Source organism: Xenopus laevis, chromosome 5S, assembly GCF_017654675.1.
Source record: "Xenopus laevis strain J_2021 chromosome 5S, Xenopus_laevis_v10.1, whole genome shotgun sequence".
NCBI lineage: Eukaryota > Metazoa > Chordata > Amphibia > Anura > Pipidae > Xenopus > Xenopus laevis.
This window is the reverse complement of record NC_054380.1, coordinates 86,797,076-86,869,164: the sequence shown is the minus strand read 5'-3', so window position 1 is coordinate 86,869,164 and position 72,089 is coordinate 86,797,076. Positions and strand designations below refer to the sequence as shown.

The 72,089-nt window shown below is 40.1% G+C and overlaps 1 protein-coding gene across 3 annotated transcripts; it reads left to right on the top strand.

Moving 5' to 3' along the window:
• The first annotated feature begins 13,147 nt into the window (after window positions 1–13,147).
• LOC108718034 (segment polarity protein dishevelled homolog DVL-3-like) lies at window positions 13,148–59,493 on the top strand. 3 transcript variants are annotated; one of them, XM_018265586.2, is made up of 16 exons: window positions 13,148–13,952; window positions 28,906–28,975; window positions 31,385–31,506; window positions 33,435–33,541; window positions 38,660–38,795; window positions 40,178–40,271; window positions 40,513–40,582; window positions 41,395–41,534; window positions 42,136–42,212; window positions 42,878–42,945; window positions 44,778–44,927; window positions 52,535–52,666; window positions 53,484–53,651; window positions 54,138–54,350; window positions 57,787–58,182; window positions 58,576–59,493. In XM_018265586.2, exons 1-16 carry the CDS (start codon window positions 13,792–13,794, stop codon window positions 58,608–58,610), a joined length of 2,139 nt encoding a protein of 712 aa, XP_018121075.1. In that variant the 5' UTR covers window positions 13,148–13,791; the 3' UTR covers window positions 58,611–59,493. The 3 variants fall into 3 exon arrangements, with proteins under 3 accessions (XP_018121075.1, XP_018121077.1, XP_041420679.1); XM_018265588.2 differs by having other exon boundaries at window positions 58,579–59,492; XM_041564745.1 differs by lacking the exon at window positions 58,576–59,493 and having other exon boundaries at window positions 13,149–13,952; window positions 57,787–58,541.
• Window positions 59,494–72,089: the final 12,596 nt, after the last annotated feature.

Sequence of the window (72,089 nt, the reverse complement as noted above, 5' to 3'; positions counted from 1 at the left end):
CTTTTCTTAATTTGGATCTTCATATCTTAGGTCTAGTAGAAAATCATGTAAACATTAAATAAACCCAATAGACTGGTTTTGCTTCCAATAAGGATTAATTGTATCTTAGTTGGGATCAAGTACAAGTTACTGTTTTATTATTACAGAAAAAAAAGAAACTCCCTTTTTAAAATGTGGATTATTTGTATAAAATGGAGTCTATGGTAGATGATCGCTCCGTAATTCGGAGCTTTCTGGATAATGGGTTTCCGGATAATGGATCCCATACCTGTACTGTTTTATTATTACAGAGAAAAAGGAAATAGTTTTTGGGTGATTTGGATAAAATGGAGTCTGTGGGAGACTGCCTTTCTGGACTTCAAAGCTTTCTGGATAACGGATCCCATACCTGTACATCCTGATTTAAAGTGACTATAATTTGCTGTTGCACAAGGTGACCTAGAACCCCATGAAAACTTCGGTAGAAATGTCCGATGTTCCCATAAGCTTATGCTTTAATACGAATGAAGCAAAGGCATCCCCGTACAGTGAAATGGAATGTATTGCTACATATGTCTGGTGTTGTACAGTAACGTGGTCTCTAGTTTGTGTAGGTTTAGGCCCGGTCTTTTGGGTTATACTTGCGTAATGGTGAGTTTTTCAAATTGCATTTGGGGGGGCTTCTGCAGATATAATATCAAGTTACAGATAAAAGTAAGATGTACATGCTCCATTGAATTGTAAGTTACTATAATTATGGTAGAGTTATGGGATATGTTATCCGGAAACCCATTCTCCAGAAAGCTTCGAATTACGGAAAGGCTGTTTCCCATGGACTCCATTTTATACAAATAATCCAGATTTTTTATTGGATTCCTTTTTCTCTGTAATAATAAAACAGCACTTGATCCAAACTAAGATATAATTAATCCTTATTGGAAGCAAACCCAGCCTATTGGATTTTCTAGTAGGTATTAAGATTCAAATTATGGCAATGTCCATTATCTGGAAATCCCCAAGTCCCGAGCACTCTGGATAAAAGGAGCTATACCTGTAAAGGTATGGCACCTGTTATCCAGTACAGGTATGGGACCTGTTATCTAGAATGCTCCGGACCTATGGGACCTCCTAACCAGTACAGGAACTGTTATGCAGAATTCTCAGGACCTGGGGTTTTTCGGCTAATAGATCTTTCCGTAATTTGGATCTGCATATTTTAAGTGTACTAGAAAATCATGTAAATATTAAATAAACCCAATAGGCTGGTTTTTAGAATTACAGAAAGATCAATTATCAGGAAAACCCTAGGTCCCGGGCATTCAGGATAATAGGTCCCATACCTGTACCACTAGGCAATTATTGACCAGGAACCCTGGCTTTCTTGTTCCCATAATGTACCCTCCTACTACCCCAGGTATGGATTTTCCCCTTGGTTGTTATAAGTATGTATGACTCTCTCTTCACTGGCTGGTGTTTGATGCTGTCCTCTTTCTTGGGTTCCGTCTTGTTATTGGAACAAGAGACTGGTTTTGTCTCATCATTGGAACAAGAGACTGGAATATGCATAGAAGTGACCTGAATAGAAAGATGAGTAATAAAAAGTAGCAATAACTATAAATGTGTAGTCTGCAGAGCATGTGTTTTTACATGGGGTCAGTGACCCCATTGTCAGAAGAAGAAGGCAAATAATTCAAAAACTATAAATAATATAAGGCCAGTTGAAAAGTTGCTTAGAATAAGCCATTCTATAATATACTAAAACTTAACTTAAAGGTGAACAACCCCTTTAAGGCAAACAACCCCAAGTGGGACTCACAATCACTAGACTTAAACTGGCCATAGACGCAAAGATCTGATCGTACGAATCGAGGATTCGTACGATTTTCAAACCGTGTGTGGAGAGTCCCGACATTTTTCGTCCGGCGGAGATCGGTCGTTTGGTCGATCGGACAGGTTAGAAAATTTCTGTCGGCTGCCGATAATATCTCTGCGTGTATTGCCGATCGTACTATTTTCAGTGAGAGACTGTCACTAGCTTTGGTTGGACATAGATATCGTACGATTGCTGTCAGGGGCAGAACATTGCTGATCTGTTCTTTAACTAATCTGACTGGTAAGACTTTGATCTGAATGGTTAGTGGCGGGTCGGGAGATGGGAAAGTCCGATCATACGATGATTCGTACGATCGGATCTATGGCCAGCTTTACAAGACTTTGAAATACAACCCTCTCGGGACCTCACTTCCTCCCATGATTGCTCAGAAGAACTAGAAAACTGCCGAGGGGAAGTTCTCCCGTTCTTATTCCTTCACTGTTTATTGCAATAAAATAGCTAAAATTTAATGGCATATTGATTTCTCGATAAAAACCCCAACCAAAAGGTTTTCAGCACTTATTATATATATTCTTGAATATATGATATGAGGGCATACTTTGTTGCACAAAACATTTCTCCATATCTGTGGCAGTTGTAGTTGGGTTTTATGGTGGGAACATTACAAGAAGAGTATGGCACACACAAGGAGCATAGGGCAGGGCAAATACAGGGAGCATAGGGCAGGGCAAATACAGGGAGCATAGGGCAGGCAGTGTGTGACACACACAGGGAGCATAGGGAAGGCAGAGAATTGTAGTCACCGGAGGCATAGGGCAGGCAGAGTATGGCACATACCTGGGCCTAGGGCGGCAGAATTTTAGGGGGCGTCGTGCCGACCAACCACACCCGCATTGGTTCGGAAGCACTGGGACTTTGCAGGAGATACAATAGTTTTTAAAATGCCATGTGCACCAATCACCAGCTGAAAATTTCGGCATGTACACAAAGGAAGGGGATGGGGGTGATGAGCAGCAGTGGGCCCAGGGGCACCTGCATTATAAATCCGCCCCTGGCAGTTCATACTGTGCTACATACAGTGACACAATGCTGGTGCCCCTTCAGCAGTCTGTATTAGGTGTGAACAGTGTGGACACTTTCAGTGCAACAGTAATGTGCTTTAGTGGTATGAACAATAGAGGGGTTACAGGTGTGAACAGTGCAGGGGGGATTAGAGGTGTGAACTATGCAGGATTTTACAATTTGAATTTGAAGTGTAATCTGTGCAGTGGCCAGTTAATCTCAGTACTGATACCTTTTAAAGTTTGCACCTGGTAAGCAGGTTTTAAATGATGTATTATGGGAATAGAAATAATGTTTCTCATGCTATGGGTGATGTTACCAGTTCAGATAAACAGCAGCCCTAATGCAGTAAAGGCCCATGTTTCCTTGTCAAGCTCCATATGTCTTATATTAACCAGGCCTTTCCTTTGTGCCACCTGAGCTCCACATTCTCCACTTGTACTGGGCCGCTGGTGCTTTCTGGGAAACGTGTCAATCATGTGCATGAAGGCTTATGTCTTGAGTGGGGAGAGGGACTACTTTCTAGTCTTAAAATATATGTATTGAATATGTTTACTGAAACTCTGTTTCTGCATTCCAGGTATTTCAGAGCTTGGAGGACCGTTGCCTGGAGGTAGTATCCTTCTTTCGTGAGAATAGTTTTCATGGACTAATTGTTCATGACTCCGAGTACACCCTCTGTAACATCCCTTCATACTACAGCTCCCATGCACTCAAACTCAGCTGGAATAGGAAGAATTTGACCACCAATCAGTTTCAATGCAGGAAGTTGCTAAGCACTTGGTGATGAGCCACTTTCCAATTTTTGTAGCTCTCTTAGGTAAGTAGATGAAGTAGCAGCAGTGTGGAGAACACGTCTGGTAGTGCCCTAGACCACAAGCTTCCAATTTAAGTCAATGGGAAATTGCAACAAATTCTTCAGCCTTTTGATTAGCCTAAAGAATGAAAAATGTCCTATAAACATACTAGCCTCTTTTAATGGAACACTCATTGATGTGTACCCTCTTTATGGACCCAGCATTTTGCGGCTTGAGTGTTTTCAGTGCTGTGGACATACAACAAACCACTCCAAATTGCCACCCCCACCCAATTCATTTCTGTAGAAATTGCTTGTGCCTGTGAATACATTATTGCATTAGCCAGCACTTGCAAGCTGTTCCCATAAGAATGAATTGACAAACATTTTGCTCAACAAAACCTTTGGTGTTCCACTACACTAGGAGGGAAACAATATCATGTTATCTCACATTCTCCACAAAGTGCACACATACATTCACTTTATCCTTTCCCTTCAGTTTTCTTAGTCTATAATTTGCCTTCATCTCCCTTGTGCAGCTAAATTTTAACCATATCCTGTCCTGTGTATTAACCCTTTTCACAACTACTTCTCCCCACTTATTGAAATACATTTTGCATATAAATGTAGCTGCATCCTACAAGTGTTTACCAGCCCTGTCAAGTCTCTATAGTAAAGACACTGGGATGACAGAATTTATCTTTAAAGGAAGAGTAACACCAATATTTTTAACGCTTAATTCTTCCTCAAATAGCTATAGTACTAGGTCAGGTTTACTCTAATTTTTTTTTTAAATCTTGAGCTTGAACCTGACTTCCAAAGTGCTCCATAGCAGAAAGGTGATGACAGCTTGAATTCCTCTGTATGCTGAGCTTAAAGGAATTGTTCAGAATAAAAATAAAAACTGGGTAAATAGGCTGTGCAAAAAACACGTTTCTAATATAGTTAGTTAGCCAAAAATGTAACGTATAAAGACTGGAGTGACTGCATGTTTAACAGAACAGAAAACTACTTCCTGCTTTGCAGCTCACTTGGGGGCAAATTCACTAAGCCGCGAAGCGCCGAACGCTAGCAATAATTCGCTAGCGTTTGGCATTTTCGCTACTGCGCAAATTCACTAACGAACGCTGGCGTAGTTTCGCTAGTGCTACTTCGCAACCTTACGCCAGGCGAATCTTCGCTAGCGACGAAACTACGCAAATTCACTAACTTGTGCAGTGTAGCGAACGCTACCTTTTACGCTAGACTTCCTTCGCCACCTCAGACCTGGCGAAGCGAAACGCTGGCGTGTTTTCTACATGATGGCTGATAGGCAGAAAAAGATAGAAATTTTTTTGGGGCTCTCCTTCCTCCCCCCTACTTTTCCTGACTCATGGCAACTTACCTAGACAGTGGGCACATGTGTAGGGCAAAATAAAATTTTTATTTGCAGATTTGAAGGTTTTCTAGGCATTTGTAGTGCAGATACGTGTTCCTCCATTGAAATTTGAATTTCGCGCCGTATGCAAATTAGCCTTCGCTAGCGCAACTTCGCTTTATATAGCGAAACAACGCTAGCGCAACTCCGCAACCTTTCGCTACCCCTGTGCGCAACTTCGCATTTTAGTGAATTTGCTCAGCGCTGGCGAAAATTCGCCTGGCAAAGTGCGGCGAAGTTGCGCCTGGCGCAACTTCGATTCTTAGTGAATTTGCCCCTTGGTTTCCACTGATTGGGTTTCTTATAAAACAAGAACATGAGTAGATTTCACTTTCATTCTTCTTGAACTTTTTAGTGTTTCTTCTCTGCGTATTTGTTCGATTCTCATCCCTCCCACCCCATCTATATGTTACCCCTCACAAATGTGACCAATACCCACAATAAAGACACACACACAAACCAGCTTGATGTTAAATCTGTGTAAGTCACAGTTTTATTGATAATAATTAGATAAACTGCGCTATTTGATCCAAAGGAAGGCAAAAAACTTCTGGCAAGCTTGGGACAATCTGCTTACTAGAAGGAAAAATTCCTTCCTGACCCCGTAACGGCGATCGGATTTGCTCCCAGGATCAATGCGCCAAATTAAACTACAGGAAGCAGGGGGAGGGAAACAGAAGGGAATATAGCAGCATACACATGAGTGCCTTTAAGCTACAAGGTGAACACTACATTCCCATTGGACCATAGGCAGCCTGTAGACCCGGCTTCTACAGTCTGAGGAATGGAGTGGACAGGAATGCAGGGTATACCAAGTGGATTAAAGGTGCTCCTGTCTATGGAACCATATTTAGGTGGAAAGAAGGGACACTGTGGTTGGAATTGCGATGGAGGGAATGGAAATAGAAGGTAATATGGCAGCATACACACGAGCTCCTTTAAGCTACAAGGTGAACACTGCATTTCTCTCCATTCCATTGGACCCCAAGCAGCCTGCAGAACCCGGCTTCAGCAGTCTTGAGGGGTGGAATGAAAAGGAATGCAGGGTCTACTAAGTGACTTAAGGGTGCTCTTGTCTATGAAACCATATTTTAGGTGTAAGGGGTGCAGCGCTGGTGGAATTATTGTGGAGGGAATTGAAACAGAGGGGAATATGGCTACATACACATGGGAGCGCCTTTAAGCTGCTAGGTGAACACTGCATTCCTCTGCATTCCATTGGACCACAGGCAGCCTGCAGACCCAGCTTCTGCAGTCTGAGGGATGGAGTGAAAAGGAATGCAGGGTCTACCGAATGGCTTGAGGGTACTCCTGTCTATGGAACCATATTTTAGGTGTAAGCGTGGCACCGCTGATGAAATTACGGTCAAAATAATTGGGGAAATAAGGGACACTGTGGTTGGAATTGCGGTGGAGGGAACTAAAATAGAAGGGAATATGGCTGCGTATACATGAGCACCATTAAGCTACAAGGTTAACCCTGCATTCCAGGCAGCCTGCAGACCCGGCTTCTGCAGTCTGAGGGATGGATTGAAAAGGAATTCAGGGTCTACGAAGTGGCCTAAGGGTGCTCCTGTCTATGGAACCATATTTTAGGTGTAAGGGGGAGCACCACTGGTGGAATTGTGGTGTATTGGAGTGGAGGCACCGCTGGTGGAATTGAGAATGGCTCACTCACCTCTGTGTCAGGAAGATCACCTACACAGAGGTGCATCAACATGTGGTACGGTGTAAACTGCGATGGTGCTGGTGGCCGGTGGGCTCTCTGCAAAACCAAACAAAATAACGTTAAACTTGCACCAAATGGTTTTACCTTAGCAAGTGATATCGCTGTAGAAATTCTATAACATTTTGAAACATTTTAATCAGAAATATGGCAGTTACACAAATTAACATTACTAAATGCGAATGTACCATTTCACTCTGTGATTATGGGACAAGTTGCAAATCGCAGGTTTCTCTGCATTTTCAAGCCATTTGATCAAACCCAATGATGAAGATACACTTCCCATTGGCTTCTATGGCATCTCAATAAGTTTTGGCTGCGCAGGATTTATATGTTCTTTTTGTGGTTGTTTTTCACAAAATCGTAGCATTGCAAAGGCTTTTAATAATAATAATGGATTTTAATCAGCCCTATTACAAAATAGTAATAATTGAACAAATATATTCATTAGATACTGCACCTGGATATGTGTCCATGTACTTCCTGAAAATTGCCCAGTTTATCTCCTCTAGTTGTTTGTAGAGGGAATTCAGTTGGGCTTTGGCCTTCCTCTTGTCATGCAGGACCTCAGCCATAAATCTGATTTTCCACCACCTCGTTAATTCCAGGCTGTCTCTGGCCATACAATAATCATAGCTTGTCCATTTGATTTCGCCTATGATGTCTTTCCTTATGCTCTCCAAATCTATGATCTTACAGATCCTCTCCTCCTTCCTGTAGATCCACTGTGAGCCCTAGTGAAATGTAAGAAAAAAGAAGACATTAACGTTTCCAGCAGTTTGTGTTTAATCCCCAGTAATAATGAAAGTGACAATTTCTTCCCATAGGCACAAAACAAAAACTGTGGTACCGTATTAGTCAGTAGGCAAAAATAACAAACAAAAAAAACAAATACAAAAAGTATTGTAGAAGTGATAACTATATTGGCTAACAATAAAAATACATTGCAAGCTTTCGGAGCACCAAGGCCCCTTCGTCACGCAAAATACAAATGAAAGCTAGAAAGGCACAGCATATATACTGTTAGATCAGTGTAAGCCGGTATTCACAGGCAATAAATTAGGAAGCTACAGATAGACAGAGATCAATTGTAGAGATTGAGACCCACCCTAATTCATTGTATTAGCTCTACAATTGATCTCTAACCATCTGTAACTTCCTCATTTATTTTACTTTATTTGTTATTTCCATAGGCACAATAAGCAAAACAATATGTATTTATTACCACTAGGGTATTTGCTGTCTATAGACAGCAAATAACATGGCAACTCTCACTAGTAAGTTCTAACACTAAATATGGGAAATGTAATGCTCAGGGCAAACACTTAGCTAACCCCTGTTATATTTCTATTTAATGACATTTACATGGAAGATACACAAAGTTAATAATTGGGTTAGTATTCCCTTTAACCCCTTGGGTATCTTTGTCGGCAGCCACTTTAGAGAGCAGCCTTACCTGGCGATAGCCTTTTATGTAAAGGCGGTCCTTGCTTGAACACAAGCCCATCTCTGACGCCCCTGTAATATAAAATAGAGATTTGGGAAGGTTAGAGTTAATGTGGAGAAGTGCCGTATGTATGGGGACAGCACATAGGAACAAGCACATTTACTAATATGATTTATTTGCCATGATATTATGCCCTATTTTATTGTGCTTCTACTGAACCTATTGAACTGGAACAATTCATCATTTTCCCCACCCTGGAAATTCCCATGTTTGGGGTGCCCTGGAATAGAAAAGCATACAGTCCAGTTTTTACTAGTGGGATAAAGTACATTGCTGAGGTGGGGACTGTACATTGAATTTCAGGGACAATGGTGGGTTGGGACCAACCTGGGGTTGGGACTGCAAGGACAGACTAAAGATAAATCCTCTAACTCACAAATCTACATGTGAGAATCAAGAAGAACAGCTATAGCTACATCTATAATGAGCAGCATGGCAACTCCTACAGCCAAGAAATAAGCTAAACTTACTGTTCCAAGCACATACTATAGAGGGGGAAATAAAGGACCAGTACCTTTGTCCAGATCCCAAATGGGAAGATGTTATTAATCTCTGGCTGGGGGTCAAGTCTTCTTTCTTCTTTGTCTTCTCTCTTCTTCTCTCTCCTTTCAATGTCTCTCACAATCACTGTCGCTCTCTAAAATCGCTGTCTCTCTCTCTCAAATCACTCGGATTTTAAAAATATTTCACTTTTTGGGGAGAAATAAAAAGAGATTGTGAGCAGGGGCATAATGGGGGCTGTGAACCCTGACACTTCTAGAGCCCCAGATGCCCTTAATGGCAATGTCAGCTCTTTATCCTTCTACACTGTGATTAAAAATAGTATGCCAATGCATAAGCTACAGATCCCATAATGCATCCACTATAAGGTTGTAATTGGAAGTGAGGGAGCCTGACTGCTGTTGGGTGTGCTATTTAGCTGACAAAAATGTTGAGCAATCAGCATGTAGGCTTTTATCACTGGCATTTGGAAAGGGCCTTTATCTCCCATGATGCACTATAAGGGTTGACCATAAGAGGTAGGTAGCATTTGTATTGCTTATAATGTCATGATCAGGGCTGGCTTGTAACAGGACTATAGATCCCACCATGCTCTATAATTTTTTGGTTATATTAATACAGGGGTCATCTCCATATTCCTGTTGGTTTCCCTTTCCCCCTGCATGTACCCAGTGTGCCTGCTTCCCATAACCAACTGTAATCTGATCAGTGCCCCTGCACCCATAATGCCAGGAATCCTAAGGGCAGACATTATTCTTCTGATTTGTGCTACTTGTCTTTTTACTTAAAGGAGAAGGAAACCCAGTCGGCGCAAAAACCCTCCCCCCCTCCACTGTGTTGCTTCCCCTCCCTCCTCCCCCTGGCCTACCTGTCCCGCTGGGCAAATGCCCCTAACTTATTACTTACCCTTCTGCGCAGGTCCAGTCCACGGAGTTCACAGACGCCATCTTCTTTGACGCGATCTTCTTCCTGCTTTGACTGGCGCATGCGCAGTAGGAGCATTTCGCCGGTACGGATCTACTGCGCATGCGCCAAAAGTCACGAAGAACTTCGAGACTTTTGGCGCATGCGCAGTAGATCCGTACCGGCGAAATGCTCCTACTGCGCATGCACCAAAACGCTGGTCAAAGCAGGAAGAAGATCGTGTGGAAGAAGATGGTGCCTGTGAACTCCGTGGACTGGACCTGCACAGAAGGGTAAGTAACAAGTTAGGGGCATTTGCCCAGCAGGACAGGAGGGGGAGGAGGGAGGGGAAGCAACACAGGGGAGGGGAGGAGGATTTTTGCGCCGACTGGGTTTTCTTCTCCTTTAAGTCCCTCTAAACTGTTACCCACTCTAGTTCTGAGGCCATTGTTAGAATGAGTGCGACCGTTGGAAAATGACCGTTTGCATTTACAGCAGAAGCAGGGAAAATTGTCTAATGGTTCAAATGCAAACACATATTGCCTATGAACTATACATTTTTATGGTCTCACTCCCATTAGAGATGGCATATGGGTTGATTTTAGGCACTTTGACACCCACATGTGTAGATTGGGAGTCAGGGCTGCCATCAGAAACCCATTTTCAGGTGATACCCTGTATAAGTGTAATATCTAGGTATCTGTATCCAATTAATACGGAGTTGTCTTTTTATTTGAATATATGTTCAATGCCTCTCAACAGGCTGCAGTCACCACGTACAATTACAGAAATTGCACATGTTTAGAAAGAAATACCCAGATATGTATGTACAATGTATACCATACTAGTGTATTTATTGCAGGAAAGTCATGCCAAGTTGCCTTAAATTACTCCCCCCCTTTCCTGCTTGTCACACAGATGCCATTTGGAACAGTTTCATGACAAGCATCTCCCCAAGCAATTAGAGTGGTAGGCAGTGGGGCAATTTTCGGAGCGATGGCCCCACTACCCAAGCTACTATAAGTGATAGGTGACAAAACCCGAAAATTGCCCTTTGTATCATCTAAATATGCCCTCCTGTTCCCCGTGTATGGATTTGCTGCACTTACCTCTGAATCCAGAAATGAAATAACGGTCATCTGTACTTGAGTTGTTAAATCAACTTCCTTGCAGCTTTCAGCCAATCAGAGCTGAGCTGGAAGTGATGTCACCAAGATAAAGCATGATATCCTAGTAACTGACAGCCAATCACATACTCAGGTACATATCAAACGTGCACATTCTGAAACAACACTAATAAACTATAAACATAGGCAGCTTTAGAACCAGGGCCCCCCCATCAGATCTCCTGGGACCCCTGACTGGACTCCCCCTGTCCCCATTTAATGACGGCCCTGCTTAGATCTCTGTCTGTAACTGAACTATAGCTCAGCTACTAGTTATCACAGAGACTGCTGGGTAGTTTAGCAATGGCTAGAGACATAGAGAGATCTCTGAGGCAGTAATGGGGGACACCACTGAGGGGGTACAGGGGGTTCTGCATTTAGCATAGGAAGTGTAACTTTAGTACCAAATGTCACATATAGAACAAAAAGTTTGTGGCACTTCCACATATTCCTGTATCTTGCACTAGCAGGGAGCTGGTAGTTGTATGCCCCAGTATCTGAAATAACATTTTTTCTATCATATTTCTGCATACCAGCTTAGTTACTACCACATTCGACTTTCCGTGTCTAGCGGTAAGCTGTGCCCTTACATATGTTGTCAGGGTCGGGCTGGGGGTCCAGGGCCCACCGGGATTACTGTCTCAGGGCCCCCGCCCCTGCCGTACCCCACCTTCAGTGTTAGCAGCTGTCAGTGAGCATTTGAGAGACACATAGGTACAGAGGTTTTTCTGCTCACAGTGAAAGCTGCAGGGGTCTGAAGCACTTAGTTACTCTTGTCCATTGGATATCCCATGTGGCCCCCCATCAAGTCGCTGACTAAAGGTGGCCGTACACAATTAGAGGTCGCCAAACAAGCCGATCTTAACCCAATATGCCCACTAACAGCTGGGCGATATCGGGTCAATCCGAACATTCGGACCTGGGGCCGAAAGATCGGATTACAATGCTGTGAATGGGCGCCGACGGGTCACAGGACCACATCAATTAGCCAACACGGTCCTGGATCAAAGAAAAAAATCAAACTTGCCCGATCTATATCTGCCCGATTTTTGGCCTGAAATCGATTGGGGGGGACACGTTGGGAGCCCCCACACACGGGCAGATAAGATGCTGAATAGGTCTAAAGGACCCAAATCAGAAGCTTTAATCTTGCCGTGTTTGGCCACCTTAACTCAGAGTTGGAGAGCTGAAAAGCAGGAAGTAGTGTTCTGTTATATTCGACATCCAATCACTCCAGCCTTTATACATTACATTTTTGGCTAACTAACTATATTGAAAACATTTTTATTTTGCACAGCCTATTTACCCAGTGTTTTAATTTTACACTGAACTGTTCCTTTAATATATATGCTCACAATATTACCCCCAAAGCTGTCTGAAGGAAAAGAAACAGACATTTGAACTGCAGATGCGTAAAAAAAAAAAGGGGGCTCTAGGTCATCGGTGTAAAGCTGACTTCTGGTTCAGCACACAGAGGAATTCAAGTGGTCGTCACCTTTTCACATTCTGTTATGGAGCACTTTGGAAATCAGATTGAATCTCAATCTTAACTTATATAGCAGTTTGGGCGGAATTAAGTATTAAGCTAATTTGGTGTTACTGGTCCTTTCAAAAGATTTTCTCCTTAAATAGAAGTCCCTCTCATGATCGTTATCCCATGTTCTATTACTTGACTGGGCTCTTACATTTTCCATCAGCTCACCAAACGCCAAGGCAACAGTTTCAATAGAACTTATTGTTCCCAAATTGTCCATTAAATTATTCTCCATTATGGGGCACTTTCAGTGCATGGCAGAAAAGCAAACCTGTTTATGGTTAATGAATATCATATTATTATAGCTGTATCAGTATGTCTTTTCGTTCATTTCTATCTTGCCATTAATGCATTGTAATTGTGCAAGAGTAATGGTAAAAAAAAGTGATCACAGTGATCCCCCCTTGCCCCACTGACATTCATAGGCCCAGTGATTCCTTCAATCCCTACAAACATCCAGCGACACAATGAACTACCCCAAAACTTAAGGTAGAGGTTACAACCTGTACCAAACCTACAATACAAGTTGGCAACCCGGGGGATCAAGTTGCAGGTCCTGTCAATAGTCCGCCACTACAACCCATTACCACTTTCTCATGTTTGAATTTGCCGCTCACTAATCCGCAGTGGAGCGGTCACATGGTAGGATCACATCACCGTGACGTCAGGTCCTTTCCGAGGATAGGAACTAGCCGCTACCTTTGGAAATAATCACATGACAAGGGGCTGGATTATTGTTGAGGATGTATTTGCGTCGCGCATGCGCTGGGCGCAGCTAGCCTCGTCTTCTATACGCATGCGTGCTGTTGAGGAGACGGACAACCGAGTGACAGAGACGAACCGAGGAAGCAGCGGCTGAGAACGTCCCACACAGATTCGCTGAACCATCTAGGCACCGAGAGAAAGATGCAAGCTTAGTGGAGACAGATTGGCCCGCCGCGGGAATAATAAGGGATACCGGACACATGAAAACACTGACAGGCCACACACGAAACTGTTTACTCATCTCTCAGTGAGGCACTGCCTGTCTTCTTTAACCCTATTATACACACTTTCCTTCTTTTTGCAGACTCTATTATCTTTGCTCCTGACGGGCTTTTGTCTCCCCCTCCCCCATAACACTCTCACCTCTTAAAGTGTCTCCCTCCCCCACCAAGTCACTGAAGCTCCTTCTGTCCCCAAGTAGCATACTTTCACTTTTTTGGCAACACATAGCCTGACTCTCCATCTTTCAGGATCATTAGTCTGGTGCCATCACGGTTCTCTCTATGGCCTCTTTTATATGACAGATTTTGGGGCTAAGCCCCGCCCCACATCTGTGTATTGTCCCTCTCTATCATAATACCCCATTCTCAGTTGGATAATCATGGGGGAGACCAAGGTCATCTACCACCTGGATGAACAGGAGACCCCATATTTAGTGAAGTTGCCAGTCCCTGCAGAGAACGTGACCCTGGGAGATTTTAAGAGCGTCCTCAACAAACCTAACTGCAAGTTCTTCTTCAAGTCTATGGATGATGACTTTGGGTGAGTGACTGGGGATCGAGGTGGTAGAAAACATAAAAGCCAGCAATAACATTTAAAGCCACGTTTTGGAAAAATGTTATCCCCACTTGGGGTAACAGTCGTTTTTCTTAAAACTGTTCTAGGTGCCAGCGACCATGTCAGTCAGAGCGCATGCGCATAACACACTTCTGATGTCACTCACTTAATGAGCATGTTGCGGCATTCGTTTATTAAGTGTATGTGTGTGCCTAGCACTGGCAGGGGGCATTAAAAAAAAAAAAACTACTGTTAAAAAAACTTCTGTTACCTCCAACTGGATGGAGTGTGGGCTCTATTAGTCCACACCTTTGGTTGGGGATAATATGTCTAGCCAACAGGTGCCCTATAACATATATCTTTCAATGTTTTAAGTGATGTCACTTATGTGCCGTGATTGTTTGCGTTATAATAAGTAATGCATCCACCTGGTGTAAAATTTAAACACATTAGAAGTCACCAAGAAGTTCAAAAAAACTGTTTAAAATCTCCAGGCCTATTGTCTCCTGCCTTTTACAATGCTTATGTGACTTCCAATCACAGTGTATTATTCTCTATATCATTTTAATAGGTTGTTGCACATGCGTTATGTAGATATTGGAATGTTGTTCATACTGGTTATCTATTTCCCATCATTTGAGACTAATGGCACACATGGTGTTTTGACCATTGCTGTTTTGAGGCAGAAAGAGTGTGTAATTACTTGCTGGGGCATGGCGATTACTGGCAGTGTTAGGCTGTGGCCAAGTTAGTAGGCAATTTCACCCATGTATGGTCAGCTAGTCTGCTACCCAGTGAATATTTCAGCTGATGGTCTGAATAGTTTTTATTATATAGCCAACAGTGCAAGATAGGCAACTACTAATCTGTGTCTGCGTTCTAACTAAATTCCTACAGAAAACTGAAAATTTCTTTTTTTTTTTTTGATGGTGTAGAGATTTTTGGTAATTTTTAAAATTTTAAATACACCGAACTTTAATGTGAAATATCTTGTTTAGCCCATATTTATATTCGATGTTTGAATGGTTTTCATGTTTAACTCTAGGGGGGCAGATTTACTGAATGTAGTATGTTTATACATGATATATACTAGCTATAGGCCAGGGGTGTCCAAACTACGGCTCGCAATCCATTTTTAATTGGCCCGCAGCAGGTAATGATGAGCTGCTCTCGAGGCCCCCCCCCTGCCTTTCAGATCTAGGGTGTCTGGCTGAGCTGCTCCGCAGAACGTGTCTCCTTCATTATGGACCAGTGGAAAGTGCAGGAGCTGCAGGACTTCGTGCGGTTGTGTCAGAGCAACCCAGACATTTTGCACTGCCCAGAGTTCAAGTTCTTTACGGACAGGCTCATTAGGTAATGGCAACCGGGGTGCCATGCCACTTCCTACTGGACGGTTCATTTACACAGGGCTGCAGCATGGAGTCTGTACAACTAGATTCCTTGGTCCCATTCCTAATGTATACAGCTGCCTTTCATTTCTCAGGCAGGGGCTGTCATATTTGGTGCCCTCCAGCTTCAGAAAGACCTTTAGCGGCCAGTAGTACGGTGTTAGTTCTTGTACTTCCGCGTAATTTAGAGGGCTGGACTTTTGGCACTCCTGCCCCACCGTACCCCTCAGTTGTCAAGCCACTGAATTTTTTTTAGCATATATAATTAGGGCCACAGGCAGTTCATAGCAATTACATAGCTACACCAAAAGGGTAACATCTTTCTATTGATATACAACAACATAGTTGGATAAGACGTGCAGCATGTGGTGGTGGTGGCGGCCTTTTAACTCTTTCTTATAAGGCAGACTGGGGTTTATTTAGGGCCTAAATCGATAGTTAGCAACCTCGGAAGGTATATCGGTGTCAGGCTGAATGTCAAGCTGAATGGTCAGCCCCCGCACATTTTCACCTCACCAAATCTCGCCCTCGTTGCAAAAAGTTTGGACACCCCTGATATAGGCAATGGCAAATATAGACATGCAGAAGTTCCCAGCTTCACACCAACATCACATCTCTGCGGTAAACTGGCAGTTAAGCAGGTTAAAAAAAGTTAAAAGGTTGAACTTGATGGACAGGTGTCTTTTTTTTTTTTTCCCCCAACCTTATTTACTATGTTACTATGTCTGGTATCCCCTGGCAAACAATACTTCTCATGTGTCATGGACCTCATGGTTTCGACTGAACATTTTTGCATAGGTTTCCAGTTTATGTGTTCGAGCTCCTTTTTAAAATATGATTAAATATGTTTCTTTTGGCAGTTTGAGGTAAAGCAACCCCTCACCTCTTTAGAATCTGAAAAGGAAGCAGCAACTTTTGTAAAAGACAAGGCAATACAGAGTTCTGACAAGTATTCAGACCCAACTATTTCCTTTGTTATTGCATAACAAATCCTACACTGAAATTATTGAAATTGTGTTATATATTTTTATATATTTTTTTTTAATTTGTTTTTTAAACACTGAAATTAATTTTTTTTTTAATAGTGTGACATTTGTTTGTATTACATAGGCTGCATAAGTATTCAGGTTTGGGTATATGATCTGCTCTGTGCAAGGCTCAGGACCTGAAACCGCAGGTTTGAGTCCTTAAACTTGTTTTCTAACATAAATTAATTTTGCAATAACTTTTTCATTTTTGTGCTTTGAAATCAAATAATTGCAGAGGACGGTTTTCAAGTCTAGGATTTGTTACACCGCAAAATAAGAGAACTTGTCAAGTATCTCAATAGTTGTAACAGGGCACTGTATTTTGTCAGTATATAGATCTCCATTTGTCTGTTGAAACCAGATTTAGAAGTTAAGGTTCAATACATGTGCTGGTGGTTATTTAACATTTCTCTACCCTCTGAACATAGACCCATGATTATCCATTGAAATGGCATGCATTCCATTGACTCTTTTGCTAGTCATTAACAGCTAGAGCTTTGCAGCAGACCTCATCAGTATAGCAACAAATGCTAGTTCCAATGTCAATTTCAAAGAAATTCTAATCATTATTTAACAGAGCTGACCCAATTCCATCATCAAAATCAATGGCCCATCCTTATATTCATAAATGGTACAGGTGTCAGATTTTGATTTTCTCCCTCCAGAATTTTTTAGGCCCCATATCAGTCAAAAAAAATATTGTTCATTCTATGGGAAATGTCATTACTGCATAATAGGCCCCGATCCACCTAGATTGTAAACTCCACTGGAGGAGAGACTGATCTATTGATAAAGGACTGTATAAATTAGGCTATAGTAATCCGTGTAATATATGCACACTTTAATGCAGTCTGCAATTAAAAGAGTTCATTGTTTGATCACCACAGTATTTTGTGCGATGTCCACCACTATTTTGAGTTTATGATTCTATAGGACTGGCAACCCCTTTTAAATAGATTATATTTATATTAATCACAGTATAGGTGCTTGTCACTCTTTCATATATGGCAGCTCTACAATTGCACTTTAACTATATGTGGATACAAAACTTGTAAAACCTATATATAGCAAAGTCAATAACCTATAACTTTTGTTAAGTGTGAACTGGCTTTTTGGATATTTTTAGGGCACCATGAGACCATAATATGACAATTAATATTTTCATTCCGGTAAGGCTTATTTTTTTTTTTTCTTAAACCAATAACCTTGAGTGCTGTTTTATTAACAGCACTCACGTTAACAACCACACATATCAATAGATAATTTACAGCCTGTTGTTTTCTGTACTAGACATGTATTTTGAATTGATGTTGCTCCTCTTTTTACTATGCTTCTGTAAAGCTCTAGACAGACATGTATGGAATTGCTTCACAGAAGGCCATGTTCGTGTGACGATCACAAAATGTTTGTAATATGTAACCATGCCTGCCTTCCTCCCAGTGTAAACAGTGGTAAATGGCTGCTGAGTACTGGCTGTTACTGCAGTTTTAATATGTACTAGTTCATAGCAGGAGGGGCACTGTGTGTGAATAAAACTTTAGCAACCTGTTTTTAATGTTTTCAGTGTAACAGTTTCAAAATAGCATTATTAAAGCGTAAGCCATGTTTCAAATGGCTTTATATTTATTCTGCTAGCAACTTCATAGGATCCATGTGGGAAACAATTTTGCTTCAAATAGTTCAAGATTAAATAATAGCAATAAGCGCTAGAGGCAAATTTATCAAAGGTCCAATTTCGAATTCATGTGAGTTTTTAAAAACTCCCCTAAACTCCCATAAATTCGAAATTCGACCAATTGAAATTTATTTAAAAAAAATCACATTTTTTAAACTCGGATCAATGGAATCGACCTGAAAACTCGGATCGAATTAGATTTGAATTTTAAAAACTTGAATGTCAGGAAGGCTGCAAACAACTCAAAATTGATCCCTGGACCTCTCCCATTGACTTAACCAGCAATGTGGCAGGTTTTAGGTGGCGAATAGTCGAATTTGAGTTCTTAGAGTGTGATAAATTTCGAAAATCTAATTAGAATTTTGTAAAAAAACTTCCATCAAATTTGAATAATGCCCTAAAAAAATTAGAAAATTTGAATATCGAATTTTCAATTCGACCCTTGATAAATCTACCCCTTAGTTCTATAGGTGTCATTGCTATGAGCATTCTACAGTGTTGGCTTATATACCATTGCTGTGCAAGTTATGGTTGGCATTACAGACTGGGGATTTACTATAAACTTGCTAATGTTACTCTGTTGGAGAAAGGCTTGTTGTTTCAAAGCATATATGGAGCTTCTTTTCCTCACCTTGACTTCAGTCTGAATTAAATAAATCTTTGTAGATGAGGGCATATTTACCTGTTTAGATCAGATGCCCAACGTTTACTCTGTGAAAGCTGCATGTTTGCTACGTATGCCATGAGCTCTCTGCTACCTCAATTACAGTGTCAAAAAGCTTCTAGTAAGATTAGCTTATTGTTGTGCTGCTCTCCATCTTCTTTTGTTCAGAATGTAATAATCAGCCCCGTAAAAAATTAGTTTCTATAGTTTTTATAGTATCTATAACAGGCAAACCTTTCTATGACCTGAGCTGCACTCCAAAAACAGCTTTGCAGAACACACTGCTTGTGCTTGTGCAGTGTCGCATTTAAAAGATGGCCAAAACAAGATTCAAGGTAGCAAGCTCCTGTAGACAGCTTGTATCGTCTGTTATAAAACTACTGAACTTCTCTGTACAGTAAATTCAGCATATAAAATACAGCATATCAAGCCATATTCATTTTTACTGTAAGAAATACTACCCTTAAAATTGTGCTGCCCAGCACACACACATGAGCAGCATGTTGCTCTCCAACCCCTTGGATGTTGCTCCCAGTGGCCTCAAAGCAGGTGCTTTTTTTTGTATTCCAAGCTTGGAGGCAAGTTTTGGTTGCATAAAAACCAGGGGCACTGCCAAAAAGAGCCTCGATTTAGGTTGACAATACGCATAGCGGTTACTAAATGGCCAATCACAGACCTTATTTGCTGAATAGAGTAAATTCAGCATAAAAAATACAGCATATCAAGCCATATTCATTATTGCTGTAAGAAATACTACCCTTAAAATTTGTCTATTACAGTACATGGATTTTGTTGGGGATTGTCTGGCCAGCACACACACATGAGCAGCATGTTGCTCTCCAACCCCTTGGATGTTGCTCCCAGTGGCCTCAAAGCAGGTGCTTATTTTTGAATTCCAGGCTTGGAGGCAAGTTTTGGTTGCATAAAAACCAGGGGCACTGCCAAAAAGAGCCTCGATTTAGGTTGACAATACACATAGCGGCTACTAAATGGCCAATCACAGACCTTATTTGGCACCACAGGAACATTTCTCATGCTAGTGTTGCTCCCCAACTACTTTTAGTTCTGAATGTTGCTCACTGGTTCAAAAGGCTGGGGATTCCTGGTCTAGAGTGTGGGGTGTGGGTTTCAAGCATCCCCCCCCCCACAGAAGTACAAAACACCTGTAGTCATTCTGTGCAGATTGCTGTTCTTAAGCGGTCCTGTACGGCTAATATTGAAGCTGCTTTCTGACCATTTGAATGGATCATCCTGCTGTCCTGTTGGACTAAAAAAAATCTGTTCATACTGCAAAATCTATTGAAACAGTATAACATTTCCATCTGCATATATGGCATGCGGTATAGCATCAGTTGTTATTTTTGGGTAATTTTGCTTGGATACTGTGGAGAGTTGGCCAGTGTACAGCCACCTTTAAAATATATATCCTGATGCTAATAATGTAAACAGGCCCTAATCAGTTATAGATTTGGGAGACTATCATTCTGACTTCAAGGTCTATAGGCTAAACATAAAAAATAGCTACTAATGCTGTATTTTATTTACTTCGCTTATTGCATCGGCCTAGAGGTTCAGGTCTTAAAATACTTAAATGCTGGAGCTAGAGACCCAGGCTCACATCCATCTTTTCCAGTCTTAAAGGAGAAGGAAACCCTGTAGAAAAAAAAACCTGTACCCCCCGCCCCAAAATGCATCATATTTTGCTATTTGTAGTTGATCCTTAATGTAAGGTCACAAGATGTGTTTATTTCCCAAGGCCATCTATTGGTGGACTGCAGAAAGCAAAAAGGGCATATTTTGATTAGATCTCCTGCAGACCTCTGTTTTATATCTAATTGTGGTTGACCCACGGGGTCCCATGCTTTCACTTTGATACGTAATGCAGATTCTGAGAGTGTGAATGCACCAATGTAATGATAAAGAATCCCAAAACTTCTGTGCAGTATTGTGCTGTACTCATAGAAATCGCTTATAATTTTTGTAGTCAGTGGACACTATTGCTTGGTGTCATGCATTGGCATATAAATAAGAGTTCAATGATATAGAGTCAATCTGAAAGCAAATGGGTGGTCCTGTGGTCAGTGGACCTTGTTGCCATACTGCCTCATGTCGTCAATTTATTTCTATTCAATACAGTTCTTTGCAGCCATTGTTAGAAGAATCAGTGACAGACAGACATTGGTGTTTTTCTCTGCCAGTATCAGATGCTTACTATTTGCATCAGGGTGTGAGTAGTTAGACCAAACTTTGTTAAACTCAAAATGGATTGCACATGTCGTTTAAGAGAAGCACACAGCTCTTCCATATCATATGAACTTGTTTGATGTGGCCTTTAGTCTGGTTTTGTGTGCAGAAGCTCACAAAGCTGTTTAGCACTGCTGCTAGGGTTCCAAGTTGGCCAAATATACTTGCAATTCTATAATGCAAATTAAATGGTGGGTTATTTATAGAGATGGCTAATAGATTTTTACTACATTAAAGGAGAAGCGGTTTATTGCCAATAGATTAGCCATAATAGTGCAAGCTATAATGCTATATTTATTCTGCAGAACGTTTTATCATACCTGAGTAAACCGCTCTAGAACTTTCTCTGTTTGTTTAGGATAGTAGCTGCCATATTAGCTTGGTGTAACATCATTTCCTCTCCCTGCTCACTGATAGCTCTGGGATCAGATTACAGCAGGGAGAGGAAGAGAGAAGCAAACTGAGCATGCTCAAGCCCTAGCCTTGGAGGTTTATGCTGAAAACAGGAAGTCTGAAACATAAGCCCATGTGTACACAAAAGAAGGAAAGAAATGCAGTGTTTCTTTTGACAGGACTCAGAGCAGCATTACTTTGAGGGTTTACTGTTGTATTTATATATACCTAGCTTTTTAATTTTAGCCTTTCCTTCTCATTTAAAGCTACTTAATACAAACTGCAATATTAAGTTGTTTTCAATGCATTAATGATTAATATTGCAGTTTTGAGATATCTCTCAATGGCATATGTGTTTTTTGTTATTGGAATTACTTATGATATTTGATCTAGTTCCCAGGGCTAATCCTTGAACTTTAAAGAAAGGCAGTAGGATGTTCTGGGAAAGCTGAGACATGTTAAAAAATGCAGGTGAAAGCTTAACTTTATACATGCCTGAAGATCAGAGAGTTAAAGAATGCCATTTGGAACACAATGCATTTTAGCAACATAGTGACAGCTACACAAAAGTAATATGATATTATTGTATTCCCTAAATGTTAAGCATTATAGCACACCAAGAAGCCTGTTTAATAACTTTCAGATATGTTTTTGTGAGTGTATTCAAGAAAAGAAACGTGTATTTTGAAAAAAAACATTTTGATTCTAAAGAAAATTTTCAACCATTTTTCTAGTTTTGCAACTAGTTACAAATAAATTTTTAGATTTCTTTCTGGATTTAGTGTGTTAGCTAGTCAAGTGGATAGTTCAGGCATTTCAAACTCAGAATAATCAGGGAGAGTTTAAAGCAGTGGTCCCCAACCAGTGGCTCATGAGCAACGTGTTACTCTCTGACCCCTGGGATACTGCTCCCCATGGCCTCAAAGCAGGTGCTTCTTTTTGGATTCCAGGCTTGGAGGCAAGTTTTGGTTGCCTAAAAAACAGCTGTACTGCCAAGCAGAACCTCTTGTAGGCTGCCAGTCTTCATAGAGAGACTACCAAATGGTCAATTACAAATCTTATTTGGTACCTCCAGGAACATTTTTCATGCTTGTGTTGCTCCCCAACTTCTTTTACATCTGAATGTTGCTCACAGTTAAAAAAAGGTTGGGGACCCCTGGTTTAAAGTGATAGTTTATTGTTTGAGGCAGAATAACCTCACTTTAGATTTTGTGTAAAGAAAAAGACCTTTAGGTAAAAACGTTTCTCGCATAAATGTTTATTTCTGTCTTTCTGTGTTGCCTCCTGTAAATGGGACTAGGTGCAAGCAACAAGTAAAACTATCCTATTGACCATTATAAAATGACAGGATTCATACAACATTTTGTGGCTTTTAGAGCATTATTTCTCTGCTCTGCAGCTTACTCCAGCAAATGTTAGTTGCTATGCCACCTTATACTCTACACTACTTTGCTAAAAAAGGTGCTTCACCAAATGGTTTCAGTTGACTGTGGGACTAGTTGTGAGGTCTGGTGCTCAGGTTGGTCCTGGAAATGTGTTGATAGGTACTCAAGGAATCTTTCAATGTGTCACTTCCCAACACATATTCTACTGGCAGTAGGTCTCAGTAACTGTAGTGATTCCTTGGCAGTAATCTTCAACCTGAATAGCCCCATCTATTTTTGAACTACCCTCCCTCATCAACATTGCAGCTGCTGTCTGTCTTGCTGAGAGATTTAGCACTATTCCAACAAGTGATGCATATACAATTTTATTTTAACACACAGCTTTCCCATTACTGCCTGCTTACTGCCATTCCTTCAGATTGTTTGCTGTATTTGTCACTTTCTTAATTTTCCCTATACATACTATTAAAACATTGCAGTTTTAAATAGTGCAGGACTATTTCATATTGCTGGGAACACAATAAAGGGCCCAAAGGGCAGGTTTTCTATTGAATGGGGAGAGTCTGGATGTGAACTGGGCTCTCTATTTTTTTAAAAATTTTACCAACTTTGTAATTCTAAAATTGATCTGCAAAATAAAATCAGATTTCCACCTTTTCCTTGTTTCATTAAACCCTTTATCGCTGAGTTTCATCATGGTGAATCTGTACCTTGTGTGTAAAAGACAACTTTTCATATCATGGTATAGTAAACAATATATCTGGTTGTGGACACAAAATACTCATAGCCCGCACTTAAGAGGTTATTTATCCATTTTTTTTTCTTATTTTTTAAGTAAAAAAAAAGTCAGACCAAACTAGGATCCATTATTTGACCTTATTTATGATTGAAAAAACTCGGCCCAAAAGGCTCAAATTTTTCCTGAAATTGCTCAAACCCCCCCCCCCCCCCCCCCCCGAATTTTTAGGATTTTTCCCCGAAAGTCGGCACAGAGCATGACCTTTGCCATTGACTTGTACATGACCCCAACAGCTTGGAGATGGCGTATTTGTGTGGATTCGGACTTTAAGCAGCCTCTGGGTATTATAAAACAAAAATTTGAAAACCTTTTTTAGGATTATATAGTACAAAAACTTTGAATGCTTAAAATTTTTGTCATTCGGACTTCAATACATAACCCCCCCCATGGTGTTTTATTAAGATTTAGTTTTTTTTCTGCCAGTACTTTGTGTAAAAAGGTTAGGCTCTATAGAGCATAAGAAATCTTTGGCTGCACATAGGCGAGGTGTCACTACATCAATTCCAATAGTTTTCCTTCCAAAATGTTTTTGTTTTTTAAAGGTTATAATGAGTCAAAAGAAAAATGGTTTATCCAAGCAAACATAAGAACACACACTTTCCTACACTATGGTTAATCAAAAAACTATTTAAAAAAATCTTAAATTCCATTTGATTGAAATCAATCATTTGCCTATGTTTTTATGGACCAACTCAAGCTACGAGTTTGGAGTAAGGCAGCCAGGTCACTTGCAAAATTTGGTGTGTGTAATCGCTTCTTCAGATCTGCTTGATTTCGATTCTAGCCGGCGGGAAGGCAGTTCGGGGAGATAAGTCGCCCAAAGAATAGACGATTTGTCGTCAGGCGACCAATCTCCCCGAAGCTCCACGTGTCTCTGCCCTTAAGCTGGCCATAGACACAAAGTTCCGATCATACGAATCCTCGATTCGTACAATTTTTGGATAATGTGGGGAGTGTCCCGTCATTTGCCGATCGGTCGTTCAGTCCATCGGACAGTTTAAAAGATTTTTGCCGGATGACGATCATATCTCTGCATGTATTGCCGATCTAACGATCTTCAGTGGGAGACTGTCACTGTCAGCTTTGTCGGACAAAAACTATGCTGGTGTGATGTTGATGTGGGGCAGAACATCGGCTGATCTGTTGTTTACTGCTTTGTTTGATCTGAATGGTTAGTGGCAGGTCGGGAGATGAGGATGTACAATCGTTCGCCCGATATTGCAGGGAAATCTTGGCATCTGTAGCCAGCTTTACTCTCCTTGCAATTTTTTTAGTTCGTTTACTGGAGCACCTTTTTAACCTGAGTCAATAATGTGAATAGTTAAACCGAGCAAATGGGAATTGAAGCCACTCTATGTTTGGTACTTGAGAGGCAGATAATTAGGTTACCAGAAACAACTCCACTCATCAAGTCGTTTGTTTTGTCTTGCCATAGAGAAAAATGTAAATTGCCAGCTACAACACACACAATGCTATTATAAATCACCTGTAGTCCCAAAACCCGAGACCCGTTTTGGAGGATTTTTCAGAATTAGCATGGCTATTCAGAAGTAGTGAAAATACACAAGGAAATCAGTTGCCACTATAGTATGCAAATTCTTGTGTGCGCGGCATGTCGTAATTACGTAAGAACGTATGGAAGTAATTTGTAGGGCGGCAAATCTGCTTTCTTTGTTCCAGTGACCACACGCTCACTCTTCATTCGCATACAAAGATACGCACAAAACTCGTGCGACAATATGCCGTAGAAAATGCCATTTTAAAGCAGAAGGAAACAAATGATAGGTACCCCCAAGTCATTGTATTTACTTACCTGAAACCCCGGGCCGGGGTTCCTATCAGCAGAAAACTGCACCAGCCCTGGGTTCTTCCAGCGAGCACCACAAAGCGATCCTCTTTCAGCTTCTTCTTTCTTCTAGCGGCTGCGCATGTGCAGTAGAACAGAAAGCCAAACTTTAAATAAAAAGTCAGCTATTTCGTTCTACTGTTCATGCATTTGCCCTGGGAAATTTGATGAAAGAAGAAGCTGGAAGAGGATCGCTCAGTGGTGCTCGCTGGAACAACCCTGGGCCGGTGCAGTTTTCTGCTGATAGGAACCCCGGCCCGGGGTTTCAGGTAAGTAAATACAATGACTTGGGGGTACCTATCATTTGTCACCCCAAGTGGAAGAAGACTTTCATTCTCCTTTAAAGCATTTCTTTGACACAGATAGGCTTGTTGATCTTGTTAAAGAACGTCCAGCCCGTGTGGGAGGTGAAAGCAACGTGATGCACTATGGAATGCAAATTGCTTGAAAGCCAAAGTTGCCTGAAATCTTTTCTTGAATAAAGACGATAGCCTTGTTGCTGAAACTTGCTTTTTAAAAATCACCGGCGACAAATCAACCCATGTGTCATTACCCTTTTTTTGAACAATCCCTATTCATTACATTCATGCTGAACAAGGTGGAATACTGAGAAATTGAACATTATATACAAGCCTCTCCCTTTTTCATCTTTGTTGTGTCTGTTTTGAAATTATTTTGAACAAGGGTTGTGTACAGCCCCTAAAACCTAGTATTCTTATGGAGTGTCTGATGTCTGCTTTATAAATGTGCCCTGCTGCTGTTTTGAGGTTGCCCCCATGATTCACTGCAGTTTTTTTTATAGAAACCATATTTGCACTTTTGAAGCAGACTCAGTTTCTACTAGTGTAGGGCAACCATAGTTTATATTATATATGTAAAATCCTTTGATCCTTTTTTTTTGTGTTGTGTGTGTGTGTGTGTAGTGTAGTGTTATGTTTCAAATGCATAAATATTGAACTTCATTAAAAAACAAAGCAGTGCTGTCTTCCCTTTTACCATATGTGCATATATTATTTTCAGCAGTCATTACTTGTATAGTGAGTCTTGCCTGATTATATGTGTGTAACAATGAACCAGCCTTACTTTTTAAAGCCTAGCACTGTAATAAGAATGCAAGTATGCCATGTGTACAAGAAAGAATAACACAATGGACAGGTGCCTGTATTGCCTAAACACCAGATCATCACTCCTTTGACAGCTGCTTGGTCACGAAGATAAAGTATCAGACTCACTGACACTTCAATACTGATCTCTTACCCCTCATTGTAGTTGGGGGAGGGTCATCCATAGCAGCTTGTGAATGAACAGCTGGGCGTCTGGTCGTTCTGGGGGTTGTGTGTATAATTTAAAAGGCTCATGTTAGCTTAGTACTGTGTCTAGAAGATACCACTAGCATTGCAGCATATGTACTCAGCTTTGTTTGCTGTAGTGAGAATTTAAAATTGTAGTGCCGTGTAAGGGCTATGTCACACATAGCGTTTTTACACCGCGCTATTACAAAGTTCCAACGTGGCATAAAAAGACAAATACATGTTACATGCTGATATCCATAAAAAATACCAGAATGGGATATGCCTGGACTGCTGGTGCATGCGGCATATAGAGAGGTAGCGTATTTGTAGATGGTTACTAAATATACACTGTGTATTACATGGAATAGGGTTGCCACCTTTCGTCCAGTTAAACTCCGGACTGGGGGCGGGACCGCAATGTCCTGGGGGCAGGATTATTACATTGCAGGGATGGGTCGCCGGGGGTGGGGCTATGATGTGGTGATCGGCGATTGGTCGATCGCCGCATCAATCACAGGGAATCCTGCCAGGTTTTCCTAATTTGGAAAACCAGAAGGACCTGAAAGGCCCAGAATCTCTGGCATGCTCTGTTTAGCATTATACAACTTTTTTATTTTTTTTGTTACTTTTTTGAAACGTGTTACTGGCATCCAATTCAAAAGCAGCATATAGTTTTCAATAACATTTATCCTTTTCACCATCTGAAATGTTGTCTTTATACTGTTTTTAAATATTTATTACATTTTTATTTACCTATAATGCAAACATTTTCCTTATAATTAATGAGAAATTGTGCCCATACTCTGTATTGCTTGTATCACCATTGTGCCAAATGTGTCAGAATAGATGCAATTGTGCTTGCTGCAAATGATTGCAGCTAGCATTATCAGAGTGGGGTTACGTTACTTTCAGACAATGTGTCATTTGCATCCATTTTACTGGATTCAAGTCTGGTGCACTTATTGACGCAACCTATCATAGGAACTCGGGAGGTACCTCCAGGTCCTGGGTGGAGACATGTCTCCCCAGTGTCAATAGGTTCTGTCTTGCATAATTAAGTCGTTTAGACAATTGACAACCATGTGAATTTGCTGGATTATGTTTGGATTCACAAGTACTTTTTGCAACAATATGGACTTTCTGTTGGAGGGATTTTAGAGCACTGGCATATGAGTTTGTAAAACAGTGCTGTTTGTGCCATGAGGCAAGGTGTAAAAAATTGCTTTTGTGACACAGCATAGACCAAGTGATTAAAAGGAAAATCAACGCACAAAAAAAGAAGTAGAGAAAGGTAGTTATGGGGGGTGGGAAGGGAATAAGATGGTACACAGTATAAGCATAGGATTAAAAAGTGCTGAATAGGATGCACCAAATCCAAAATTTGTGATTTGTCAGAACCATTAGTGTTCACTCAAACTAAGTAATGTTGAGATTTTGTAAAATACAAAAGAGAAGAGCAAAAGCAGAAGGGCTTTTAATAACAGGAGATTGTTTTTCTTAATTTTCTTCTTTTTCCTTTCATTAATAACCACAATTCAGCACAGCTATTCTGCATTCTTGAAATTGAGGTTTAAAGTTTCGAGTTATGTGCATTACTGTGACAAATTCTTACATTGATTGCTTCTAAAACTGTAAAAATTGCTCTGATACAGTGTTGCAGCTTTAAGCTGGCCATAGACGCAAAGATCTGATCGTATGAATCCTCGATTCATACGATTTTCGGACCGTGTGTGGAGAGTCCCTCGGAGGTCGGTCGTTTGGACGATCGGCCATGTTAAAAGATTTCTGTCGGCTGCCGATAATATCTCTGCATGTATTGCCGATCGGATGATTTTCAGTGGGAGACTGTCACTAGCTTTTGTCGGACATAAACTTTGGTACAGGGCAGAACATCGGCTGATCTGTTCTTTTTCTAAACTGAAGGTTAGTGGCAGGTCGGGAGATGGGGAATCCTCGAACAATCGGATCTTTGCGTCTATGGCCAGCTTTACTTCTGCACTACATTGCTCAGTTTTGAGGTTGCTGTCATGCAGAGTATGAACACTGCTAAGTTTAAAATCCTGAGAGAAATTGTTTCAGAAAATAGGATCTATTTTGTTTTTGTTCTGCGATGTTGTTCATTCTTGATTAATTATATTTTTAATATTCATTTTGTTTTGTGGTTTAGACCAAGGTGATAACTTTGACTATTAAGTTATTCAATGCCTCTGTCTACTTTTTACAGGGTAGTTAAAGAAGAAATTTCTGATGACAACGCTAAGCTGCCATGCTTCAATGGAAGAGTTGTGTGTTGGGTGAGTTAATCTTGCATTGTTATAGAATATGACAGACATAGTATCAGACATAAAATCATGCACCTTATGTCTAGTGAAGATGCATGCAAAAATTTAAAGCACATCCCCAGTGAGTATAGTATATTACCTGATACCTCAGCCAGTTTGCCTGTTAGCAGAAAACTGCCCCAGCCTGAGGTACTTTTGTGTGAGCCTCATGGAGCACTCAAGACCAGACAAGAGAGACTTAGCTTGACCAACTTTTTGAAAAATTTCAGGATCAACAGCATAGGTTCTATAACGTAAATAAGGTTCTATGGGGTATATTTATCAAAGTGTGAAGTTTATAGTGAAGTTCCGCCACTAGAGTGAAATTCTGCCACTTTCCATTCATTTCTATGGGATTTTTAAAGGCATATTTATCAAAGGGTGAACTTTCACTTTCACCCATTGATAAATATGCCTTTCAAAATCCCATAGAAATGAATTGTGAGCTGCGGAATTTCACTCTAGTGGCAGAATTTCACTCTTTGATAAATTTACCTCTGTGTCTAAAGGAAGACTGTTCATCTTAACTGATTGTATATGGTTTTGTTTGCAGGAAGAGCAAAAGGCCAAAATATAGCCTAATATGGCAAAAGCATATTATTGTGAATATTCGCCAGTGTTGCGCTTATTATGACATTATTATGACAGCTAGCCAAAAGGGCACATAAAGCCTATCATACACCTTTTTCCCCAGATTCTCAAATGTGCATGATTGTAGTTTACATTATTAGAAGTCGGAGTTGGTACATTTTTGCCAACTTCGACTCCAGTTACCCAAAATTGCTTCCAACTTCAACTCCACAGCTCTGCTTTCCACAGAATAAAAATACCTATTTACAAGGGGCAAGGATGGATTACTGTTGTGCTAAGTAGGGGTTTAAAGAATACCTTATCCATAAAACCCAAAATAACTTTTAAAGGTGTTTCACAAGCCAAAAACATTATAGTCTGACAAAGGTAAATCTGTCTATACCTGTATAATAAAGGCCCCAAAAGCTTGATAAACTTTAGGCTTTTTAGTCAATATTAGCTATTAGTAGGGTGAGCAATAATGAATATTTCACTTCAGTATAACCTCTTTTCTCATGAATAAAAGTTATACGAATAGGGTTTGTACTGTACATTTTAGTTTATTGCTTTAATCACAAAAAAGTAGTGCCCAAAAAAAGTAGTTTTTTGAGCTGATGTATTGAATATTTTTGCAAAAACCCTACTAGTCCTGCCCATTCCTTTCTGTCTCATTTCCAAAGCAGTGCAGGTCAGCAGCTAAAATGATCTTATAGGGAACTGAAGTCTTTTTTTTTTTTTGTGACTACAGTGCTTCTGGCAGGGACTAGAAGAACACGCCCACCCCTCATTTGAACTTGGATGGGGACTGTAGCAGCTCTATAGGGAGTTCCAATAAAGGTTTTGGTTTTGAAGATTGTATTAATTTTTAGCTCAAAGATAAACCAGCACCATATATTAACAAAAACCACAGATTTGTTTGTGATTAAAACAATATTTTATTAAAAAGTATGTTTGACATAAGTCCTATTCATTAAACTTACACTGAATAAAATTATATATGCCCCTTTAATGTGATGTATACTGTCATGTTAGTATACATCACAGTGTGTTATTTAGGTTCTAAACTGGTGCTTAGTTACTGTTCTGGGTATGTAGTGTACAGTTCTGGTAAAGGTAATGATTTTCAATGTGCAGCCACAGTTCTTACACAAAGCACCAGTTGTGCTTGGCAAAGGTAGCAATCCTTTCCAGATTAAGCTACTAGACTTTGGTTCTGGCTGAAGGCCTAGTAAGATTGAGTCGGTGTGCCATAGACTAAGGCTCTTAGTGTGCCATAGACTAATTGAGCTATATTGTTGTTAAAAATCTCTTAGGGCTATGGCAAACACCTTTTTTTTTATTTGATGAGAAGCCTGTTTGACTTTAGCCTAATGGGCAACATGCTATTCTAATATTTGTATTAGCTGGGTAAAAATGCTCATATGACCTCTTCGCTGGTTATGGATAATCCACAAGTACTCTTGGGTTCTTATAAACTAGGAATAGCTTAATTTAAAAATATTAAATCCACAAGTTCAGCAAAAAAGTATAAGGCTTAAAATTTTAATACAACTTGGAGGAACCACCAAGAACTACATCCTGACCCATTTCTTCTTTCCTTTCCCTTTTTGCGTAATGTTTGTAAGATCAGATTTTAGTTTGTGCAGTATTCATTTGTGGTAAACTATAAACCCCTTTTGAGAATATAACCAGATCCAGATCTGCAAATAAACTGTGGTCAGGTTATTTTCCTTGATACAGCATGCTTCTAAATATGTGAAATGCACAGCTGTGTTTGAATATTTACTATAACAGCCACCATTCTTTCCAAAGCTTGTATCTGCTGATGGTTCACAGTCTGATGCCGGCTCTGTGTGTGCTGATATCCAGTCGGATTTACCTCCACCAATTGAGCGAACTGGTGGAATTGGGGATTCTCGGCCCCCATCATTTCAGTAAGTGTATACAATTTAATTATTTCAATTCTCAAATGTATAAATATATACATAGACAGACATTTTCTATATTAACATTAAAGAAAATTGGAAAATATTCTCACGCATTTGTACATAAATGCCCAGAAAGGATGGTAGCGATACAAATATATATATAAAAGTTATTGTATTTTGATTATTTTGCGCAAAGGGACACCGGACACTAGTAATGTGGATAAATTGTATTTGTAATCAGGAGAATAATTCTCTAAACAATATTGCTGTCATAATATTGATTTATCCATTTGCAGTTCAGTAAATAGTACACTGCAAAAGTAATCACATCCTTGAACAGTAATTGTAAATCCTACGATAAGGGGCAGATTTATCAAAGGTCAAAATTAAATCTTTTTTTTTTTTTTTTAATGTCAAATTTGACTAAATTAAATTTCAAGATTGGTTGAATTTGGAATTTATGGGAGTTTAGGGGAGTGTTTAAAAACTCACATGAATTCGAAATTAGACCTTTCACAAATGTGCCTCCCAATATTGTGATGCTTCATATTTCATAGCACTGGGATTATTTTATTGTTACTGTTTCTGCTGTTTGGCAGTGTCCAGGTGTGCTTGCACTTCATTCTATTAGAGTAGTGGCTTTATTTAGACCAGTGTTAGCCAGAGCTCATGATATGGTTGACTTGTGCACCTTTACTAAATTCTCATTTTATTCTGGACTCTGTTGCCTCTTACAAGACTCATTGTTTGTGTAGAAATGTTCTAAAAGTACCATCCAGGTTCTAGGTAGTTTCTTCTTTCTGTTAACTGAACTAACCGAGTCCATTAAGATGTCCAAACCTTGCATATTGTTGTTCCAGGGTTAATTTTTAACCATGGTGCTGTCTGCATGGAATATGTATATTCACATAGAAATCACATAGAAATGCTGCTGTGATTGCTTAATTGGCACAAACCCGTCTGTTAAGTGTCAGTCAACTGGAAACCACATTTCAGGGTGTAAATCCCGTGTCAACCACCCATTATTAATGTTTTTATTCAATTAATACGAGTATGGGATCCATTATACAGAAACCCATTATCCAGAATGCTCAGAATTATGGAAAGGCCATCTCTGATACATTCCATTTTATCTAAATATTCGAAATCTTTAACAATTATTTAGTTTTTCTCTGTAATAATAAAACCGTGGCTTGTACTGTACTTGATCCAATAAATAAGATATAATTAATCCTTTTTGGAATCAAAACCAGCCCATTGGGTTTATTTGACGTTTACACAATTTTGTAGTAGACTTAAAGTATTGAGATCCAAATTATGGAAAGATCCATTATATAGAAAGCCCCAGATCCCGAGCATTGTGTATAACAGGTCCCTTACCTGTTTGTAATCAATTGTAATACATCTGACACTATTTAACCACATTGGCTTGTCCCCATTTTGCAATAGTTTCTTATGCATTGTTTGATTTCTCTTGTTAGCAGAGGCCATGATGAGCACATGACTTTGCGAGAATGCTGTGTTCCTCTATCTTTACATAGGTTTCAGCATTTTCCCAAGACAAAAAAAAAACACTAGGCAGGAAAACAATTGGCTGTGTGGGAGAGAAAAATAAATAAATCTGCTCCTTCCCAACCCATCTACACCACAATAACTGACCTCAAACACTGTGCATAATCCACTCTGTGTATAATGTGGGTAGGTGCGGGGTCAGAAAGGATCCGGGTGGCAAGGAAAAACAGCTGGGCGATATTCCCGGCCAAAATAGCCTGGGGAGAACACAAGTTTCAGCTTGGCTTCTACCAAACTTTTTGCAATTAAAATGACATCAAGAATGTAAAGTACCACCCTGGTTATAGTAACTGCATTGTATGTGAAATGAAACACAAAACCTATGTGCTATTTATATTATCACATTGTTATCTCCCTTTTAGTCCAAACACCCGAGGCAGCCAGGAGAACTTGGACAATGAAACAGAGACCGATTCTGTCGTTTCAGCTCGTCGAGAGAGACCAGGAAGGAAGGAGTCATCTGAACATGGTAGGGCACATATCTCTGAATTTACATTTTCTCCAAATTCTTTCTCTGGATCTTCAAGACCCTTAAGTATGAATTTATAGATATTTTAATGGTAGGAATATGAAAGGTTAAATAGGTTATTGTGATGTGGTATATGTCCCATGAATATGAGTATTTCATGCCTGGAAAGACCTTTTTTAAACTGTATGGGTAATATATTATTTTTATAATAAAAAAAAAGAGTTATGAGAGTGTTTACATTTTCCTTAAATTTTGTACCTTTAAATTGTTTTGCAAAAGGAAGTGTGAGTTATTTGCCACTTGCCGCTTTGCTTTTCATTATGACAGCTTTACCTTGCTCTAAATATAATGTTGCTTGCATTTGGTAGTGCTGTGCTTAGAGCTGGGCAGCACGTTGGCTTCTCTTGGAAGTAGAATAGTGCATATCAATGCAGATAATAGCTAGCCAGACAGCTTGTTAGTGAAAGCATCCACACCGCCTCTTGTAGTGGGCCCTAAAGGCACCAAAACAGGGGCAGTATCACCTACTTGCAGTTCTACTGTTATACCAAATACACAGGATGGCCAAGTGCTAATATGTTTCTTCATTTACTTGTGCTAAATCTTTTCTGCTACCCAACAGTGCGTGTGAAACAAAACCAATGAGTGCTCCAAAAGAACTAAAACACATTTACCATATTCTGGGGTACACACAAAATATAATGCACCATTCGTCTGAATCAAGGATACAGTGCATAACTAATATATCTAACATTTTTCTCATTCTATGAATTACGGGTTTCACCATTTTAAAGGCGAAGGAAAGCTCCAAGAAATTTTATTGCAGATTAGCCACAATAGTGCAAGCTAGAACGCTATATTTATTCTGCAGAATGCTTTACTATACCTGAGTAAACGGCTTTAGACTAGAAGCTGCCATATAAGCTTGGTGTTACATCACTTCCTGCCTGAGCCTCTCCCTGTTCACTTACAGCTCTGAGCTCAGATTACAGCAGGGATGGGAGGAGGGAGGGGGAGAGGAGCAAACTGAGCATGCTCAAGCCCTGCCCTGGAGGTTTAAACTGAAAACAGGAAGTCTGATTCAGAAGCCCATGTGTACAAAATAGAAGGAAAGAAATGCTGTGTTTCTTTTGACAGAGGACTCAGAGCAGCATTACTCTGAGGGATTACTGGTGTATTTATATAGACCTTTCTGAAAAAGCTTACTTAATTTTAGCCTTTCCTTCTCCTTTAACAAAGTTATTTTACACTAACCAGTTTATATTCTGCATAAACTGAACTATATGACACTTGCATTTTGACTTCTGGACTATTTATTAGACACATTATGCAGTATTTGAACAATATGAACAGCTTTTTGAATATTTCTCTAATATGGATTATTGTTATTGAAAGGTCTAAGAGAAGGATGGCAGTATGGCCGAGGCCTGGAATAGGATTTAAAGTAGGTCACAAACAGCCCCCCAGCAGCCCACTAAATAGTGGTTGTCTATGGCATCTTACAGCAGCCCCTCTAGTATATGCCAGAAGCCACAGCCCAGTCTGGGCCTGTAAAAGTCTTTTCTTTTGGTTTCGCACTTGAGATATGGGGTCACCCATAACATTGTACCTGTGTGAATAAAGTAGGCTGTGGAACATATACAATGGTGAGCCTAGCTGTCTTTGTTTTTTTAAATAATGATAGTTTGGTTTGAATCTGGTCAAGACCTGATCACAAATAATACACTAATTGAGTTGCTGCTTTAGCAAAAGGGTAAGTGCTAATCATTTAGTATAGGCTCATCCCCTTTAAGCAGCACCTCCTCTTTGCTGAAAATAGAGTGAGAAATGCTGTAATGAACAACTTAAAAGAAAACTATACCCCAAATAATGTAGGTTTCTATTAAAATATATACTGCAAAAAAAAAGACCAAATGTAAACCTCTACTTCTTCTAAATAAACCATTTTCATAATAACATAATTTTTTTTAGTAGTATGAGCCATTGGGTAATCCTAAATAGAAAACTGCCATTTTAAAAAAAAAACGGGCCTTCCTCTGGGATTCTAAAATTCACGGTGCACACAAAGAAACCAAACACATTAGGTTACATGAGCCAATTAACAGATAGAGTTCTGTGTTTCTTTCCCCAAAGTCTTCCTCTTACACATGGGCGTCCACAGAAAATTTTCCGGGGGGGGGGCAACATTCTCCTCAACCGAGCACCTGGAAACAGCAGGAGATATTAAAATGTGCTGCAAAATACTCAAAGACTTTATAACCCAGGTCTAACCTGCCCTCTTTTGTTGCTGCCCACCCTTCCCTCCTCCAATCACTGGAAAAGAAGGGTGTGTACGCAGGGGAGGAGGAGCCAGCAGTGGGTGGCGGGGGCCCCAGAGGAGGTGTGGGGGCCCCGGGTTAGAAGCCCTGGTGTACGGAATGCATTTTAGGACATGGTCAGGGGAAATCGTTGTCCTGCATGCGCTGTCCTAAGCCAGAGGAATGCGACATGGCATGGCTTTTTTACTCACCCATCCTCCGAGGCTGACACCTCGCTCCTACCTCTTTAGCCGTCAGCTCTTGCTTCTCACTCCTCCCTTGGGGAGGGTCCTGGGTCCTCGCTGCTCCATTCTCCCTCCTCAGCCATGCATCCTGGGTCTTCACTCCTCCATCCTCAGCCATCTGTCCTGGGTCCTAGCTTCTTCAGCCGTCAGCTCTTGCTCCTCACTCCTCAGGGTGCGCATATATATTACCATAAAAACCAAATGAAATGCCCCATAGTTTATTAGTTTCCCTTCGGTTTGGTTTGTATGGGAGTTGAGAGAATCAACTATAGGACAGTTTCTGTTTTGGCAAGACACTTCCATTACTAAGGGGCAGATTTATCAAGGGTCGAATTGAAAATTTGAATTTTCTAATGATCAAAACTGTCAAATTTGATTAGGGAGTTATTCACATACGATTTTAGGTTTTTTTTTTTGTTTTTGTTTTTTTTTGTTTTTTTTTTAAATTCAAATTCCATTTTGTGATTTATCATACTCTCACCCTTTAAGAACTCGAATTCTACTATTTGCCACCTAAAACCTGCTGAATTGCTGTTTAAGTCAATGGGAGAGGTCCAGGGATCAGTTTGGAGTTGTTTGCAGCCTTCCTGACTCGAATTGATTTTGAAAATTCGAATTAAATTTGCTTCGAGTTTCCGGGCTGATTCCATTCACTTGAGTTTAAAATATTTTATTTCATTAATAAATTGCGATTGGTCGAATTTCGAGTTTATGGGAGTTTTTAAAAACTCACATGAATTCGTAATTCAACCATTGATAAATGTGCCTCTACATGTATATGAATTCATTTCTGTATCGCGCATAGACGTCTACACATGCACACATAAATATTCCAGAAGTGTATGTTTACCTCATCCCACACGTTGCTGTGTAAACTAATTTAGTCTATATATGATCTGGATTTTTTTTACCTTAATATTTTGTCAGTGTTTGCATGCATGTACATGTAATAGTGATGAAAAGAGATCTGTCACTGCCCACGGCCTGCAGGTAACTGCATTGTGTTTATTGTGTTGCTGGGAGACCTTACCCCTCCCATTTGTGAAGTTAAAGTGTGGGAGGGGATTGTGACTTTCTGAGAAATGCAGGAAATAAACAGTTCAAAGTGGCACTGGCAAAATGCGAGAGCTCGGAGAAGAAAGCATCAACAAATAAAACTTTTATGGGACTTATTCTTACTTTAACGTAACCTTGGATTTTAAATGCCCAGAAACTAAAGGTGATGAACAAATACAGCTCGTCTTGCCATGAGCTTGTCCACGAAGCTGCTTCTTTGTTGAGAGACTGAAGTACTGTCACCATTTTGCCTTTGGATGAAAGAGTAACATTGTGACCATGGTTGTAGTCCTGTGCTTCAGAAATAGAGATAGCAATAACTCCAGCTCTAGAGCACACACCGCTTCACAGCTGCATAGACAACCCTCCAGCTTGCAGCCTCAGTCATGGTACCTAAGATTGCACCAACTAAGCTCACACTGTAAGTGTTCAAACCGATGTCATCATTTCTGGTTTTTGGATCTGTTATTAATAGTGATCATGTATCTTCAATGTAGCAAAGGAAATTATATTAATTATTTATTGCTTCTAAATACAGAACCATGCTAGTGCTTGACAATGTCTGCTAATGAAATATTTTAGTGTTGTGTATCCGTCTGCATATTCTCTCCAGCATTGTTCTGTTTGACTAAACCGGTTATTTTGGTTGCTGGAGTGAACGCTGTATAGTGCAGGTCAGATATCGGAAACCTTGCCAATTGTTTTTATTCCCACTGCCTGCATAGCTTACTTGCCATCTTTCCTGTCACTATTTTACATGTCACAGCAATTTGTCTGTTTTTCTGAGAAATCCCAGATAATTTAAGAGATACCATCAATATCTGCAAAGGATTTGTATTATTCTATAACATGATTTTTCATGCAGAAGTCTTAGATGAAATCTCTTCTTTTCTGAGTTTACTCTTCCCTGGTAATAACTCATTTCATGAAGAAATACCTTTGTGCTTTTGCTTCATGTAATTCTGCAGTTGCTATTTTCCAAATTAATGAAAAAAAGATACCCATGTGTATACAGGCAGTTATAGGGTTACGTATGAGATAGGGTCTGTAGGTTTGTTGGTGATAATCTGTTAGTAATGAGTATACATCCCATGTGTAAGATATGGCTGCATCTAAAATCTGAAGACAACTCCTATATATGGTCTGCAGATTAATCATTTGAAAATGTGTATACTGTTTGATTTGGTTTGGGGAAGTGGAGGGAGATTGTGTCCATTGCTTGTAGTGCAAAAAGCTTGCTAACATTAATGAAAGTTTGGGGCAAATTGTCCTCTTAACTGATTTTGTATCTGATAAAAATAGTACATTTTCCTGCAGGTGTGTTAAATGTAGTAGTATTGTATGTAGTAAAAACTGTTTTAAAAAAAATGCTATAATTATTGTTCTGTTCTTGTGTTTTTCCTGATTGGAAAATATTTTCATATAGGGGCTGGTCACTGAATACATTGTAATTGAACTGTTTGCAAAAAATTGATATGACCCTCAGTATCTAGGTTAATTTTATCTCTTGTTTACTGCAGCTAATAGGCTAAATGGCACATCAAAGATGGAGAGGCGAAGAGATAAAGGAGGATATGAGAGCTCTTCTACAGTCATGAGCAGTGAATTGGACTCTACTAGCTTCTTTGACTCTGATGAAGATGGATCCACAAGCAGGTAAGAACCCAGAGTGGAATAAAGGAAGACTAATATTCATGACAAAAAGATAGACATATCTGTTACAGATAGGTGTTTGCCCACTTACTAACAGTTTTAATTAGGTAATTTACATGTTCCTACTGATAATCTTACCTACTGCAAAGTTGTTATAAGAGGCTAATACTTTTACAACTACCAAAAGTAATTGAGAAGAAATATCCATATTTTATCAAAACCTGTTAGAACAAATGTGGGAATGCACTACGTTTGTTTAAAGAATGTTGGAACAAATATCTAGCTATATTGTAAAGCTGTAAATTAATCCATTGTTTGATTACATTAGAATTGTGAGCAAGTAGTGTTTTTGCAATCTTCAAAGTCATGCTTGGAAACAAAGCCACACTGTTCCTGTTTTTGCGTGAGCATGCATTTTTGGTGCCAAAATAACCTTCTTATGTCTGCACCTGGGTTAACATGGTGGCTCCACGTGCAGATACAAAAGTCTGCAGATATGAGCAGAGGGGCTGTTTCTTGGCCCATGCTTATATGCAGGCAAAGAAATAGCCCTGTATGTTAGTAACCTAAGGCTTTCACTTAAAGACTCCTGCTTTGTCTGATCCTTTATATAAATCTTTATCTGCCACACAAATAAAAATATTTGTGAATGTTAATACTAAATCAGTATATGTTCCTTTTTATTCTCTGCATTGCTTCTCTTGACTCTATGTAACTCACTGCGGAGAGTTTTCTACATTTAGGGTAATAGCACAAGGGCTGATGTTAAAGGGAAACTCCAGCATCCAAACCAAAATTTGATAAAGAGGCGTACTTAACACAGAAACCCCTATTATACCAATCACAGTTTACTGCTTCTTCAAAAAGTATGAATAAATGCCATTTTCTATGCTAAATCCAGCTGATTAACAGTTCTTCTCTTTCTGCATAATTTGAAATCCTGGCAGGGAAGGGGAGACTAAAACACTGATGTTACAAATTGTAACAACTTCTCCACAGCTTACAGACAGCATGCAGGAACTACATAACCCACAATGCATTTCACTGTGATGTTCCATTCCTGATACAAAGTAGTCAGCCAGCTCAGCAAATTAGTCAAACAGATCAGCAGGAGATCAGAGGCTAGACTTAGGGAACTGTTACAAACCATAAAAAATCCTGAAAAGTCTGCATATTTTTTAATTGATGTATATTGCAAAGTTGCTTGAAATTATCTTCAAAAAGCTTAAATTTTGTTTGTGAAATTCCCTTTAAGTTGCCTGAAAACCTGATGCAATGTATGCCTATTGGGGACTGTTGCAGCCTTGTGTGCCATTACCATTATGGTGCCGTGTGCAGCTTCCAAGGGCTCACTCTCTTACTTTATTCAACTCTTGTTTTCGTAGGTTCAGTAACTCAACAGAGCAGACCAGTGCATCGCGACTGATGAGAAGACATAAGAGACGCAGGAGGAAACCAAAAGCACCTCACATTGAGAGGGTGAGAAATGGATGTGTGATAAGAGTGACTATGTGAGATTATATGATAATATGAAGGCACAGGAATAGAAAAAGATGCATTTGAGGTGGGGATTGAGAGAGGACAATAATAGTTGATTTTTACGTGGAAAATTAGGCACAAAAGATGTAGTATAACTTGTTGTGAGTAATTTAATCTGATTTTGTGTAATAAGAATATTCTTGTACAGGATACTTAAGAAAACTCTTGTTTCTCTCACCAGTCTTCTTCGTTCAGCAGTATCACGGACTCTACCATGTCTTTGAATATTATCACTGTCACTCTGAATATGGGTTAGTGTCCAATTAAATTCAAATTGCAAATACTATCAGCTATCGTTTTGTTCTGTAAATGTGCTTATGTTTGCCATCTATGTTTAGAAGAAGGTAACTATGTGCTGTGCAGTTTGATTGTTAGCCAAAACCCTTACCTGCTATTTTTCTCTGGACACAGAAGTTGAATGAAAAGTAGCGCATGCTTAAAAAAATTTAAATGGCTTGTTTTATTAAAGGTGCAATATGCACCTTTTTCAGTCTAAGATATGTGATTAAAAAATTGGACACATTTAACAATTGTGTGCATGTATGCCAGGTCAGGGTTTAATTGTAAGGTTCTGTTTGCCTGGAAATGCAGTGTTCCTTGAGTCCAGGCAGCTCTAGCTTACAAGAACTGGTACAAGCAATTTTTAGTACAAGACTAATGGCAATGACACACCAGGAGATTAATCGCCAGTGGTAAATCTCTGCTTCTACGGGTGACTAATCTCCTGTAAAACTTTTCCACCTGTACTAATGGGAATAGCTGGTGGTAAAACTCATCTGTCACTTCAGTCTCCCAAAATCGTTTGACATTTCCTCTTGATGCAATTTAGCGATTTTGGCAGACTGAAGCAACCTGTGGATTTTACCACCAGCTATTCACATTATTGCAGGTGGGAAAGTTTTTACAAGAGATTAGACGCCCACAGAAGCAGAGATTTATCGCTGGCTATTAGTCTCCTGGTGTGCCATTGCCCTAAAGGTTGCATACTTTGTGTATAAGTGTATTTTGTCCCAATAAGCTTGATTGGAGGTAGTGTTTTAAGAAGTGTTTCTTATTATTTTAGAGAAATACAATTTCCTTGGTATCAGCATTGTGGGACAAAGCAATGAACGTGGGGATGGAGGTATCTACATTGGTTCTATAATGAAAGGTGGAGCTGTGGCTGCAGATGGGAGGGTTGAGCCAGGCGATATGTTACTCCAGGTTTGTATTTGAGACATCCATGTCCATTTTAGCTAAAGGGCGTACAAAGCTGATAAATGTAAGGGCTATCAAACATGGGGTTATTTGACAGTTCTTGTAATTTTAGTCACATATCCCACTGCTCAAAATAGACTGCTTCAAATACCATGCCACTCCATTTCATGTTTGGATTATGCATACATATGGGATACGGCAGAAAGTATGTCTTGATTACTACTAATTGTTACAACAGTTGCATTGCCTGCTACCCATCAGAGATGGCTTTCCATAGCATTAAAATGAAGTGCCATGGCCCATCCTTTACTAGCAGTAATTGCAGATCTGGCGTAAACCATGAAGTAATCAATGGCATCTAGCTGTCGTATTAATAGTATGTGTGCATTTCAGATCATTTGGTATGGAGTTATGCAAAATGTTCAATCCCTTGCCTGGTGGGTGTTTCTCAGTGTTGCCAGATCGGTTAGCAACTTAGAATGTAGAAGCTATGGTTCCTTGACAGCCAGTGCTGTAGATTTATGCTGTAATATAGGCATGCGGTTATTGGGTGGGATTTGGTTTACTGTTATTTGAAAAACAAATGGAAAATGTGATGTATTTCCAGGTAAATGATACCAATTTTGAGAATATGAGCAATGATGATGCAGTGCGAGTGCTGAGAGAGATTGTACACAAACCAGGGTAGGTATAATAATTATAATGATCTAAATAATGTATTGCTGTTTGTCATGATGTAAAAAAAAAAAAAAAAAAAAAAAAAAAATATATATATATATATATATATATATATACACACACACACACATTTATTTTGTTGTCGCATTTGTAGTAATATAGCAGATAAATGTTTTTTAAATCATGTCAGTTATACATTATATATATGCATGACCTTCAAATCATGAAAGATGAAACCTTTATCTTGTCTTGTTCATCACATTTTTCCTTGCACTCTTTATAAGTATGCTTTTCATATTCAAGCATAAAAAATGAAACGTGGCTGACAATAAGCGGTTATCAACCTGCAGAACACATTTGTTATGTGGATCACAACATGTTTTGGGATCCCTCCCTTTTGGTTCACTTGAAAAAAGGGAACCTGAATCATGTTGTGATCCACAAAATAAAGGTGTTCTGCAGTCTGTCAGCCATTTTCCATCTTTTATACTAAAAAATATACATGACATTCCTAGATGGTGCATTATGAATTGGTAGAAATGTGATTGGCTAAGCGAAGGGAAATGTTTATATTGTATTTTTATGCAGATAGAATGGATCCTTCCTTCCTTATTCAAACTCCATTTCCGTTTCTTATGCCTATAACACATGTAACTTTTGCTCCCATACAGACCAATTACTCTTACAGTTGCCAAATGCTGGGATCCCTCCCCTCGCAATTGCTTCACACTACCCAGAAGTAAGTTCTAACTTTAATATGTAATTAGGAGCACATTGTGTATCGGTGCTTGAAAGTTCATGAAACATTTTGAATTTTTATAATACTTCAGCAAAAATATTACCTAAACCGTGATCTGTATTTTCACACAAGTCAGGTGTTTTAATCAAATGTCCTAAACAGATGTGAGTGTGGGAAGCTCTGCTTTAATTAAAGAGATGAGATTTGGCTCTTCACTATCCAAGTAAGATTGGACACCTTTGTGGAAGTGTGTCATGGCTTAAACCAAGGTGATATCTATGGACCTCCAAAACCATTATTAATGCTCATCAGCCTGGAAAAGGTTGCAAAAATATTTCTAAATAGTTTGGACTCCACCAATAAACTGTCAGGCAGATTATGTACAATTCTTTTGTCTCATTTGTTTAATTGGGTTCTCATTATCTAGTTTTAGTAAAAAAACATCATATTTTAGGTCATATTTATGCAGAAACATAGGGGCAGTTTTATCAAGGGTCGAATAGTAAATTAGAATTTTCGGATGTCAAGAATTTTAATCCCCCTGTTCGAATGTAAATTCAAATGTGAGCTTTATCACAGCTCGACCATGGAAACAGTCCTAATTCGAATATATTCGCCACCTAAAACCTGCTGCGTTTATTTGCAAGTCAGTGGCAGTGGTCCGTTGAGCCATTTGGAGATGTTAATAGCCTTTCTGACAACTCGATTCGTACTAAAAACTCGATTCGTACAAATCGAATACGAATCAAATACGATTCGAATCAGAACCATTTGATCAAATATTAGACATCCAATTTTTTTCTTAACCTCTTAGTTGAATTGTGAGTATATTAGAGTTAAAATAAAATTCACATGAATTCGAAATTCGACCTTTGATAAATGGGCCTCCCAATATAAATATATACTTTTTTTTAATTCTCACCAAAGTTGCTAATGATCAGGACAACGTGGGACATATGTAAATATGGATTTTTGAATATGTATTTCACTAACATAATGAGTATTGTGTTACCCCATGGCATATGTGGTATATTTTTTGCTGACATGTTTCAAAGAAGCATCCAAAATGTCAGTGTAAATTGTTTCATTTCATTTCACCAGCTGTGGCAGTTGGATTCCATTCTGAGATCACAAAATTGAGCAGTGTAAATTGCATTGTTTTATACTGAACACCTTTTCAAACTATCTGGGTTCTTAAATGGTTAATCTACAAAGGGAGCCAAGTTGCCAACTTTTTTTGTATTTGTGTATTTACAGGCTGCCAGTAGATACAGTAAATACTTGCATTTTCTAATGTGCTGAAAAGGGTTTTATTGTGAGCCTTAAAGACAAGCAATTTGCTCTGTTTGATATTACTCTTAAGGTGGCCATACACTATGAGATCCGCTCGTTTGGCGACCTCGCCACACGAGGGGATCATTTCCCCGATATGCTAACGGCAGGGCTATATCGGGGGTAATCTGAAAGTTCAGCCCTATGGCCGAACGATCGGATTACGACGAGTGCATTGGGCTCCATCGGAAGCCTCCATACATGGGCAGATTACCTGTCAAATTGGTCTAAAAGACCAATATCGGAAGCATTATCTGCCCGTGTATGGCCACCTTTAGACTATGTGTTTTCCACACTCACTACATAAACACTCACTACAGAGACAACAGGATCAGTTTCAGGCAATTTGTTGGCTGTACAGTGTTAGAGCAGGGATTTCAAATTCAAAATGCACTGAAGAATGCTGGTAAAAAAAAATACTCCATGTGCCATCAGCTTTTTTTCTTCTTTGTTTTAAACCTGGGCAACACTAACACATATTTTGACATCATTTATTTTAGGTGAACCAATAAGACCGATTGACCCAGCAGCCTGGATTTCGCATACAGCTGCAATGACTGGTACTTATCCGGTTTACGGTATGAGTCCTTCGATGAGTACAATCACATCGACTAGCTCCTCCATTACCAGCTCCATTCCAGAGACAGAACGTAAGACATAATGTGTGTGCATGCTGACTGTCTTTTCATCATCAATAACAGTGTCTGCATTCTTCTTTAAACACTCAAATATTCACTGTATAAACTGAAAAAAAAAATTCAAGATTTTTTTCCTTTGAATCGCTGAACTAATATTTAGTAGTATAACCACTGTTTCTGAGAACTGCTACACATCTGTGTTGCATGTAGTCAACTAACTTCTGGCACCTGTTACATTCCATATTCTGCATTTCTTGGTTTTGCCTCATTAACAGCATTTTTAAGGCACCCCACAAGTTTTGGATTAAGGTCCATAACATCGGTCTGGAACCAAGATTTCCTGGTGTGTTTGGGGTTGTTGTCTTGTTGAAACACCCATTTCAAGGGCATTTCCTCTTCAGCATAAGACAACATGAACTCTTCAAGTATTTTGTAAGTAGGAGGCATCGTTTGGTTCCACGTAGAGATAGGCGCGTCCGAATGTGGATACGAGTCGCGCACCTGGAATTGACGCGAGGAAAATGCGCGTCTGGAAGTGACGCACAAAAAAAACGCACGCTCAAAAAGTGACGCGAAAGAAAACCGCGTGCCCGGAAGTGACGCACAAGAAAGACGCACGCTCATGAAGTGACGCGTGAGAAAAAGCACGCCCGGAAGTGACGCACGAGGAAATGTTCGCCGGAAGTGAGGAGAGTCCGAAATAGACGCGTGGTAAAACGGCGCCAAAAGTGATGCAATAAGAAGGGACTTGCAGTGTGAATAATGCTGGTGATATAGGTGGATGTGACAGTACATCTTTCTGGAAGTTGGGAAGTGCCTCTCCAAAAGTTGTTTGGTGTGATAATTAGATGTCTAGCTCATGACATAATATATTACAGGTTGCTATGGATCAGCGTGGTTCTGGAAAAGGATCTCAGCCCAAAGGTTCTAGGTAAGCCTGCTATGGATGTAATGAGAGAGAGAGTAATTACAGTGGCTGACGGTTGTTTTTTCCGTTTCAGCCTGCATGTGTCAACTAAGTTGCAGAAGGGGGAGCCTACTCTTTCAAGGAAAGCGGCTTCAGCTATGGATTCGGTAGCGACTTCAGACCCTCGGCCTTCGGGAGTTCCACAATTGGAGGCTCTTGTTTCAATTATCAAACAAGCTGTGGTGCAAGGCATGCAAGAGGCTACTGCCTCTACCTCTGGAGTATAGAGGAAAGCTTAAAGGGTCAGAGAGTTGTCATATGAGTCGGATGTGTCAGATGAAGAGTTGTATTCTCCTGGGGATATGCATTGAGTTCTCAGAGGAAGGAGAAGTAATGTTTGAAGAGGAAATTGCATATGATCCTACTACAGTAGAGAATCTGGTGAAAGCAGTGAGAAAGACGTTATGTCTATGTCAGCAGACAAGTTTTTTCTATCTGTCAAGAAAAAGACAGGTCACTTTTCCAGTGCATGATTCAATTAAAGAGATCATCAATTCTGAATGGAAGAGAACAGAAAAGAAGTTTATTATTCAGAGAAAGTTTGTGAAAAAGTATCCAGTGGAAGAATCTTTCTCCAAATTATGGGATAACCCTCCTAGAGTCGATGCTGCAGTATTAAGATTGGCGAGGAAAATAACACTGTCGGTGGATGATGCAGCAGCATTCCATGATCTGATGGAGAAACGAATTGAAACTAATCTTAAGAAGACCTTTATATCAGAAGGGGCAACATGTAGGCCGGCGGTAGCTATGACCTCTACTTCAAGAGCCATGAAGGTTTGGATGAATAACCTGGAGGAGGCAATTTCTTCAAATGTTAAAAGGTCAGTCTTATGTAAAATGTTGTCTGAATTGAAGCTAGCGGTGGACTTCATGACAGATACCTCTCTAGATCTGGTACATCTGGCTTCCAGAACAATGGCACTTTCGGTGTCTTCAAGAAGGGCCTTGTGGTTAAAACCATGGTTGGCAGACTCAGCCTCTAAGGTGAATCTATGTCAGTTGCCGTTTGAAGGGGATATGCTCTTTGGCGAGATTCTGAACTGCCCTCTGAACCAGTTTGTCAACTGCAGGCGCTTCAAGATGGAATCATTGACGTCCATTTTACAAGCAATTCCGCCACAGTTGTGGCTTATAAATCTGGATCTAAAGGATGCATACTTCCATGCACCAGTTCACAGGAAGTATCTTCGCTTTGCCTTCAAAGGTCAACATGTCCAGTTTATTGTTTTCCCTTTGGTCTCTCGACGTCCCCAAGAACATTCACGAAGGTTCTCGTCACAGTCGTAGCCTCTCTTAAGAGTGGAAGGTATTCCTATATTTCATTATCTGGACGAAATTCTGTTGGTGGCTGTGTTAAGAGAAGAGGCTCTGGAATTCAATGACAGAGCAATTTTGGTACTCCTATAGTTCTGTTGGGTGATAAATTGGGAGAAGTGCAACCTACTTCCATCACAAAAGATGGTCTTCTTGGGCGCACATTTGGATACTCAAGAAGGAATAGTATCACTTCCACAGGAGAAAGTATACCATACGTTGAGAAAAATAAGACAGTTCAAGGAACAGCAAAGAGCCACGGTAAGGTCATGCATGTCGGTTCTAGGTCTCATGGCATCCACAATCCAGTTGGTAAAGTGGGCATGAAAGAAAATGCTTCACTCAGCTAAATACTCTGCTAGTTTCAGAGGATGCCAAAAATAGTTTAGACTGGTGGCTGGATATAGAAAATCTGACTCGGGGGATGGTCCTTGTAAACCCTCCGTATGTGGTGATCACAACAGACCCTTCAGAGAGAGGCTGGGGTGCAGTATTAGAAGGCCGCGGTGTTCAAGGTCATTGGAATCTGCAAGGCTTCTCGTCAAATGTCCTGTTATTACGGGCCATAAAAGAGGCTTTACTGGCTTTTTCAAGAGAAATATTACACGGCTGGGTAAAGATTCAATCCGACAATGTCACAGCAGTGACTTATGTACAGAAGCAAGGCAGAACCATAAGCGCTCGACTTCTAAGAGAACTGGCTCCAATAATGTCTTGGGCAGAAGAAAACCTGGAGGGTTTGATGGCCTTACACATTCCAGGCAGTCAGAACACAGAGCAGATTTCCTCAGTCGCAACATCTTGCAGCCGGGAGAATGGTCTTTCAAGACATAGTGTGAAGGTTTGGAAGGCCAGAAGTCGATCTTATGGCCACAAACAAAAATCACAAGTGCAGCAGGTTTTTCTCCAGGACGCCATGTCCTCTAGTGGAAGCAGTGGATGCACTCCTACAGGATTGGCGCAGGATGTTTGGATATGTCTTTCCTCCCTTTCCATTGATTTGGTCGGGGGGTTGAAAAAGGTGGATACCGAAAGGAGCCCTAGTCATAGGCATAATTCCTTATTGGCCGAGACGCCCGTGGTTTCCACTCCTTCAGCGTTTGGCGATAGAGCCACCTCTAAGATTGCCTCTTCAGCCGGATCTGTTGTCCCAGGGTCCAGTGTTCTACGAGGGAGTGAATTCCCTGTCCCTGACGGCGTGGAAATTGAGAGGCAGAGGTGGTCAGAATACGGTTTCCAAGGCGACCTTGTAAACTTCCTATTAAAGTCTCGGAAGGCTTCCACCTCCAAAAGTTCCCACAGTCCAAAAGGTAGTTTAGTTCCTGTTTGCGGTTTTCCAGAAGAGACTTAGCATAAGTACACTTCAAGGTCAAGTCTCAGCATTGTCTGCGTTGTGTGGCCATTCCTGGGCGGAGGAACCTTTTGTTAGCCGATTTTTCAGTGCAATGAAAAGAGTGTGTACGTTCACAAAATCCAGGATTCCACCTTGGGATGTTAACATTGTTTTACGGGCTTTGATGTCTTCACCTTTTGAGCCTTTAGAAAAAGCCTCAGACTGGCATGCAACATTGAAAGTTCTGTTCCTGGCCGCAGTTACTTCAGCTTGCAGGGTTGGTGAGATATCTGCACTTTCAGCAAGAGAACCGGATACAGTTATCTACCCGGATAAAGTAATTATGAGACCATCTTTTAATTTCATTCCAAACGTAATTTCTCAATTTCATGCCGATTTGGAAGTATCGCTTCCTTCTCCTAAGTCTGACAGGGAGCGAGAGTGGCATACGTTGGACCTAGTTTGAGTCAAATAATGCGAAATGGCCCTAACAGAAGGTTGGTGGAAATCGGATGTTATTCCCGATCCCGAGAGGCCCTAGGAAGGTTATGGCTCCAGCTAAGTCCACGATTGGTCGCTGGATTATCTCCTGCATTGTCCTATCTTATCAGTTGACAGGCAATGAAATTCCTATGGACCTGAGGGCTCATTCTACAAGAGCCATGGCTACTTCCTGGGCGGCGGAAGCCAGGGCCCCGCCAGACCTCATCTGCAAGGCTGCTAGATAGGCATCTCCCTGTACCTTCATCCGTCATTATAGACTTAATGTGATTTTGTCTCAAGATGCAAGATTTGGAAGAAAGATTTTGCAATCTGTTCTTTATTCTAAATAAAAAGTTTTGGTTGATCAGCAATGGTCCCTCCCGTCTTAACTTGGGGAAATCCCATGTTGGTGAATTGTCTACCATGGGTGAAATTTTTTCATACTCATAATTTCTATTTCCAAGTCACTTCCATGGCAGCATTCACTTCCCTCCCTTCTCCTGGAGCTTGTAACTAGACGAGGATTGCTGGGAGGAGCAGAGTATTTAAACCTATCGTTAACACTTTCCTGTCCAGTGACCTGATAGGCGGGATTAACCCATGTTGGTGAATGCTGCCATGGAAGTGACTTGGAAATAGAAATTAAGGTGAGTATGAAAAAATTTCTATATTTTTCTACAATGGGACTTTGCAGACGCTTCTTGCCGATAACTTGGCTTCACACAGGTGCCTTCTATTTGTAACAGTACTCACAGGTTACTTTACACCTTTGATCTTCCTGGAGCTCATCATTGGCCGAGTCTTTGCCATTTTGGCTATTCTTCTATCCTTTCCAATTGTAGTTTTCCATTTTTCTTCCATGTTTTGGCCTGCCATTTAAAAGCATTTCAGATCATTTTAGTTGAACAGCCTATCATTTTCTGCACTTCTTTATATGTTTCCCCTTCCAACCAACTTTTTAATCAAAGTATGCTGCTGTTCTGAACAATTTCTGGAACAACCCATTTTACTCAGCTATGAAACAGAAATGCACTAAAACCAGCATGCACAACATTTACTGCCTTCCTTCCTTAAATAAGGGCCGTAATTGACACCTGTTTTTTCCACAGAATGAATGACCCCACTAATTGAACTCCACACTGCTATTATTTTGAAAAAGCTATTATTAGGAACACTGCTATTATTTTGAACAAACCTCAATGATTTGATTACACAGAATCAGCAGCATGCATGCCATGACTGTTGGGTCTGTTGATTTTCTATTACTCAAATACACCTACTAGTAAATTATTTGCCATGTAGAAAAGTAATATAATTTCTACCAAAAACAGTTATTGATCAGGTTAGTGATTTCTGACTGCTATTATTGTACTGCTTTTATTCTGAACACAACTGTATATGCATAATAATGGCCTTATTTGTGCATGACCACTATTTTTCTGTTCATTTGGCCCAAAAGTTCTAACAGCTAAGCAGTTCAGCCAAATCTCGGCATGTATGACCAGATGAAAGTTTGTAACATTGTGTGTCCTTGCCACATATACAGTTCCTATTTAGAAAAACAAGAGAATACTGTAGGTAGGAGAAGCACAAACATTAGATCTGCGCAAAAGTTTTTGATTGGGCCTTGAATCTTTAAAGTATTGTCACCTGCACTGCTTTCATTACTGATTTATTTTTCATGCTTACATATAACTGCTCCCTTACTCTTTTCCTTTGTAAAGGGATTTATTTATACATCCTTCTTCTTTCTATAGTGGGTGGTACACAGATATTTTGGAAAGCAGTGGGACGTCAGTTAGGCCTGGACTGGAATTTAAAATAGGCCCTGGCATTTGGAGTACACAGAGGCCCAAACAGTGCCCCACCAGTCCATTAATGCTGTCATCTTACGGGAGCCCCTCAGGCATTTGCCTGAATCTGGACCAAACTTCAAGTCCCAGAATACATCATTTCACAATGGTTGAGGGAGAGGGCTACATAACATAGTGAGCCTAAGTTGTTTGGGGAGCCGTTCCCACAAAGCACAAATACACTTATGGTTTCTTCTGTGAAATTTGTCTGTGTATTTATGTTTGGAAGTTTGGCTGGTGTTTAGTCTTTTAGTGCAAAACATCTTTTAGACTCCTGGACCATCCTGTAACTCCTGGACCATTGCATTAACTATTAATACCATTTATGCCCCTCATTAAAGATTTGGGAAAACATACATCATAATCACATGCATTTAAATATGTTCTTGTTCTAGTATTTTAAAATAAATTGTTAGCACTTGTACTATGTATTTAAAGAAAGAGGTTTCAGTGGAGTTAGCATTACAAGGCTGTAGGCTATAGCTACATGCAATGGTTTCTCCAGAAGCACAGAAATCGTTGATAGGGTACTTCAGCATCCAGATTATGTGTGCTTTGAAAGGAAAAAAAAATCCCAATCCAAACAAACTCCCTCAGGGTGTTTTGCTTAGCAAAGATAAATTACTTCAAATACTGGGGATTCTGTTGTTGGAAAACAGGGATTATCAAAGGCCATTTAGGGCTATCTACATACCTATAGCAGAGGAATATTTTCATACAGAAATACTTTTGCTGCCAAGAAATATTTTATTTACAGAGAAATAAAACCATCAATACATGTTTATAAAGTAAAGTAGTTTGACTTTTTTCTCGCTAACTTTTTAGGCTAATGCCAGACAGCTTATCTCGGCCTGCAGAAAAACGAGGGTTTATAATCAGGCCCAATTCTGACAGCTTTCTAAAGCTAACCCAAAAAAAAGATTCCAAATCCTATTTTATCACGTTAGTCAAGCAAAATGAACTTTAATTACACTGTATTAATTATTTGAATCCTGTTTCCATCAGTCTGAGAATTCATAATTACAGCAAGCAGGCAGGAGCCATTTTATGGACATTGTTATTAAGGCGAGCCTTGCATCATCTCAGAATCTTGTTTGTGCACCAGAACGGGGGACCCAATGTCCATCCCCATGCCCTGACTACACAATTAAATGGTTAAGAGAACTGGGGGGGGATGTAGGGCAAGCAGTGACATCTATGAAGTGCTTAATGGAAAGTGAAAGTAATTGCTTGCCCGAGGGGCAGGCAATATTTAAGTGACAGCTGATATTAAATGAGTTTACAACAGCTATGAACGCTTTAATAAAAAAAAATTGGATTTCATATTTAATTTAAAAAGGACTTTTATGATACAGCTTTTTATGTTTGGGTGACGGGTCTACTTTACTTTAAGAGTGAAGGCAGAGGAGGCACTATGGTGGCCTGGAAATCACTTCCCTTTCAGATGACTAGGTGATCCCTCTGAATTGGAGCATGTAAAACCCTTTAAGTACTTTAACTCAAAAAGTCAAATACTTTAAAAATGTAAAGTTTTAATTCATACAGAGGGAAAGGTTTTGCGGGTTCATTGCAATGTATGCTTCCTGTATTTTAGTGTATGAATACATTTGCATAGACCTTTTATTTTCACTGGTAATACTTAAACTAACATTCTGTTCTCTCTCAGGTTTTGATGACTTTCAGTTGTCCATACACAGTGACATGGTTACCATTGTGAAAGCTATGAGTTCCACAGAATCTGGCCTGGAAGTGAGGGACAGAATGTGGTTGAAGATAACCATCCCCAATGCTTTTATTGGTAGGTATTCAGAAGTCTAGCAAAAGGACAGTGGTGGGCATGGGGCATGTAGATGATAAATTTCTGATTTAGACAACCTCTGTTGTGCTTAAAGGGCTATCTCATCTTTACATTTAATTTTAATATAGCTGTCCATATACAGACTGATAAAATATTTTTTTAATTAAATTTTTTTATAACGACAACGGCACATAGGGCACTTCTCTCCCAAAAATGGAATTGACTGCTTGAAATTGCCTCTTGTAATCTATTGATTTACACATTTTTATTTATCTAACTGCCTACAGCCATATAGATACCTCAGCTACCCATTTAGGGCAGAAACACACGGTCAGATTCAGGGCGATTAGTCTCCCAGCAACAAATCTCCTCTTCGGGGCGACTAATATCCCCGAACTGCCTTCCCAACGGCTAGAATGTAAATTGCCAGCTGGATGGCACTAGGAATGCTTCCTTTTCTGAATTTTATTTGTCAGGCAATTTCAGGCGACTTCGGTAAATGAAGCGCTCAGAGTGCAATCCTGACATCGATTTACATTCTAGCTGGCAGGGAGGCAGTTCAGGGAGATTAGTCGCCCTGAAGAAGAGGAGATTTATTCAGTTTCTTCACACCCCCCCCCCCCAAAAAATTGATTGATGTCTTCACTTAGTTTCAGAGAATCCCTTTACAGTCTATTTTGTTTAATTATTGACTTTCATCAAATACCTGTATGTCATTCTCCAGATTTGTTCTTGACATTGACATTCTTGACATTGTATAACTGATTTGGGCTCTTTGAGACAAAAAAACAGTTACACTGTGTATTCCTATCCATAGGTTCTGATGTTGTAGACTGGTTGTATCATCATGTTGAAGGATTCACAGATCGAAGAGAAGCCAGGAAATATGCCAGCAACCTCCTAAAAGCAGGATACATTCGGCACACTGTCAATAAAATCACTTTTTCTGAACAATGTTACTACATCTTTGGAGACTTGTGCGGCAGTAAGTATGGAATCATTTGTTTCCTTGTAGGCCTATTTTTCCAATATTACATTGACTGTTTCCCTACATCAGACCATATAATGTCTAAAGATGGCCATACACAGGCCAATAAAAGCTGCCGACAGACCTGGTCGGCAGCTTATTGGCTCATGTGTGGGGCCCTACGATAGGCTTCCCTAATCAATATCTGGCAGAGAGTCGGCCAGATGTCGATCGGGCAGTGATAAAAATCCCATTTCATTATGATTTGATCGTTGTACCTTAGGGTCCATGATCGGATCAGCCCGATATTACCCACCTTGAAAGTGGGCATATCAGGGAGAGATCCGCTCGTTTGGTGAAATCGCCAAACAAGCGGATCTCTATGTGTATGGATCTCTTAAGACCTGATCAGGTCTTTCCAAGCAAAAAAATAATAATAATCTAATTGAAATAACTCTGTATTTTATATAGTAAAATTGTATAACTATGCCTATTTCCTCTTAGACATGGCAAACCTCTCCCTGAATGACCATGATGGCTCCAGTGGAACATCTGATCAGGACACTTTAGCACCCCTGCCACATCCTGGAGCTGCTCCATGGCCAATAGCATTTCAGTATCAATATCCACTGCCTCAACCATATAGCCCTCACCCTGGATTTCCCGACCCCGCATACAGCTATGGAGGTGGCAGTGCTGGCAGCCAACACAGTGAAGGTAAAACCCCCTGATCCATCACATACCTCCCAACTGTCCTGTTTTTCGCGGGACAGTCCCGATTTTAACAGCTCAACCCACAGTCCCGGGTTTGTCACTGAAATGTCCTGACTTTCTCTTTGATCTCCTGCACTGAACAGCCAGAAAAAGATACAACATTTCTAACTTAATTGTCTTTTGGCAGAGAGCTCAGAACAGCCACCAGGTGCACTTAAGATACTTTTGTAACAATTTAAGATAAGCAAATAAGTAATTGTAACAATTTAAGATAAGCAGTTCTCTTCAGGAAACTGACTTGCATGTTAAAGGGCACTTAACCTTCATTAGCAAAACTGTAATAACACATAAAAACCACAGAAATGTATTCAAACTTTCATAACCTGCCAGATTTGTTAAAACGAACATGGTAACTAGGGGGTGTGGCCACAAAACTGGTGTGGTCAAAAAATCTTTTTATTCTTCTTTCTATTTCGAAAATGTTGGGAGGTATGGCATCAGCCTACAGTGGGTATAAAAAGTCAACTCATTCATAGCGAAATTTGGCCAGCTGCACACCCATAATCAACTGGCTCATTGTATAATGGACACTTCAGTAGTAAACTGTAAGTTTTTTACATGGTGAATCGGTGCAGGAATGGGGGAAAAAAGGGCAGAGAAACAAGGTCCCACCAACCTTGTTACCTATTTTAAATGTTTGTGTATGGGGTTTGTAATAAATTCCCTGCCATAAATCCAAATGATTCCACAATGCAATACTTTTACTTTGTGCGGCATTATTCAAATGAATGTCTTTTTTTGTACAGTTTCGTCAGGTTACACATGGCACGTGTACTGAGTCACTTGCCAGTTGAAAATGTATTGATTCATTTTATCTGCAGATAGATTTCAGCAATATGTCCAATCAGTGTATTGTGCCCACCCACATGACATTTTCAGTTCACTGTTCCATGGAACCTGGACAGGGTATTTACTGCTTGACTTGTTAATCCTAAACTTGTAACAAAAGTAATAACAGCATAAACTACATATGTCAACTTTAGAAACAAACAGGACAGTGCAGAGTGATGTAGAAGCGGATGTATTCACATATGCCCCCCAAGGCTGTATTGTAATGAATATACATGTATCTTTCATGTGTGCTTATGTGGCCACCTACAAAGAGAAATAAGAAAAATCCATTCAGGTTTTTTTAACAGCTGATGCCTAGTAGATAAGCTGGTAAATGGGATGCTTGCAGATCCAGGAGAGAGAGGAGTCACAGCTCCACTTTGCTCTCAGGCTTGTTGTTGCATATCAACTAAGTTGTATGGCTTTTGAACTGGAGACTCCACTGAGAAACTGAGTTATTTGCAGGAGCAGCTTCAATTCCTAAAAACTAATGCCAACAATTTACAGGTTAATTTATTATACATTATTAATTGTTCCTAACAGCTCAATTAAGAAAAACAATATTGTTTGCGTGGTGGTTTGAAACAACTTTGTTTCTCTAGTTCAGTTCAGTTTTTGTGTTCTCCCTGTGTTTACTATTTCAATCCTGTATACTATAAGGCACAGCATATTCCCTACTGTCTATTTCAACTTCTACAATAGACCTAATGCTTGTGTGGTAGGAGAATTTGGCCAAGGATTTATTGCTGATATTCACCACCTTGATGAAAAAGGCTATTTTTTTTCCTGGACGTATGTATATGGCTTAAAGGGGACCTGTCAACCTAAGAAATAATTTCAAATTCTTTTCTATCATGTTAGTTGAGCAAAATAAACTTTACTTACACTGTATTTATTATTTAAATTTTGTTTCCTTCTGTTTTGGAATTATACAATCACAGCAAGCAGGCAGCAGCCATTTTGTGGACACGGTTATTAAGGGAAATTGTGTATCACCCCAAAATCTTGTGTATGCACCAGAAAGGGGGACCTAATGTCCATGTGCAGTGCCCTACACAAATATAGAGCCTGAGGAGGGAAGGGGGAATGTGAGGAGAGCAGTGACATGTAGGAAATGCTGAATGGAAAGTGAAAGTAATTGACTGCCCCTCCTCTATGCCACGGGCATAGAGGCGGGGCAGGTAATATTTGATTGACAGTTTAGATATTTAAACACCTTAATAACAGGTATGGATGTTGTAATGAAAACATTTTTTTGGGTTCCATATTTAATTTGGAAAGGACTTTCATTATGCAGTTTTTTATGTGTAGGTGACAGGTCCACTCCAAACCGCACAATTCACCGCACACTTAATTTCAATAAGGAACAGAACATCACAGTGCAATGCATTGTGGGTTATGTAGTTCATGCATGCTATAAACAGTGGTTGAGGAGAGCAAGAATGCTGTGATCAAGTTTTTAATGCAGGACTACATGTATTTAGTCCTGCATTAAAGGAATTGTTCAGTGTAAAAATAAAAACTGGGTAAATAGATAGGCTGTGCAAAATAAAAAATGTTTCTAATATAGTTAGCCAAAAATGTAATGTATAAAGGCTGGAGTGATTTGATGTATAACATGTCAGTCAGAACACTACTTCCTGCTTTTCAGCTCTCTTGGTTTACACTGACTGGTTACCCTGGCTACCAGGCAGTAACCAATCAGAGACTTGAGGGAGGGCTATATGGGTCATATCTGTTGCTTTTGAATCTGAGGTGAAGGCTGAGGATCAATTGCAAACTCACTGAGCAGAAATGTACCATGTGACCCCCCTTCAAGTCGCTGACTAACTCAGAGTTATAGAGCTGAAAAGCAGGAAGTTGGATTCTGGCTGTTTTATTAGATATCTTTTCACTCCAGCCTTTATATATTACATTTTTGGCTAACTAACTATAGTAGAAACATTTTTATTTTGCACAGCCTTTATATATTACATTTTTGGCTAACTAACTATATTAGAAACATTTTTATTTTGCACAGCCTATCTATTTACAGTTTTTATTTTTACACTGAACTGTTCCTTTAAAAACTTGATCACTGCAGTCTTGCTCTCTGAATGCTCTCCTCAACCACTGTTTATAGATTGATCTGTGTATTGGTAACCCAGATGAGGATTGAGGCACCTACGTTTAATTAATCGAAGTGAGAAGTGTGAGAACAATTTCCAAATTTCTAGTTCTTGCATGCTGTCTGTAAGCTGTGGAGAAGATGTTACAATTTGTAAAAACAGTGTTTAGTCCCTCCTTCCCTGCTAGGATTTCAAATGATGCAGAAAGAGAAGAACTGTTAAAACAGCTGGATTTCAGCATAGAAAATGGCATTTATTCACACTTTTTGAAGAAGCAGGTAACTGTGATGGGTATATTAGGAGGTTGTGTGGGCCAGAGTTCCCCTTTACATATAAAGGGCTGGGTAGAGCACCCAAGTGAATACTTTGGAACATCATAGTATGGGAACATTTGTCTCCTTTATGAAACAATACAAATTAGTTTGGTTTTGTGCTTACAGGTAGTAGAAGTAGTGGCTCCAACCGAAGCAGCACAGAGAAACGGAAAGATCGCGAGACCAAAGATTCCAAGTCTGGAGGAAGTGGAAGCGAGTCAGATCACACCACGCGTAACAGTGTGCGTAGAGAACGAGCTGCCAGTGAACGGTCAGTTCCAGCAAGTGAACACAGCCATCGCAGTCACCATTCCATCGCACACAGTATCAGGAGTCATCACACACACCAGTCCTTCGGTCCTCCAGGAGTCCCACCTCTTTATGGTGCCCCAATGATGATGATGCCAGCACCTCCATTAGTTATGGGACCCCCAGGAGCCCCACCCAGCCGTGACCTTGCCTCAGTGCCACCTGAACTCACCGCTAGTAGACAATCCTTCCGCATGGCAATGGGGAACCCCAGTGAGTTCTTTGTGGATGTTATGTGAGCAAACATTACAACATTTAGCAGTTTGTGTTATCAGAGAATTTGATTTACAACTTGATACTAAGAAAAAAATGGGAAGGCCAGTATGATCCAGCTGTGTGTGTGATGTTCGCACGGACTTACTTGCCACTAATCCACGCGCCTAATCTATCAGACCCCCGCTCCAGACTGTGTGTTTGTGCAGGGGGAAGAGGCTGGCCATATTCCTGCCTGGCTGCTTGGCTTCTGTAACAAACTAATTAATAATGCATCCGTTTAAACAAAACAAAAAAAATACAACTGAGGCACCGATTTGTCATTCCTTTTGTTTTTCTAAAAATATATATATATTTTTTTTCTTTTTTACATTTTGTCTTTCTTTCATTAAGCAGCAAAGAATTCTGGGGTGTTTGACTTTCTCTGATCCTAGAGTCAGAGAAAGTGCATGATCCCAAGCCGGAGTGGGTCACTTCCTGTGAACTTCTCATGACATCACACTGTAGAGAGGAGGAGAATCCAGCACCACAGGAAGATAATGTTTTTAGCAGAAGACTTCGGAAGGGAATACCGCAAGCCTTACATATTCATTGAATCAAGAAAGTACTTTATATAACCTTGGAGTGCCATGAAGCTTTGCATACTCTAGTTCTAAAATGGAAAAAATGACTATTCTTATAACACATTCTGTATTCGCAGCTCCCTCCTTTTAGAAAAGGTACATATTTGAAAGTATTGGATTTTAGCTCATTCAAGCTCTTTTTCTGTTACGGGGCATGCATACTTTTGCTTTGCCTGTTTTTTTAAATTGTTAGCAATATTTTGCACATGTTTTTGGCAGTGGAGGGGTTAAAAATCTTTTCTCCTGGAGCTTGTCACTGTTCGACACATTTACACTACATTGTCTCTGTTTGTTGCAAAGTATGAGTGGAAGGAATTTTCTCCTGTACCTGCAGAAGGTGTCAGGAGCGGTGCTAAAAAATCTATTTTTATTAAAACGCACATTCTGAGCATCTCCCAGTTAACTAAAACACTAGTGAAATAAAGGCACAATGGTTGGGGGTGCAGGAAAGACAACTGATTGTACTGACAGTGACCTTTACCATGTCACACACTATGCATAGAGCAGGCACATGGACGGAATGGTGAATAAATGAGTGCACCTAAAAGAATGGCAGAGGGCTTATATAGAAAGACTTAAAGGGGAACTATCCCAAAAATGAACATTTGATAAGCTTCCTCATACTGAAGTAAGAAACTTTCTAAATAAGATCAATTAAAAATTCTGCATTGTTACTGAAATAATCAAGTTTATCTTCACTATTCCTCTCTCAGCAACTGTTTCTCTTCATTCTGTCTTCATGCAGCAGTTGGGTGTCAGATGAATGATCCAATATATCTCTTATATGGGGGATTCCTTTCCTAGCAGATGTATTAGCGCTCACTTAAATAACTGATTCCAGTACCAACAAAATCTAACAAAATAACTGCCTTTTGCACAAATTCTGCATGTAGAGAGACAGGTTTGCTGGTGATTTTAGTAGAGTGAGCTCCAATACATCTTCTAGGCAAAAGGAGCCCCCCTATATTGATATATTGGATCATTCATCTGACACCCAACTCCTGAATGCAGACAGAATGAAAAAAAAACAGATGCTGAGAGAGGGATAGTGAATATAAACTTGATTATTTCAGAAACGATACAGAATATTTAATTGTTTTAATTATTTCAGTATGCTGAAGTGAATATTACATTTTCATTAATCATTTTCATTGTCTGCCTCATTCGATAAAGCAACCAGCGTTCACTATTGCCAGTCCCCAAACTGACCTTCTGTGCAGTGAAGCATTGTGATTTTTGTACACATGAGGCTACTGCCTAAAGCCTAGCACAAGTAAGCAGTGAATAACTGCCTATTTTTCTCTACCACCCCCCCCCCCCATATTGCTTTGTTGCACGGACATGTTTCTGAGGCAATAAAACTCCATGTTTTATTTAACCTACGTCTTTTGTTTTTGCCTGTCTCTAAATGTTTAAACAGGATAATAATATCATAATTTATATTTGTATAATTATGAACCTTCCAAATTAACAAGGCTTTTTTCCCTAGTAAAATTTTACTTCTAGCTTGCCAGTCATAATCTCACAGCCTGTACTGGTTTAACTGAAACAGTTGTCACACTCTTGTCTGATCCAGTCATTCTCCCTGTGCAATTTGACCACCCACATAGCCAAATTGTTTGGATCAGGTAGCATGGAAAACAGAAGGGCAGTGTCATTTCTATAGCTTCCCATCAAATGATGACGATGATGGCAATTGAGCAAATGGTGTTCATGATTCAAAAGGAATTTCAGACCTTAGGAACCAGCTGCTGGTTATTGGCATAGCACAATAGTCTTCCACATGATCTGCTACAAAGATGAATTGCCTGATCAATTAACTGCATGTTTGTTCATTTATAAAGGGGAACTGATGCTACTTGTAGTGGATGTGTCCTCATTGGTTTTTTTTTACGGTTTTTGATATATAAAAGGTTTCTTAACCTAACAGTTTTTTCTACTGCAAATAAATCAACCTTACTGTAAGAATTGCATTGCAGATAGCAGACTTTTTTAGATTTTTAAAGGAGTTGTTCAATATAAAAATAAAAACTGGGTAAACAGTAGGGATGCACCGAATCCACTTTTTTGGATTCGGCCGAACCCCGAATCCTTTTGCATCTACAAATTAGGATTCAGTTCGGCCGGGCAGAAGGATTCGGCCGAATCCTGCTGAAAAAGGTAGAATCCTGGATTCGGTGCATCCCTAGTAAATAGATAGGCTGTGCAAAATATAGTTAGTTATCCAAACATGTAAGCTAGAAAGGCTGGAGTGACTGGATATGTAACATAATAGCCAGTACACTACTTCCTGCTTTGCAACGCTCTTGGTTTCCACTGATTGGTTACCAGGCAGGAACCAATCGGAGACGTGACAGGGACCACATGGGTCATAACTGTTTGCTTTTGAATCTTAGTTAGAGAGCTGAAAAGCAGAAAGTAATGTTCTGTTAAGTTAGACATCCAGTCACTCCAGCCTTTATATGTTACATTTGTGGCTAACTAACTACAGTATATTAGAAACATTGTTTATTTGGCACAGCCTATCTATTTACACAGTTTTTATTTCAGCACTGAACTGTTCCTTTAAGTCAAATCAATAAATTGTTAAAATAAATAAAACAACTGTAAGGAAAAAAATAATGGAGTTGAGAAAGAACATGCAATTGTAAACAACTTTCCAATATACATTGAAGATTTTCAGCTGTTGTAATGTTATTTGTAAATGCAGTTGAAAGCAGTTTTTGTTTTTCCCTCTGTTCTCTGGGTCTGACTTACAGACTTTTAACAGGAGTGATTGTAACATTGCTCAGGTGTGCAGAGAATGTAAACAGCCAGACTGATTCTGCTTTCAGTTGAAATTACGTTACAAACCGCATTGAAAATGTGTAATTAAAGTATATTAGAAACTGCTTAGAATTAAAAAATTTTCCCCACTAAGCAAAATGTTTTTGGGTGGAAGACCTCTTTAAAAGAAACTTGCCCTTTGACATCTCTTGCCTTTAACCACCATTTTGTGATGGTCTGTGTGCTGGGTCAGAGATCACCTGACCAGCAATAACACTGCTCTAACTAACAGGAAGAAGTGTAGAAGCAAAAGATTCAAAGGTGTTACCTGGTGCAGTTAAAAACATAGGACCACAAGTTAAGGACCGCCATATGGGGTTTACCTTGACGTGGTATGGTGGCTTTTCAACTTTATGATCATAACTTTGTAACTAAAAACCCCTGTCTGTAAACACATGCATTTGCATTTATACTGAATTACTTATGAGACAGGGGACCAGGGAAGTGCATTGTAAGTAGCACTTCCACTATACTTAGATGTACTTTAATTTAGCCTTAAGAGTGCTTCCAAAACCCCCGAATTTTGTACAATGCCAGACTTGACTGAAATTCCGCCTGTGGCTAAACACTTAGGGGCAGATTTATCAAAGGTCGAAGTGAATTCAAAGGGAAGAATTTGAAATTCAAAGTAATTTTTTGGATGCTTCGATCATCGAATAGGATACTACGACTTCGAATTCGATTCAAAGTAAAATCATTTGAATATTCGACCATTCGATAATCGAAGTACTGTCTCTTTAAAAAAAAATTGGAGTTCAATAATTCGCCAAATTAAACCTGCTGAAGTGCTATGTTAGCCTATGGGGACCTTCTAGAGCAGTTTTCTAAGTTGAAGAAAAATCGATCGATGGATGAAATCCTTCGAATAGTCCGGTTAGAAGGATTTCATTTTTCTTAGACCGCAAATGGCCAAATTCGATGTACAAAACTTCAACTTCGATATTCTAAGTCAAAGTGTTCCAATTCGATGGTCGAATTTCGAAGCTTTTTCTACTTCGAAATTCGACCCTTGATAAATCTGCCCCTAGCAGTATGTCTTTAGCACCAAAATCTGGGCCTGCACCCATGCAATGGTTGTGTGGGCACAGGAAGGCTGATGCTGATCCCCTTGTTTGGTGTGGTTGCCAAATGAGTAGATTTACCCCCAATATGCACACCTAAAATTGGCAATATCAGAATACAACAGAAATACAAGCTGTCTGTGAGGACCTATGCAGTCCTCTATCCAAATGGGGAAAATCAATCCTGTCTGGCCACATGTGGCCAAATAAGCTGCTGAAATGGTCTGAAGGGCCCAAACTGTATAGCCATATTTATACTGCTGCACCCGTGAGGTAAACAAAGAGAGAAAACCCTTACTAATAGGAATGAAATGTGTAGGGAGCACTGCTCACCTTATACATGCAAATGCACAATTATACAATATACAGTTGTGTTCAGAACAATAACAGTGTGCTTAAAAAAAGTGAATAAAGCTCAAAATGCTTATAATAGCTTTTATTTCCATTAGGGATGCACCAATTCCACTATTTTGGATTCGGCCGAACTCCCGAATCCTTCTCGAAAGATTCGGCCATATACCGAACCGAATCCTAATTTGCATATGTAAATTAGGGATGGGAAAGGGAAACATTTTTTACTTTCTTGTTTTGCAACAAAAAGTCACGCAATTTCCCTCCCCGCCCCTAATTTGCATATGCAAATTAGGATTTGGATTTGGTTCAGCCAGGCAGAAGGATTCGGCCTATTCCGAATCCTGCTGAAAAAGCCTGAATCCTGGCCGAATCCTGGATTTGGTGCATCCCTACTTTCCATTAACGCCAATGCATTGGGAACACAGAGGGGCAAATTTACTAAAAGACGAAGTGACTAACGCGGGCGAAAATTCGCCATTGTGACATCATTTTGGTAGTTCGCCGATTTACTAACTGACGCTGGCGTAACCGCTAGGGATGGAGACTCGAGCGTTACTTTGCTCCCTAACGCCTGGCAAATTTGCGCTCTGGCGAATGGATGTAACTACACAAATTCACTAAGATGCAGATTTTACTGAACGTTACCTCATGCACCAGACTTGCCTTCGCCACTTCAGACCAGGCGAAGTGCAATAGAGTAGATAGGAATTCCTCAAAAAATAGTTGAACATTTTTCTAAGTCCCAAAAAACACTGGCATCTTTTCCTTTTTCAGGGTGATAGGCTCGAAAAGAGCGTAATTTTTTTTTGAGGTAACCGGCTTCCCCTCTACATTTCCTAACATATAGCACATAAACTATACACTGGGCTCATGTGTAGGGCAATATAACAACTCTATTTTATTTTATTAAGGTTTCCCGGGCTTGTGTAATGTATTTGCTGCAACATATACGTCCATTCAACTTTTAACTTCCCACTGTATGCAAATTAGGCAACGCTAGTACAACTTCGCTTCGCTTGGTGCAGTAACGCTAGCGCAACTTCGCTAGTGTTCGGCACCCTTGACGCAACTTTGGATTTGAGTGAATTAGCGTTGTCCTGGCTAATCTACGCCTGATGAAGTGTTGCAGTGAGCTAAGCTGTCGCTGGCGAATTTTCGGAGGTTGGTGAATTTACCCCAGAAAGTGAAGAAAAGGGTATATAAGCTGTTCCAAAAAAATATCAGTGTATGAATTCTTCGTTACAAACTCAAACATTCACTGTATTATTGTATAATCAGTGTTTCTGAGAACTGCTGCACATCTGTGTTACATGGAGTCTACCAACTTCTGGCACCTGTTACATTCCACAATTCTTCTGCATTTCTTGGTTTTACCTCAAACAGCATTTTTGATGTAACCCCAAAAGTTTTCTATTGGATTAAGGTCCGGGGATTGTTTTTCAACAATGGGCTTTCTTGGCAATAGCTTGGCTTCACATAGGCGTCTTCTAATTGTAACAGTACTCACAGGTAACTTTGCACCGTCTTCGATCTTTGTTTGCCCATACTTTATTGCTGATATGCACATGCTCCAGTACAGCATTGCTCTTGTGCTCTCATACCCTATACTCCCGATACTTTAATCTTCATATTCCTATATTCTCATACTCCCATACTTTCAAACTCCAAATCTCATGTTACCATACCTCTACACTCACATTCTCACATACCCCATATACCAATATCATATTTCAGTGTTCCTCATTACTCTCATACTCCAATACTCTCGTCAGTTGTCACACTACCATACTCTCATATTTGCACACTTCTACTCACATAGAGCAAACTTGAGCCCAAATGCTTCAGTACTCGTCTGTAACACCCCATACTCCACTACTCATCGGAGCAGCTTCTTCAGTTCAACTGGTGTGGGAAGTTCTCGGCATATAAACTCTTCCACTAATCCAATCACAATGGCACATTGTAACTCTTCAATGAGGTGACATCTGAAGAAATTCACAGAGGTGTAGTTACTGTGATAGGATTATCCAATGTGTCATGCATGTGAAGCTGCTCTGATGAGTAGTGAAACATCTTCATTGATTACTCAGCAAGTCCAGTTGTTTTTAGATTTACCTATACTAGATATTCAGTACTCATACTTCCACACTCATGTTTTCATGCACCAATAATGTCATACTCTAGTATGCCTGTGCTTCAATCTTCAGTACTCTTGTACCTACATATTCTCATTGTCCCATACTCTCATACTCATGCCATTGCACCCCCATACACTCATACTTCAGTGATCACCACCCCAATACTCCAATACCAAAATTGCAGTGATTTTACAGTTATTTGTAAAAACAATTGATACTGAAAGTAGCATTTGTCTAACTCAAGGTTGTTACTTTTAAAACAATGCTGCAAAAGTTGCATTGTTCCCCAACAAAGACAGGTCTGTTAACCAGCGACTAGTCTTACTTTGTTTCAAATTTCAGACAAACACTTCTTTTAATAACACTGCATATACAAATACCTTAAAAACCATAGAACATATGTAATTAATGTATATTTCAAAGTTGCTTAGAATTATGTTTTGGTTTTTTTTAAGCAAAAGATAATTTTTGGTTTGACATTCCCTTTAAGGACAGGAGCCCAAAATGACACTGCATTTAAAGACAATTATGTTTTCATCCCTTGAGTTTATGCCTTTTTTATGCAAGACAGAACTTTATTTGCCACAGAATGATACTGCCTAGAATTAAACAACTTGTTATCCAAGAAAATCCCTAGATCCTTCTGAATTAATGAAACTCCCAAAACACTGCCATTTGGTGTATAACTTGCAATTATTATTATTTTAGACAAAGTGCATAACCTGGCATTTATCAACATTTCCAATTTAGTCAAATCACTCTGCAAAGTGGCAGCATCCTGCATGGAACTTATAGTTCTGCACAATTTGGTGTCATTATTTTCTATGCCAATACTCTAGTAACCGTTGGAATAATTCTAATACTTTCAGTATAATACTTTCATACTCTACACATGTATGTATACTGCTACATGTATACTTAGTTAGCAAATTTGTTAACAAGTATTCCTTAGTATTTTTGTACTGAGATAAACATAACCACCTGAGTAGTATTCCTTAGTATTTTTGTACTGAGATAAACATAACCACCTGAGTGTGTAAGAGGATTATGTTTGTAGTGCTTAATTACAACTGATATTACATCTGCACACTCATATCCTCATACTTTCAAGCCCTCATATTCCAATACTCCAGCAATTCAGTACTCCAATACTCCTGTACTTGTGGTCTCCAATATTTTGTAGGAATGCCTATAAAATATTTGTCATTAATTACTACCAATACATTTGAGATGGTTTAAGCCAGCATTATGTAGACTTTAAATGTTCACAACATCTAAAGCAGAAACCATGCAAGCACCTGGGGTTCAAAGGAGAAATAAGGAAAACCCCATTTTTTTGTACTGTACATGATGGTAACCACATGTTTTCAACCACACTTAATGTGCAAGAACAAAATTGGAAATGGATGCACCAGCAGGAGCTAACCGACTCCTAGACCTACACCTTTTGCTCTACTATTAGTAGAGACCTAATAGTGCATGTGTCAGCGATAAAAAGTAACTAAAATGCTTAGAAATACACCACACACTGTCCTGTAAACTGCAGTGTATTTATAAAGTTGTACATCATTTTACACAGCGTCATAAATAGGCCTCCTGATGTTATGGCAGTAGCAAGAGCATACTTCGTGTTCATAGTGCTACCACTGCTCACCTTATATGAGTTAAGGTCGAAATTCAAATCTCTATTGCATCAAACACACATTATGGTCATATTTTTCAGCAGGCCGTTTACCTGCCTTTATGTTTTTGAAGGGTGGGAAGAAATTGGAGTATTGTAAAGAAACTGCAGAAGTACAAAGAGATCTTACAAATGCCTTGTAAATTGTATCCTGGCTGCAATTAAAACTAGGGGTATAGTTTGCCTTATAAGGCACCCTGCAGAAGAACAGTAATCTCCAGGAGCAAAATTACAACAAAGCAACGAAGAGTGATGCCACTTCAACTATAAACTATCACCTTCAAGCCTTCTCACCAATACCCCAGTTCGCAGGCATAATCGCATACAATCCCAACTGTCCTGTTTTCTGCGGGACAGTCCTGATTTTGACAGCTCAGTTTCTTACTTAAATGTCCTGAGTTTCTCTTTGATCTCCTGCACTGATGTCAGAAAAAGATAAAAAAGTTTTTGAAACTTAATTAAAATGAGTTTTTTTTGGTAGAGAGCTCTGAACACTGAGCAGCTGCACTTTGATACATTTGTATCAATTTAATATAAGCAAAAAAACAATTGTAACAATTTAAGGTAAGCAAGTCTCTTGGGGAGTCTGAATCACAGCTTAAAGGGCAATTTCACCTCCATTAGCAAAACTGCTATAATACATAAAACATGGCCCTAAAACTTTCAGAAATGTGTTCAAACTTTAATAACTTTCAACATTTTGTAAAATAGATATGGTACATAGGGGGGTGACCATAAAATGGGCATGGTCAAACTTTTTTGCTGCACATAGGCTGAGTAAGAGATACTGACACCTGAAATTAAACTTTTTTTTACATCTATTATAATATTGGCTTTGCAAGCTACTTCTAACTTTGCCATAAAGTATTTGCATGATGCTTTTACATTACCTGTCTGATCCCCCATGTTCCTGTATGAGGGGGCTGCCATATTTGTGCAGCAGGAGTCCGTTAGCATAGAAACTGTAACTAACAGGCTGAGATGGGACAGTCAGGTTGGCAAAGTCAGAGTGTCAGAGAGTCAGGCTTAGGAACTTCAACTAACAATTATATACAAAAACAAACCTCTCAGCAAAAAATGATCAACATGACCTATAGGTAATGTCAGTATCACTTTAACAAATCCAAATCCAATTAAAACTGGAAAACAATCATGTATTTAAAAACTACATTTAAAAACCGCAGTCCAGAGTCCCCCCCCCCCCCGAATTCAATACAATTGCATGTGCAGGTTTTCACAAATTAGGTGCAGTTTGAGGCTAAAGTTTTCAGAGTGGAGATTGCGTCATATGGCTTGTAGAAGTGGAAGGGCTTATCTGAACTGAAGTGTAGCTGCCCTTTATTCTTGTCATTGGCCATATACTCCTTTATGCTGTTTGCATATCTACTCATACTTTTTGTTACACTAGTGAGCACAAGTTGTGGTGTCCAACCATGGCTCTGTGCAGAGCGAAACAAGACCTCGCCGAGCCCCCACTGAAAAATATTTGGAGGGGCCCGCTGTGCATTACCTCACGTCGCTCTGCTGGTCAGACACTCCCGCCACATGTTTGTGAAGGCGCGCATGCATCAATTCAAAGGAGAAGAGTGGTGGGGAGGGGGGATTATAATACAATAGAGGAAGCTGACCCTGTGGTCCTGGTCCCCCTGTTACTCTGTAGTTACGCCAATGGCTCTGTGCACACATTAGTATAGTGCTTCCCAACCCATACAAGAAGAACCAGGCTAATTAGGGGTGGCTTGCATGCTTTTCCCATGATCACTATCTATGTCTGCCACAGAAGCTTTGGGGCAGCCTGGAAACCATGTCCTCTCATCGGGGGCTTCTACAGGTGAGGATACAAAATTCATTATGGAAACCAGTGCCAGAATCCTATGAATGGGGAACGGTTCTCCCAAAGTGCTGTCCGCTGCAGACCAACAGAACAGACATAGTCCCACAAGGCTTTCCTTACATCTCTAACCTTACATTGTATTTAATATTCCATGGTAATGCATCCGACCCAGCTACAGTAGGAAAAGAAAATGGGGCAACAAATACAGAAAAAATGTAGATCTCTCAAGATCTATGCCTAATGTAAAATTGTAAATAAAATTTTGAGCAAAGATCTTTCAAGTTAGAAAAAAAAATTGGATTGGAGGACTTCAGTTTTTCTAGTGTCCTCAAGGAGACAAGAAAGACAAAGAACACAAGTATCAATTACGAAACCTGTGATTGCCAGGCTTTAGTCTAGGCAAACAGAGGCTGCCTCAGAGCATTTTCAAAAAAAAAGGATGTCTCTACAGAAGGGCTCCCTCCTGCGTGGGATAGCTGCACAAAGGCTAATAAGACTCCCATTGAGAGCAAGCCGCACAGTTTATAGGGTCTCTCTATACTAAATGAGCCCTGCTATTCAGTGCAAGCGAACCCCCGAATACGCGACACTCAGGGGCAGATTTACATAGGGTCTAATATCGAGGGTTAATTAACCCTCGATATTCGACCATCGAAGTTAAATCCTTCGAATATCGAAGTCGAAGGATTTAGCGATATTCGTTCGAATATCGAATCGTTCAATTCAAAGGATTTTAATCCATCGATTGAACGATTTTTGTTCGACCAAAAAAAGCTACCAAAGCCTATGGGGACCTGGTAAATGGGCCACTCACAGTGAGTATCGCAGTGCCTACCCTGGTGTGGTAACTAAATGGCTGCGGGTCTGTTTTATTACCCTCAAAGCTTTTCTCAATTTGTACTCCTTTGCCAGCCCGTTTGTTTCTCCCTGGGTCCCTCACTCTGATTCCGGAGTATTCTGCTCTGGCCTTTTTTTTCTTTTCTAATTAACGCTAATTCTGTGTTCCACTGCAGAATGCAAGTGAAGCGAAGTTCTCTCATGCATGCATAGTTCTTCCCCTCGAGTTGGCGCCAATACAGCTGACGTCATCGGCCGGAGGAAGACATTTTGTTCCACGCTACAGTAGAGACCGCAGCTACGCACCACTAGACTTCTTGTGCTTGTTCGAGTCTGGTTTTTTGTCTCAGAGACTGTGGTGCTAAGACCCGGACGAGCGACTGAAGTATTTCAACTAGATACCGGTCAGACACGGGGACCAGGGGCCTAACTACAGAGGAAGCAGACCCTGCAGCTGCAGGGGGGCCCAGGAGGTACAGGGGGCCCCATGAGGCTCTCATTGATGAGCAATTTGAACATATATTGGTAAAACAGGACAAACACTGGATATGTTGGGGGCCCTAAAATTAATTTGCTGTGGGGCCCAGCAACATCTAGTTACGCCACTGACAGGGACCTAGGGGGGAAAATAGCAGGTCTTCCTCTATTGGTGGCAGGCCTAGGGGCTGAAGGGGTGCCTCTTTTTCTGGACCCCTGTCAGGCCTAATGGCCAGAGGCAGAAAGTAGTAAAATCTTAAAAAGGGCAAAGCATGCTGCATCAAAAGTTAAATATTTGGCGTGCTCTAAATGCCGCAAACGCCTACCAGCAGGGGGAAAAGACCCCTTCTGCATTGATTGTTTACCTATTACTTTTGAGCCCCTTCCAAAAGCTCCAGAAGTGCTAGATACTAATATGGCTAACAAAACCCTAGAGGTACCTATATCTCAAACCTCTAATACAACCCAGCCTCAACCTCAACCTTCAATTTGCATAGATACTCCACCTGATTGGGCCCTGCACTTATCTTCAGGCCTTCCAAAATTAGCAGCCTGCCTTGATAAGCTACTTTACAAGCTAGATCAAGGTACCATAGATCCAAAGTCAAAGTCACACAAGCGACCACTGCCACCCTCTCCAGAGGAATTCAGTGAGGACGAATCGACCAATCGCTCAGCAAGGGAGAGGTTAACTACGATCAAGTGGAGGAGGGAGACCACCAGAGGCCACTCAATCTCTATTCAAAAGACACAAAAAGTCAGTGCCTAATTTTCCTTCACACCCACAACTAGATGACATTATTCAAGCAGAATGGGACCAACCAGAGAAGAGGTTTCAAGCTAGTCGTCGTTTTCAGCGACCATATCCCTTTCCCAAGGAAAGCACAGACAAATGGGCTATCCCTCCATCAGTGGACGCTCCAGTTTCCCGTCTCTCAAAGAACACTGCACTTCCAGTTCCAGATGCCTGCTCTTTAAAGGACTCTATGGACAAAAAACTGGAAGGCCTCCTTAGGTCCGTATTCACAGCGACAGGAGAAACCTTATGCCCTACTCTCGCCACAACATCGTTAGCAGAGCACTCCAGTCATGGTCAAACTCATTGACGGATGACATTGCAGCTGGCAAGCCCAAACACGAACTACTAAACACTGCCTCGCAGATTAAGGAAGCGGCAGACGACTTGGGGGAGGCAACCAGCAGCGTTCCTAGAGGGGGCGGGCCCTGGTGCATGATGCGCAGCCGGGCCCCGCCCCCCTCCATACGGCGCGCTGCAGGGGTGATTTCAGTGGCGTGTGGCGCTGCCGGGGGGCCCTGGCCCGCTCGCACCCCCTGCTCCCCCGGTAGTTCCGCCACTGTAGGCAACATTAGATGCTGTTCAAATTATTGGACACACCTCAGCCTTGGCAGTAGCGGCACAACGGCCTCTTTGGTTGAAACTATCTTTCATCGAAAAAATCACTTACAAAGATTCCCTTCAAGGGAAAACTTCTTTTTGGTCCAGACTTGGATAAAAATAATCAGCCAAGCAACAGGGGGAAAAAGCACCCTGTTACTGCAATCAAAACCAAAGCCTACTTTCCGAAGGGGGCACTTTTTTCGACCCTCCCGTACAAACAAGGGGTCAAGTTCCAGAGACTATTCCACACATCATCATTTTTCCTTATTACTATTCCACACACTCCTCAAATTCTAAAACCCGTTTTCAAGGAAAGTTCAGATCCAACTGGCAGACCAGATGTAATCAGACCAAGTCTACCGACAAGTCCTCCTCGGCATGACTGCCACAACAATCTCCCCTCACAGTCGCCAGTCGGGGGCAGATTGGCTCTTTTTCAGAAAGTTTGGCTAAAAGACTGCTGGGTGCACAAGATAGTATCACAGGGGCATCATCTGGAATTCACATCCAACCCTCCTCCCAGATTCTTCATGTCCAGGGTTACAGTCGAACTTCAGAAGAAAAAGGCTTTTTTCACGGTAGTCGCCAACCTCCGAAAAGAGAGAATGATCATCCCTGTACCACAAAAAGAAAGATTTCGAGGGTTCTATTCCAACCTGTTCATTGTACCAAAGAAA

Excerpts from the sequence above, each read along its gene's own strand:
- LOC108718034 (XM_018265586.2), top strand. The coding sequence starts at position 13,792 with ATGGGGGAGACCAAGGTCATCTACCACCTGGATGAACAGGAGACCCCA. Across the intron at positions 38,796-40,177 it reads GAAGATGGATCCACAAGCAG|GTTCAGTAACTCAACAGAGC; the intron begins GTAAGAACCCAG and ends TTGTTTTCGTAG. Across the intron at positions 54,351-57,786 it reads TGGCAGCCAACACAGTGAAG|GTAGTAGAAGTAGTGGCTCC; the intron begins GTAAAACCCCCT and ends TTGTGCTTACAG.